General features: G+C 36.2%; 1 protein-coding gene and 1 non-coding gene across 2 annotated transcripts; one reads left to right on the top strand and one right to left on the bottom strand.

Annotated features, from left to right (window-relative positions):
* Positions 1–26,734: 26,734 nt before the first annotated feature.
* Positions 26,735–26,841, bottom strand: LOC111882492 (small nucleolar RNA R71). The gene has a single exon (XR_002847163.1). It is a non-coding gene; the product is annotated as a small nucleolar RNA R71 (small nucleolar RNA).
* Positions 26,842–27,787: 946 nt separating this feature from the next.
* Positions 27,788–28,177, top strand: LOC128133649 (uncharacterized). The gene has a single exon (XM_052771157.1). It carries the CDS (start codon positions 27,788–27,790, stop codon positions 28,175–28,177), a length of 390 nt encoding a protein of 129 aa, XP_052627117.1.
* The last annotated feature ends 43,912 nt before the right edge of the window (positions 28,178–72,089 follow it).

The following is a 72,089-nucleotide window of genomic DNA, read 5'->3' on the forward strand; positions in this document are numbered from 1 at the left end:
CTGGGGGATGTTTGAGGGTATTATCAGTGTATCAGGTTTTCCCAACCTGAGGGTGTTAGAGCTAGTTCAGCATATGTATGCGGTTGTAAGGGGAGAACTCGTGAGAGTTGCTCTGAGATTGAGAATGGGTCTCTCAGTCGTCTCGGAATGGATAGAGTGGGATTCACATCGGGGATCCGATGGTTCATGGTTTTCTAACCTTATGGGACGAGTGATTGTTGAGATTTAGAGCAGAGTTGCATCTTGGGTAATTCTCGGTTATTGAGAGTGATGATCAGGGGTACAGTCGGTCCCCGGTTCGAGACGGTGGTCAGGACACCGTGAAGGAGGGGATACTGTGTTCGAGTTTCGATAAGTATGCCTTGAGGGACCTGGTCCGGTTAAGGCCAGGTGGAGCGTTGTGGGAGTATCCTTGGAGTTGAGTTGCTGTAGGCTTCAAGGGCAAAGCCTAATATAAGTGGGGGAGAATTGTAACATCCCGAAAAATCAAGAGTAGAGTTGAAGGGCTAAAAGAGTAAGTTGTGGAAGAGTGACTCGGCGAGTCCATGGATGGACTCGGCGAGTAGAGTCGCGACTGGGTCGCGTGTTAAGTAGCCAACTTGGCGAGTCGGTAAGGAGGACTCAGCGAGTAGGCGCTAAGTGGAGAAAACCCTAATTCCCAGGGTTGAGCCCTATATAAAGAACATAACAGCCCACTCTCAGCCTCTTTATTCATCCCCAAGTCCAGAAACCCTTAGCTTTCGTGTGTGAGTGATCATATCTCATTTGGGAGCTTGAAGGAGATGATTATTGAAGGGATTTTGGGAGATTGAAGGCTTGGAGCAAGGGGCTTTGCTTGGATTCGAATTACTTTGCAGTTGGGTCATCCCTTGGAGGTAATATCTTGTTCTTGGGCTATTGTTATGTTGTTTCTTCATTTTGGGGTTTGTAGGAACTTGCCTATGGATGTAATTGGAAGTCTAGAGGTTAGATCTGAGGTTTCTACCTCAGATCTGGAATGAAGAAGAATCAGAGAGCATGAAAGTCCCTGTGTTGGAGTGTTTAGTGAAGCTTACATGTCCCAAACCCTAAACCAAAGTGCAAAAAGCCTAGATCTCTTTGGATTCACGTAAAGTTTGCCACTTTACGTGATGAAGGGGTTGTAGGAAGATAGATCTATGTTTTGGATCAATTGCATGGCTTGGAGTGCTTCTGTATGGTTTCAGACCGGTGGCACTCGGCGAGTCACATGGGTATACTCGACGAGTTGTTTGAAGATGAGCTGGGACTCGATGAGTTGGAAGAACAACTCAGCGAGTTGGATGAAGATGGCTTGGAACTCGGCGAGTTGTATGAACAACTCGGCGAGTAGGTTGAAGATAGCCATAGACTCGACGAGTCTGTTCTTGGACTCGGCGAGTAGGTCGAAGAGTTCTGATATTCTCTGGTTGAGTCGAGAATCGGTGAGTCAAGGGATGATTCGGTGAGTTGTGTGCGAGAGGACTCAGAAGTTGTGGAACTCGGTGAGTCTCGGGTGACTCGGCGAGTCATCGGGTTGACTCGGCGAGTAGGGTCAGTCTGGGGTTGACTTTGACCTTGTCTTTGACCAAGGGTTGGCCAATGGTTTCCAGGGGTATTTTGGTAATTGTTGATTATTATTTGAGTTCAGTGCATTGGTGGCTGTCCAGAGGTGGAGATAGTATCAGTGATCGGAGCAGCTTGGGTTATCTGTTCAGTCGGCAGTTTCGAGGTGAGTTACCCTCACTATATCGACAGGGTCTACGGCACCAAGGCTGACCCTTTATCGGATGGAAATCCGGATAGTTGTTTGTTATGGTATTGCTTGATATGGGCCGGAAGTGTAACACCAAGATTTCCAAAAACAAAATTTTTCATTTAAATAATCAATTTAATATTAAAACACTTGTTTAAAAATCTTATTCATATTCGAATTACAAACATAGTTCCATTTCCATTTAAATAGACAACCAGGATCCTCCAAAATACAACTCTTTCCTTGGTGTGTACAATCGAACCGTTGCCATCCCGCGTTACTGTAAGAACCTGAAACAACATAACATAAACAACGTAAGCACGAAGCTTAGTGAGTTCCCCAATATACCTTACGCACATCGCCTTCCGGCCCGGACCTTTCGGTCCACATAACATCGCCTTCCGGCCCGGACCTTTCGGTCCACAATATATATCGCCTTCCGGCCCATAAGATAATTGCCTTCCGGCCCATACACATATATAACACATAATACAAATACTCTAACACATAAAGCACATATATCATATATCATACCTGACCTTTCTGTCACATAATACCTTGCCTTCCGGCCCATATATAAGCATGTATATCACGCGTAGCAGCTAACTTTCCATTTATAGCATATAAACATAACACATAACATACTTGACCTTCCGGTCACACAATCAAACCCTTCCGGGTGAGGTATAGTGAGAAGACTCACCTCGCGGACACTGGAAGATAGCAACTCCTAAAACCCCTTGCACTTGATCCTCCGAGCTACAAGCTCCCTGTAACATCATATATCCCTTATTAATACTTCTATCTTCCCCGTTAACTGTCCCTAAGAAATCACACCAGTCAACTCTGGTCAACAGTCCATTGTTAGCTCGACTGGACTCGGCGAGTTCCCTGGCGACTCGGCGAGTCTAGTCGTCCTCACCAATTCCTGCATGATCCCTTTCTACTCGTCGAGTATCCCTCTTGACTCGACGAGGTCCTCGTGGAAGAATCGCGGGGCCACCCCGACTCTACTCGCCGAGTCTGATGAACAACTCGGCGAGTCCCAGTAAATCTTCAAGCTACTCGCCGAGTCTGAAGAACAACTCGGCGAGTCCATGCCATGCAGACGAGCAACTGCTTCCTGAATTACGTATGGTCCCGAAATACACAATCATGGGACCTTCTGGACCTCTAACCATCCTATTACTGGGTTACAAACACTTGGGTAACAATATAATAATCCCTCTAATCACCAAATGGGTTTCATAAACCCTAAAATCGTGCACACATCAATATAGCAGAAATGATCCGAAATATTACCTGAATAACACCCTCTCTGTGTCTCCAAACCTCAGAACTCGATCCCCTTGATATTCCTTTGGCCAAAACTCTTCTTCTTCTTGCCTAACAAATTCTTCAAGGTTCCAAAAGCTTTCTCTCCTACTCTAGACGTCCACAACGATTAGGGCTCTTCTCAATCGGCCAAAAGACGGACATTGACGACATAACAACCCTTATATACTACCCAATACGAAACGGCTAGGGTTTCCGCTGAACAGCGTCGACTCGCCGAGTCCATACCTGGACTCGTCGAGTCCAGTCGCGAACCCGCGACCAAATCTGCGACCCTACTCGGCGAGTCTGGCTCCAACTCGCCGAGTCTCCCCTTTAAAACACCCCAAAATGCAATTTAACAATACTTGAGATTTTGGGCTGTTACAATTCTCCCCCACTAGAATTAGACTTCGCCCTCGAAGTCTCACTCTGAAAATAGTTCTGGATGCTGCTCCCGCATCACACGTTTCGGCTTCCCTAAACACTTCCGATATCTTCCGAGGTCGCTACTGAACCAATACCAGAGGTACCTCCTTGTTCCTCAGAACCTTGATCTTCCGATCTCCGACGGCCACTGGCCTCTCGACGTAACACAGGCTCGCATCCACCTAATCGTTCTCTAGTAGAACCACTGCTGACTCATCCGCTATACACCTCTTCAACTGCGACACATACCAGTGTCACGGATCCGTCCCAATTCCGTTGACAGCTCCAAACGATAGGCCACCCTTCCTACCTTCGCACCTTCACGAAAAGACCCAACATACCGGGGCCCCCCATTTACCCCTCTTCCTAAATCGAAGCACCCCGCCAGAAATACGAAGTCGCTGACCTGAATCACATACTCGTAACGGCGTCTGCCTGCATAACTTTCCTGTTAACTCTAAACGATCACTAACTCTCTTTAACCTGCTGAGTCTGCTTTGTCAACTAAATACGAACTCTGAACTGCTCATCACTCTTTGTAATCGGAAATTACCCAAGATGCACTCTGCTCCAAATCTCAGCGATCACTCAGCCCATAAGGGTTAGGAAACCCTGAATCACCGGATCCCCGATCCAAAGCCCACTTGCCCATTCCGGACCGACTGAGAGATCCGTTCTCCCTCTCAGATCAACTCTCACAAGATCCCTCTTGCCATCACATACACATACTGAACTAGTCCCAACACCCGCAGGTGGAAAGACCCGATTCACTGATGATATCCTCGAACATCTCCCAAGATGAACCACCACATCCACCCTACACTCTGATCAGATTCACACTGAGAATTCAAGATTCTCTATTCCCTTGCATCCTTCCTGAGTCTCGCCAGTCATCCCAACCGGATGGGTTCCTACTCCACTTCCGCGAACACGATGCTCACAACCATACTCGAAATACTCTAACCATAACTCTGCTCTGCAGCTTTTCACTTTCGTGAACTTGCACCCCCTTCGGAGTTACATACCCTCCTCTTTTCCTTTTTCACGGAACTCTCTTGGACATAATGCCACTCCAGTCGGTGCCACGGTGCTCGCCCCAAGCGACACCACCCTTTTTGCGTAACTGCTATTCACATACTCTGGTTCTCATTGCTGGGGCTCTCAATCCCATGCACTCTCTCCACTCATCAAAATCACTGCCTCCGCTAAACAAGATCAATAACCCGGGGCCAGACCTTCTAATGCAATCACACTGCAACATACGCGTTCCGCAAATCTCAAACTAATCCAGCAATACCAACAGAGTCTCCAGTATGACTGGACCGACTCTCATAACACATACTAGCCACTCGAGGCTATATCTCTGTGGGTCCGTACACCCAACTCTGCGAACCCTCAGGTTCTAACTCTGGGAACCTTCCGGTTCCAGCTCTAGAAACATGCACAACATAATCCCGTGGGATTAATGCAGTACAACCCATCACGTACCTCAAACATACCAATACTCTGATCACATAACCCTGGTTACTTACTCAAGCTTGATCCCGGCCTCCTCTCAGGCCTCCACAATCGAATGCCCTAGGTCTGTATCCCGCCCCGCATACCCGACACTCGCTCTCGTCGGCCTATACTCTGCGCTGACAACCACTGCTGAATCCCAACAGCTAAGCACCCTCCCATACTCATCGATTTCCCGGAGAATTCTCCAATTCTCCCCCACTAAAGCACTGACTAACTGCCACCGATCGTCATTAACGACCTCTCAGAACAATCCTGCACAAAGAGAACATTCACTCACTGACTGCTTCTCACAAGCATAAGCAACCCTCAGCAAAACACATCTCCTCCCTGATCAATCCACCCAAAAGAACCCTGTCTTTCAATCATCCACTCCACGATTGCAGATGCTACCTGACATTCAACCCAGTGCCGCATCTCCACTAACAACCCCCACGAACGATAACCAACTGAATTCTCAACAATAACTCGTAACCAAACCCACAATCTGCCAAAGGATGAATACCACATCGAAAACCGCACAAAGCTACCGACACTAAAACACCAGACTATAACCATACCAAACCATCAGGGAACAACGAATGCCAAAGCGAAACCTGAAGCACCAATCCATAACCATGCCGATCCCGCGAAACAACGAATACCGCATCGAAATCCACACTACCAGCACAATCAATACGCCACAATCAACGCAAGCTAATCAAGACATCAAGACAGCTTCATACCCGCAGCTGCCTCCGGCACTGCTCCGTCTCCCTCTGCCGCAAGCCGATAAGCACAACCCTGAGCCCTTGGGCTCTGCTCCATCCTGTCCTCCTCCTGAACTCCTCAAGGTGGCCGGTGCTAGAGCCTGCACCGATCCTGCAGAAAGCTGTGGACAGTTGACCCTCAAATGTCCAACCTGCCGACAATGATGACAAATCCTCAAATCCCGAATCGGCACTGACTGCCGACAATCCCGCGCATAGTGCCCCTCTTTCCCGCACTTGCGGCATGCACCACCGGACCAGCAACTCCGGTGTGACTCCTCCCACACTTCCCACAATTGTGGCCGCTCCGATCCCCCATTCCAACGTCTACGGTCCTGAACCGTTTCGGCACCGACTGCGACTGCATCGGGGCCTACCTCATCTCACGCAACTGCAACTCAACCTCTAACTCACGCCACATGGCGGCCTCCTGCGATACCAACACGGTCTCGCGCCTCTGCGCAGACACGAACTGTCTGATACCCTCCCCCCTTGAGCATACTCGGATATCGGGACATCTGAGCCTGCTCCGAAGCGAACTCAGGGCAAAACATTGCCCTCTCAATAAACATCCCGGTGCTCTCAGTCACCGACTCCAAATCCTGCTTCAGCTTAAGGAACTTCCGAGCCAATTTCTCCTTTTCATCCCGCGGAACATAGCGAGTACTGAACATCCCTCTGAATTGATCCCATGAAACCGCAGCCCTCTGCGCATCGGAAAATGACCTCGTGGTCAATCTCCACCAATCCTTCGTCCCGAGCCTCAACAGGTTCAGAGCACACCCCACCCTCTGATCAGCAGGGCATAAACTCGTGGAGAAACACCCCTCCATGTCTGATAACCATCTCATAGCAACAATCGAGTCCTGAACTCCATCGAATGTGGGAGGCTTCGCATAATAGAAGTCCCGATACTGAAAACCCCAACTAGCCCCTTTCTTTGCCGTTGCTACAGCCGCTGTAACCGCCGCGGCAGCCGTCTCTGCGAAGCCGCATATCGCTCATCAAACTACTTCAATTATAGTGGTTCTGATCGACCCAAACAATTCTAGCGACTCAGCCCGCAACAATGCAGCAACCTCATCACGCCGGATCTCACGAATCCTCGCATCCCGCTCGCTCGTGCTCGTCCGATCGATAACCGGATAACAAGATAGCCACAAGCATCATCCACTACAAACCATGGTACTCATCCCATGACATCCCTCCTCAACATGCTTCGGTGTATGGTACCTGAACCATAGCACTCCTCAATCTGCTCCAATGTATAGTACTCGAACCACAACATCTATCTCAATCTGTTCCGATGTATGGTGCCCTGACCATAACATCACTCTGTATCCGCTCCGATGTATGGTATTCGAACCATAACATCACTCCTCAATCTGTTCCTTAGGACCTTCAGAATGCCCCCTGTATCAAGTATGGGTCCTCTGCTTTCAGTAGTACGGGCCCATACTACCTGCCACATCTACCCATACTTTCCACACGGACCATCCCAGAGTTCCTAAGTAGCTGATAAACCTGCTCTTTCACCCCATCTCATCGCGCGTGCTCGCTTTCCAGCGAAATCCTCTACTCTACCAGCGCACTCATCTGGCTAGGTTTACTCCCTAGTCCCTTCTGCTGTCCTCCCACTTCTTTGCTATCAGCTGCTGAAGAGTTCCTAATGATGCCAGCCCTCTACCTCCTGAGTATCGTCATACTCACTTAGTAGCTGACTCCCATCATCGATAACTCCACAAAGCACAAAGCAAGCAGCATTCGAGCATTGAAGCATACATAGGACTCCCCATCTGTGGTAGCTCCACCTTCTCGGCTCATCCTCGGAAGTACCTCTGTACCCCGTAGCTTTACCCCTTGTGCGTTCTAACTAGATACTCTCACTCATCACATACACACAAAAGCATAACGCACATATAACAGCAAACCCTAGACTAAGGCATCACAAATCAGGCCACTCTAGTCCTAAGATATGAAATACCTAGTCTGTCTCTTGCATGCAATAATATCTCATAAAGTGCATAATAAATATTTCATAACACAAAAGTAAGGGTATTTTGGGAAATCACCGTTTGGCTCTGGCTGATTGTACACACTGCTCTTTCTTGCTTTCTCTTTGAACTCTTATTCACTTTTAGAAAACCATTTATTTGGAAAACTTTTTCTTACTTCCTCAGTTTGAGTCCAGATTTACCCGTAGGCGCGTCCGAATCCCTCAAACCAAGGCTCTGATACCAATTTGTAACACCAAGATTTCCAAAAACAAAATTTTTCATTTAAATAATCAATTTAATATTAAAACACTTGTTTAAAAATCTTATTCATATTCGAATTACAAACATAGTTCCATTTCCATTTAAATAGACAACCAGGATCCTCCAAAATACAACTCTTTCCTTGGTGTGTACAATCGAACCGTTGCCATCCCGCGTTACTGTAAGAACCTGAAACAACATAACATAAACAACGTAAGCACGAAGCTTAGTGAGTTCCCCAATATACCTTACGCACATACGCCTTCCGGCCCGGACCTTTCGGTCCACATAACATTGCCTTCCGGCCCGGACCTTTCGGTCCACATAACATCGCCTTCCGGCCCGGACCTTTCGGTCCACATAACATCGCCTTCCGGCCCGGACCTTTCGGTCCACATAACATCGCCTTCCAGCCCGGACCTTTCGGTCCACAATATATATCGCCTTCCGGCCCATAAGATAATTGCCTTCCGGCCCATACACATATATAACACATAATACAAATACTCTAACACATAAAGCACATATATCATATATCATACCTGACCTTTCTGTCACATAATACCTTGCCTTCCGGCCCATATATAAGCATGTATATCACGCGTAGCAGCTAACTTTCCATTTATAGCATATAAACATAACACATAACATACTTGACCTTCCGGTCACACAATCAAACCCTTCCGGGTGAGGTATAGTGAGAAGACTCACCTCGCGGACACTGGAAGATAGCAACTCCTAAAACCCCTTGCACTTGATCCTCCGAGCTACAAGCTCCCTGTAACATCATATATCCCTTATTAATACTTCTATCTTCCCCGTTAACTGTCCCTAAGAAATCACACCAGTCAACTCTGGTCAACAGTCCATTGTCAGCTCGACTGGACTCGGCGAGTTCCCTGGCGACTCGGCGAGTCTAGTCGTCCTCACCAATTCCTGCATGATCCCTTTCTACTCGTCGAGTATCCCTCTTGACTCGACGAGGTCCTCGTGGAAGAATCGCGGGGCCACCCCGACTCTACTCGCCGAGTCTGATGAACAACTCGGCGAGTCCCAGTAAATCTTCAAGCTACTCGCCGAGTCTGAAGAACAACTCGGCGAGTCCATGCCATGCAGACGAGCAACTGCTTCCTGAATTACGTATGGTCCCGAAATACACAATCATGGGACCTTCTGGACCTCTAACCATCCTATTACTGGGTTACAAACACTTGGGTAACAATATAATAATCCCTCTAATCACCAAATGGGTTTCATAAACCCTAAAATCGTGCACACATCAATATAGCAGAAATGATCCGAAATATTACCTGAATAACACCCTCTCTGTGTCTCCAAACCTCAGAACTCGATCCACTTGATATTCCTTTGGCCAAAACTCTTCTTCTTCTTGCCTAACAAATTCTTCAAGGTTCCAAAAGCTTTCTCTCCTGCTCTAGACGTCCACAACGATTAGGGCTCTTCTCAATCGGCCAAAAGACGGACATTGACGACATAAAAACCCTTATATACTACCCAATACGAAACGGCTAGGGTTTCCGCTGAACAGCGTCGACTCGCCGAGTCCATACTTGGACTCGTCGAGTCCAGTCGCGAACCCGCGACCAAATCTGCGACCCTACTCGGCGAGTCTGGCTCCAACTCGCCGAGTCTCCCCTTTAAAACACCCCAAAATGCAATTTAACAATACTTGAGATTTTGGGCTGTTACAGGAAGGCATTATATGTTGTGGGCCGGAAGGCATTACATGTTGTGGCCCGGAAAGCATTGCGATGTGGACCGGAAGGTCATGGCCTGGAAAGGCGTATGTGTGTAATTAGTATGTTGACTGATTCGTAGGGCGATGTTATGCTAGTGATCGGTTAGGCCGGTATCTTGGTTAGGGTAATGATATGTTATGTGATCTGTTGATGATTATATGTTGTGTGCACAGTTGCTTGGTCTGGGGTATGACCCGATATGTATGGCTGTTCTATGATCTGTTATGTTATGTGGGCATTTTATGTTATGGGCCGGAAGGCAATATGTTATGGGCTGGAAGGCGATGTGTTATGGGCCGGAAGGCAATATGTTATGGGCCGGAAAGCGATATGTTTTGGACCGGAAGGTCGTGGCCTGGAAGGGCGTATATGTGGTTGGTATTTTGGGGGTATCTCACTAAGCTTTCGGGCTTACAGTTGTGGTTTTATGTTTTCAGGTTCTCAGGAGTATGTGGCAAGGCAAAGGCGTGATCGTACCGTTCCCCGCGTTGGTGTTTTATGATTTGAACCTGGGAAAAATACTCTGTTAAATAATGTATTGAAGACCTTTTTGTAACAACGTTATTAAAATGGGTGGTTTTTGAAAAGTTTTAATTGTTTTGAAATTTTGGTCGTTACAAAAATCCTTTTGTAAACATGGTTTTTCTTTTAAAACTTTATACCACTTCCTTAGTTTGAGTTCAGACACACCCGAAAGAGTGCCCGAATCCCTCAAACCAAGGCTCTGATACAAACTTGAAACATCCCAAAAATACAACCCAAAAATTTCATTTTTAAATCATTATTAAAACCATAATATCATTGCCAAAGTATAAAAATCATAAACCATGTGTTTCGAATTCTCCTAATATCTATCACATATTAAATCTCATGTCAAATATCGTATCAAAATATTAGAGTAAAACTCCCAGCCTGAAGACTGTGGTGTGTGCCATGCGATCATCCCGAGCTCTTCCATTTGCTACCAGAAGTACCTGAAACCAAAACTGAAATTGTAAGCATGAAGCTTAGTGAGCTCCCTAAACTACCACATACCATGCAAATAACATATCACAATAACAATACTCTGAGACTACTCCCAACTGCATCGGGATGAATCCCGGCATCGAACTCCTGCCCGACATCGGGCTCACCCCAACATCCGACTGCATCGGGCATCGGGATCACCCCGGCATCGGGCTTACCCTGGCACATACACAGCTTCATATATATATATCATAAACACATAATACAATAACATAATCTGCATCGGGCTTGCTCTAACATCGAACCAAAGCCTAGAACATATAACATATAGCATTCAAACTAGCATACGTCGTGCTTGCCCGGTAACACATAACTCATAGCATATAAACTAACATACATCGGGCTGAAGCCCGATACACCTAACACATAACATATAACATACAACATACGACATGCATGAATCACAAAGACATCACGCATATGTAACTACTTCTCGGGACCGCTCCGCCATCGGACCGAAGTCCGGAAGCATTTGAAGTGCATCAGGCTAACCCCAACATACTATAACTACTTAAATGGGTCGGCATTGGTGCCTTAGACCCATTCCAACTGGAGGAAAACTCACCTCGTAAAGTTGACTGTCTGCTGATATTTGAACGATAAATCCCTGTCTGTTGTTCCTGTGACTCCCCGACAGAAAATATGGTGAATGAGATGTAGTTCCTAGATCTACTCCTTCTCCCTTGAGTCTTCTATCTTCCAATAGTTTCAAGATACACCAAATAACACTCAAAATAACCAAGAAAGCTCAAGTTCACTTATGGAGGATTAAGGTTTCGGGATTAATGCTCTAGAGCTTATGGAGGCTGGAATGGTGGCCCATAATGTTGCTTAAATAGGGTGCGAACCTTAAATATTAGGGTTTCATCTAGCCCAACCTACTCGTCGAGTCTGGGATTCGACTCATCGAGTAGCCTCATTTAAAACTCATGCTTAGCCTGGCCTCTACTCGACAAGTTAGGGCTACCAACTTGTTGAGTAGCTCCTATAAAATGAACATTTAATGAATTAAATACGTACCATGAACGGGGCATTACAGAATGATTTTTATTTATGGATATGGTGGAATAGGCAAACATAGGTTTGGTGGAACTTATATGTAAGTATACATTCCCGAGGCCATACTATTCTTATTGTTGCATAAATTGGAATAACATCACTATTTCTTACAAGAGAGTGTATAACTCAGTCAAGATTCTGAATTCCAATTAATGTTGATGATGACTCAGTGTGTCCTATTCCTCTTGACAGTGACCTTTTTTCAGTTGCTAAAGGAGACAAAATTATTTATTTGGGTGAGGCTTTGATGGCATTAATGTTCCACCATTTTGTGGAATGTTTGCTGTTTTGGGAGGAGATTTCAATCATATACAACCTGTAGTAGCAAAATGAAGCATGAAAGATATTCTAAATGCATCTCTTAATTCTTCAAAACTAATGTCATTTTAAGGTATTAAAATTAACTATCAACATATGGTTACAAGTAGGTTGTAATCTGAAACACTCGGGTGAAGTATAAGAAATTATGTAATAGATATTGAACATTGGTGATGGTGTCGTAGGTAAGGATAATAATGGAAAAATAGATGTTGGAATCCTGTAGTACATGTTGATTAAAGACGTTCATGATCCTCTAAGGTAATTCTTGATTTTGTGTGTCCTTATTTCTCATCACAATTAGAAGGTACTGGAACTACCAACTATTTTCATCAATGTGTTATTTTCGCACCTACAAATCAAGAAGTCGACAAGATAATTGAGTACATTCTTAATAAGATGTCAGGTGATTCACAAAGACATCTATGTTTAAAAAATGTGTGCAATTCTATGCAGTATACTTCTGTAATCGAAGCGTTGTACTCACACAATGTTTTAAAATTACTTATAATTATCAGGAATAGCCAATCATGATCTAAAGTTGAAAGTAGGTGCTTTGGTAATGTTGATGCATAATCTTGATTAATCTCTCGGGCTATATAGTACGACATGAATGGATGTTATCAGCATGTCAACATGTGTGATTGAAGTAGAAATCACTCAAGGAAATAATTTTAGAGCTCGATCGTTCACACCCAGAATCCACTTAAATCCATCGGTAACGGATGTCATTCAAATTTATCAACAAACAAGTCCGCTTTGGTTTTTTATTTTATAATGACAATCAATAAAATCCAAGGTTAATCGCTTTCTAGAGCTGAGTTATTGTTAATTAGACATGTGTTCATGCATGAACCACTGTATGTTGTGTAGTCTAGAATAACAACCAAGGAGGGTATAAAGGTGTTAATCATGGATGAAGAAGGAATTCTATCAAACAAAACGACCTATATGGAACTGAAGAATGCATCGATAAACCATAAAGGTTGTAGTCCCGTGCATTGAGGATGATACAAAAGCATACAATATTCAATGATGTTTGTCACAAAAGTAATTTTGAAATGTATACGAATATCAAAACTATACACCAATAATTAATGCTAATAATAAAGTCATTAAGGAGATGCTAATGTGCATAAACCCATCTATATCCATCATGAAAAACAATCTACTCCCCGCTATGCGGAGAACGCAAGTAGAGTTTTGTTTACTATGTTCTAGTCACACAAAAGAAAAGTACTACTATTAATCATTTTATCATTTTATGTGCACTGTTTGCAGGGATCAAACTTTCTAATATAGGAAAGTGTAGGGACCAAACCTACAAATTATCTATTTAGTAGGGATTATGCTTGTAATTTTTTAAACATATGGACCGCTTCTTTAAAGAAAAAACAATGACATTTTGTAAATTACATGGCCAAATTTTGTTTTTTAAACATATGGAAAGTTTCTATAAAAAAAATACAGAAGGATAATTTTTTTATTAATTACGAGGACAAGTTTTGTAATTTATTTTTTACACAAGAGCCAAACCTGCCAACATACAAAAATATTTGATACATATATTGTTTTAGGTAAAAAAAATATCCATTTCTGTAAACTAAATAATTGTAGGGACTAAATCTCGAAAAATGTAAAAACTTTGTTGGATAGAGTAAATTGCAGGGATTAAATTTGACAAATGTAAAACCTTTTGTTTTCAGGACTAAAACTGTCAAAATGTAAAACCTTTGTTGTATACACCAAAACTACCAAAATTTAACTTATTTGTTTACACGGACTAAATCTGTCAGAAAATGTAAAACCTTTGTTGTTGGGATGAAATCTGTCAAAATATAAAATATTTGTGACAAAAGTTCAAAAGTGAAAAACATTAATATTCATAAGGAACTTTCTAAATAATCATTATATCATATCATATCATATCATCTCATACTATATTATAAAGGAAACATTTTTCCTCTCACCACATTCATTTGAAACTCCCATTCATTTTACTTTCACCACATTCATTTGAAATTCCCATGGCTTTTCAATTTCATTCTAATAATGATTATAAGTTGCTTAATAATATTAAATAAATATCAAACCTAAAGTGTAACCATATATAAACTAAATTTCAATATTAAAAAATATCTTTACTTTTACATATAAAGTTATATTTTTTAACTTTTAACATATTATACATAACTTATTAATTTTAGTATATTGTTGGATGTAAACCATTATCATTTTAAAGCTATAAACTTTGAACAATTTGTATGAAATACTTAAATTGTAAATTTAAATATCATATTACATGGTTGACTTAAATATAAATTTTAGTTTAACTTAAAATCCAAAAAATATTTTGTAAATAATTAAAAGTGATAAATTGTAATGTCTTTCCAATAATGATTATAATTTGGTTAATAAGGTTAAATACTTATCTAACCTAAAGTATAACCATAAATAAACTAAATTTCAATATTAAAATAATATATTTACTTCTACTTATAAAGTTATGACTTTAACTTTTAACATCTTATAATTAATTTATTAAATTTAATATGTTATTGTATGTAAACCATTATCAATTTAAAGCTACAACTTTGAATAGTTTTGACAAAATACTTAAATTGTTAATTTAAATATAACATTACAGTGTCAACTTAAATATAAATTTCAATTTCACTTAAAAAAAACTCAATAAATATTTTGTAAATAGTTAAAAGTGATAAATTGTAATGCTAAATGCAAAAACTAAATTGTAATATCAATTTAACTAAAATATTTCCTAAAGATATTTTTATAATCATTAAAAGATTTCAAATAAGTAGCTTAAAATAACTTATAATTACAATAGTTAAAAATAAGTCTATATAAATGATCATATTTTTACCTTTAAAATCAAAAAACAATGTTTGATGTTATAAATAATTATAATGATAGAAATTAAAACGTTAAACAAATTAATAAAATTTAAAAAGTTAATTAAGAATAACAACTACTTTAAATAACATTAAGTCATGTATTATATTTAATTTTATTCATAAGTAAGTCGCAGGTAGAAGTCATTCAAACGCTTGAAATTTTACAGTTATAATAGATGTATATATTGTCATATAATTCAAAATAGTCAATATATATTATATCAATTTAGTATACAAATTATTATATCAAATTTAACAACATTGTGATTGTTATATTTAAAAACATATATTTGTAAAAATTTCAACTATATAGGTTTTTATGTGCAACACGCGGGCATTCGCCTAGTATATATAGTATAATTAGAAACGGACATCCTTGTCCATGTGTATAGTCGGAGTAAAAAGTTAAAAGGAAAAGCGACATCTTCAATGAACTTTAACATGAACATATATTTCCCAAGAGAAATTAAATTATTTTTTATTTTTTATGTCTACAGATGTTCCTACCCAATTAAATTATGACAAATGTCATCATTCAATATTTTTTCAACTAACTTATTAAGGCTATTTTAAGAATATATCAAATAAAACTAAATTGAGTGATTTATCGATATTCTATTGGGTAGCAATAATTGTAGGCATAAAAGATAGGAGGTAAATTAATTTCACATTTCGCAACGGTTCGAATCAATAGTTTCTTATATTGTTTATTCATCAGGAGAAAACTAGATATATATAATATTGAAAAGCTATGAAAGATATATACACCGTAAAGTATTTATGTTGAGACAGTGGCATTTAGAAAAGGGGAAAAAACAGCACTAAATAAAATAATTGTTATACCATGCCAACCCTACAAAGTGGGATAAACAAATCTCATAAAAAACTATAAAAATATCTATAATAGAGATTGAGACGAAGATTAGAAGAGTCAAGTGTCTTAATGTGTAAATCACCTTCACACTTGCAAAAGCGACACCACATATTTGTATAAATAAAAATAAATTAATTAATTAACTAGTGTTGAAGTTAGAAACAATCAACCAAATTGGGGTTATTATGGATTTTGATTAAAACTTCTAATACTTTCTCTGAATTATTTCAAAAGTTGCAGCACCTATTATAAGTTTTTAAATTGAACTTTTGTTTATATATAATAACAGGTGGAATTTGTTACTTTAATGTTTGATCTAGCTTCTTTTATTTTATTTGTAAGAAACTTATTTTGGATATTTCACTAATATTTTGTGTTACATGTATTGAAACAAGTAGAGTACAATTGGTTGCAGTTATTTACACTTGTTATTTATTCTACACCATTTGATTTGACAAAACTATCAAATTAAATAGTGTACAATAAATAATTAGAAGGGATGTGTTTAGTAAAATAAACATTAAAAATTAAAATGATATATATATATATATATATATATATATATATATATATATATATATATATATATATATAATAAGGTGTATGAATAGAGTTATCCATTTCAATAACATATTATAACATATGTAATTTCTCAATTTCTTGGTTGGCAATATATAATATGTTTGAAAACCCGATAAGCTAAAACTAAAATTGTCATGGATTATTAAAAAACATGATATATGCGCTTTTACACAAAACAAAATTGAAACTATAGTGTCCAAAATAACTATGAAATTAATTAATATGTGCTTTTATATGAAAAGGCCCTATAATGTTGCTCTTTCAATTGGCTTCATAAAAATGTCCCTTTAGCGCCTAAAAAATACCCACTAGTTGATATGGAGGAACTCCAAAGACAAAACTTCCATGTCACTTTTACACAAAAAAAATTTCCTGGCTCCTTCACCACATGTATGTATTATAGTGGCAAAATCTTGAGAAAAAGGTCAAAGGGAGATAGGCCACATTTTTATATAATTTCTTTTACAAGGGTCCATGTTGAAATATTAAATTATTAGATTCATTTTTAATGTGTATTCTTTATTCCTAATCCATTGTTCACTTTAAACTTGAACTTTATGAATTAGTTGCCAACATTGATTGTTCGGACGACTCAATTGTTTAAGTATTTGAATTTTTGTAGTTTTGTGTTGGGGCGACATGTCACTTTTGGGCGTAACGCGCTTGCCACATGTTAGGCGCGACACGACATTATTTATGTACGACGCGCTCTTGCTGATGGGCCAAACCATAGGCCTTGGGATTTGGGTTTTATTTAAAGGCATTAACCCCTAGTGTTTTGTTATTTCTTAACCCCCATCTCTAGAGAACGTTACACTGGAAACCCTGGCTTCCATCCCGTGTGTTCTTGAGCCACTTTGTCCTATTTTGAATCTTGCAGGTGAAGAAAGATTCTATTTGGTGCAAGAAAGATGTTTCAGCTTAGATCCATTTTCTTTATCATATTTTTGGATCATTGTAAGTAAAAAGTTGTTATCTTGATGTTTTGTTCATTAGATCTAGACTTTGAGTGCATTTTGGTCCCTTTTAGTCCATTTGTATGGTGTTATTGGAGTTTATATAACTCCAAAACATTAGGATTGAATCCTATTCGCTTGTAGATGTTTTTGATTCATGAAAGTTAGATGTTTATGGATTTCCTTTGTACAATACACGAGTACCGGAGTTTTTAGAGTTGGGGTAAGAGTTTAAAGGATTTTGAGCGTTGAGAAATGATAAAGTTAGAAACATTATCCGTAAAGTCACTGAGGAGATCAAAATTTGAAGTTTTGAGTTGCTAACTTAAAGTATTAAGTGCTTAATAGAAGGAGGTTGTGAAGCTATAGAGTGTGGCTCGCCTTTTTTGTGTCATAGCGTGCTTATTGAGATTTACGACTATTTTGTCATGTAGTGGGGCACATAGTGTCTAGTCTTGGTCACGACGCACCTATCGTTGACTTCCACTGTTGACTTTTTGACAATGTTGATTTTTGATCAAACTTAGACTATCACCAACCCATCTTTATTTTCCTATCCTACATTGAGTAAAAATAGGATAATTAGTGTTTCATCTCCAAACCTACTCTATTTTACTCTAACTTTTATAAGAAAACAAGGATATTTCTAGTATTTATTCTATTTCGCAACTTATATATATTTTCAAATACACCCCTTCTACTAGTTACTTTTTAACACACACACACACACACACACATATATATATATATATATATATATATATATATATATATATATATTCATTACATTAATATTGAATAAACAAAATTATATTTATAAAATACTTATAGATAAATATTATATGAATTTATTCATTTTTTGTAAAATAGTCTTAAATTTTTAATATATATTTAAAAATTTATTTGAATTTGATACTCAAAAACCAAACTATATATTTATAATTAGTTAATACAATTAATATATACCAAAACATTATAAATATTAAATATTAAATTAAAATTAGTTGATAAAAATAAAATAGAAATGTATAAAATGAAAAAAGAGGTACTAAAATTGGCAACTGAGACTTCAACTTCATTTGGGAGAAATGAATAGTGTTCCTCCATATTTGGTTGAATAATCATCATATATGTAGGTTCCTTGATCGATATCAGTTAACAGTAAATAAAGAAGACAGAAGAGATATGATAATGGTATTCACTAAGAATATGTTCATACAAAGAGAACTGGCACAAAGCTCTACGGTTTGATGATCAACCAATGATTGACACCCTAATATATAAAGAAAAGGAAATACAATGTGAATCCCTACAAAGAAAAAATATCACTTAATCTACTCTAATAATATTTGATATCACTAAGATAGTGGATATACTAACTAACTACGTATATACTATACATACAAAATATTACATTATATATACATATCATACTTATACGAATTCTCTTCACACTAATGTCTTCAGAGGCTACTGCTAACTAAGTCATTGTGATTATTTTACATCATCAGATGTTAAGGTTTGATCTTACAATCTCTCCCTTGTTGGCATCATCAAAAAATCTTCCCCTCAGTAGAGTGAATTTTTCAGGCGAAATAGTGAAAGGAAAGTTCATTGGTGCAACGCAATAATAACTGATTTGGGTGTATCACACCATTGAGTTGTAGAAATAAATGATCATTTGCCTAGTGTTGTGAAGTCTCATCAGCATATGGTCTTATATACTGAATCATGAATTTCTATTTTTTGAAGAAAATTTGGGAAATAATGGTATGATGCGTGTAATACATTCTGGTACGAAATGCACCCATCGGCATACAATGTCGAATTTTTATCAATGTAGGGCTTTTACAGTGAATCATAAAATTATTTGTTGGATGTTTTGCAAGGCATGAATGGATAAGTGAGTCTAATATACCATGGTACATGATATACCCATCGGCATAGATTTTTCTAGTCCTCATCAGCATCTGGTATCATACACTGAATCATAAGACTTTAAAGAAGAAAAATAGGGTAAGAAGGGGTTGGTGTGTGTGGTGAAATATGATACATAGCTTAATCATTGGCACAAAATTTCAAACTCTTATCGATGTATGGTATCTTAAAGTGAACCATCAAGTTTTATGATAGAAGACTTGTGTAAGAGAATAATAGGTCTCAATCACATTGCGGTGTGATTAATGTGAATCATAGACAATGTATAACTCATCAACATGAGTGGTTCAACTCCAAGCATCATTAAGTTATATTAAAAGTTGCAGTTTAGAATCATCGATTCACCATCAAATCCGGTTGATATGGTACAATACAAAACAAAAAGAAATAATAAAAGGAAATAGACAAAAGAAAATATGCAGCTTTTTCAGGAGAATCATAAAGATCTGATATGGAGAACCATTTGACATAAATGATCATAAAGTACATCCCTTTTTCACGAAACATGTCGCACCAACTTCGGTGTATAAAAGAGAGACAAATTAGCTTTCACTTCACATCTCAAAACTCGTCAATAATTATTTTAAGTAAGAAGATGCGGAAAAAGATATTCTTATCCTTAGATGATGTAGTTATTCTGATGGATTCCAATCTTTATTATTATCATCTAGAGAAGAGATTTGATGTAGCACAATCTTCGAGATATTGAAGTTAACATCATGATACTCGAATAATTAAAGACTTTTTAACAAAGAGATGGTAGACAAGAATGATTGAGCTAACAACGGATGCTTGCAACCATGACAGACGATGATGGAAAGGAGAGCATTGTCAACGAGAAGAAGACATGCTATATACTTTTCCTTCACATCACTCATTTGCATTAGATGGAGGGTCCTGATGTGACACCAAGAGCAATTATATCATTATGTTCATATATCTATCCTCCTTATCCTATCTTAAGAACAAAAGTGTGCTCCCTGATTTCACTATTTAATTTCTTCAAATTGAAAGTTTCACCAACTAAATAAGTGATACATAGTCATTTAGACTATTCATATACTTACACTAAATGAAAAGATATGTGATGAAACTATTGAAGGAGGCCTTGAATAAGTACATGACTTACCCAAAGACTTGTGCTTTTAAGAGCAAAAAGACAAGAAGAATTACTCACAAGAAAAATAGAAATACACTATATACTCCTTTGGAAGGAACAATTATTTTTGTAATTTTCTAAAAGAGAATAAAGAAAATATATTTTTGTAGTTTTTCTTAAAGGAATGCAATGAGTAGTAGAAATATATAAAGACAACTGAAATATTTAAAACACTGTTCATGACATTTAATAAATTGAAAAACCTCGGGACATAGAAAGCATGCCAAGTTGATTAGTGAGAAAAGTGATCTTTTGCTCATCCAATGGTTTGGTGAAAATATCAACAAGTTTATCATAAGTAGGAATGTACATTAGCTCAACCTTTCCTTTCTGAACATTGTCCCTACTGAAATGATACGAATCTTAATATCCTTTCTTTGGAATGTTGAACTAGATTTTGAGTAATAAGAATAGCACTAATGTTATCACATCAAATGGGAGTCTTGAGAAACTTAAAACCATAATCAAGAAGTTAATTCTTAATCCAAAAGATTTGAGCAGAGCATCTTCCAATGACAACATATTCAACTTCAACAATAGAACACCCAATGGATGTATGTTTCTTCTAAGACCAGCCAATTAATATATTTCACAATGGTTGATAGCCACCAGAAGTAATTTTTCATTCTAAAGAGCACCACAATCCAAGATTTGTAGAATGCTTGAGGTATGTAAAGATTCGTTAGACAACTTTAATATGCGGATCTTTTAGATTGGATTGCTAATGAACACACATGATGGTGGCAAAACATTATGTCAAAACGACTTGATGTAAGATAAAGTAGAGATCCAATAATTCATCGATACAAAGATGCATTATCAACAACATCAGCATCAACAAAAATCTTTGCAAGAGAGGACATAGGAGTTTTAGATGGCTTACAATAAAAAAATGAATTTCTTCAACATGTCATGCACATATTTTGCTCTGAAAAATGAGGATGTCATTAGGAAGTTGTTTGACTTGGAGACCCACAAAGAAGGTTAGTTCATCCATCATGCTCATTTCATACTGTAGAGCCATGATATCAACAAATTTTATACCGATGGCATAATCAGTGGATACAAAAATGATGTCATCAACATACACTAGAGCAAGAATAATATGAGAACCTGATTTTTTGATGAGCAAGGTGTCATCAATAATATCATGTTGAAAACAGTTCTGAATGAGATAATTTGTCAGTGTATCATACCATGCTCTAGGAGCTTGCATCAACCTATAAATTGCCTTGTCTAGCCTATAAACATGATTAGGAACTTGTCACATTCAAACCTATGAGGTTGTTTGAGAAACACTTCTTCTTGAAGTTCCCCATACAAGAAAGAAGTTTTAACATCCATTTGATACACTATGAAGTTCATATAATATGCATATGCAAGAAAAAGGTGATTAGCTTCAAATCTTGCAATAGGAGCAAAAGTTTCATCATAATCAAGGCCTTCCATTTTAGAAAATCCATTAGCAACTAATCAAGCGTTATTTCTAATTATAACTCCATATTCATCCATCTTATTGTGAAACACTCAACGAGTACCAATGATTGTTTTATTCACAAGACAGGGAACAAAAGTCCACACTTTATGACGTTCAGACTCGTTTAACTTACCTTGCATGGATTTAATCCATTCAACATTGTAAAGAGGATCATTGACCATATTTGGTTCAATAAGTGAAACAAAGTTCACATATAAGCATAAGTTTTTTGTTACTTGACTCCGATTAAAACTCTATCTGAAATGCTTCCAATAATCTTATAAATAGTATGACCTAGAACAATACATATTTTTTTATTGATAATTTAGCTCCATTTAAATTACAAGGATGTTCCCTAGAGTTTGATAAGGGAGTTTCAACAGAAGGAACTTCAGTAGGTTCTTCAACATTGGAATCATTTATTTGAATGACTTATTTTGTAGGAACCCGAACTTTAATAGGTTCTCCAACATAGTCTTGATCAAATGGAATAACAGTTTGAATAAGCTCAAAATCAACAGATCGGTAGTGAGTGAGCTCATATAGAATATACGTTGGATGATCAATAAGATTTTTTGGATAAGAATTATCTTCAAAGATCACATGAATAGATTCTTCAATGATTTTATAATTAACGTTGAAGACTCGAAAAGCTTTAGACTCATCTGAATACCCCATAAAGACACCTTCATCAGATTTAGCTTAAAACTTTGAGCATTAATTCTTTTGATTTAAGATGAAACATACACATCCAAAAACATGGAAATAGGAGATATCTAGCTTTCTTCCTTTCAACATTTCATAAGAGGTTTCCCCTAACACTAGACAATTATAAATCAATTTTGGGTATAGCATGCGGTATTGAAGGCTTCATCCTAAAAAGAAAGACGTTGACACACTTCTTCAACAATAGTGCGTATAGCTTCAATTAGCATCCTATTACATCTGTCAACAACTCCATTTTGTTGAGGAGTACGAATAGATGGTAAATTTTGAGTGATTGCACTTTCGTCACAAAAATCCTCCAGAGTATAAATTCTAAAATCACTGACATGATCACTAAGAACTTTCCTAATCTTTCGATCATACAACACTTCATTTTATTTTACTAAGGATATAATTTTCATAGATACGAGACTCTCTCTACGGAGAAATAATACCCAAGTAAATCTTGAGAACTCATCAACAATAACAAGCGTGGACCTTTTGTTGGATATACACTTCATTGGAAAAAGACTAAACAATTTCGTGCATGTGAAGAAGATTGAAAGGATCATTAATAGAGAAACATGATCTTGGCATGAATGAGGATTTGGTCTGTTTACCTTTGACACAAGTTGAGCAAAGATTGTCTGTGTGAAACTTCATCTTGGGCATTTCTCTAACAAGTTCATTTACATAAATTTTTGAAATAGTCTCGAAGTTAAAGTGAGACAACTTTTTATAACACAAACAGTTTAAGTGAGCTTGAGATCTAGAGAAAAAGTAGTGTCTGAGAGCTGAACATATCCAACACATAGATGCCATTTTTTCTGTTAGTAGAGAGAACAAATAATTTATTTGAGTCAATGATGTTGCCTTATTTCTTATTGAAATGAACCTCATAGTTAGCATCACAAATTTGACTTATAGAAATGAGATTATGTTTGAAACCTTTGATATACTACACAACATTGAATTCAAAAGAGTTACACTTGATCATTCCAAAACGCTTTTTGTTTCCTTTGATATTGTCTCCATAAGTCACTATAGGGCCATATTTTTTTTAAAAATCATCCAGGAGAGACTTGAATCCTATCATATGCCTATATCATCCGTTTTCGAGATATCACATACACTCCTAACCCTATAGAGCAAAAGAAATTAAGCTCGGACACACTGACCCATTTTTCAATGGGTCTTTTCACAAAAGAGAAAACATCATAACAAGTAGTGGGAAGAAAGTTTAGGGGGTTTTCCCTTATTTTCAATTTCTTATTTTTAAATGAATACTTTCAATTCTCCTAGTTTCTATACCAAAGGTACACTCACTGATTTCATGAGAGGGATCTCTACAACGATAACACACTCTAATTCCATGATTTTTATTTTTACTGAGATTTTTCAATGAGATAGATTTCCAGAGGGATGAAACTTTTTTTTAATTTTAGAGAAGGTCCTAGAACATTGGAATTGTCTAAGTGACGGTTTTTGGACTGGGCCTAAGACGTTGATGTACACAAAGATTCATCAGTGTCAGAGGAATGAGAGTTAGCAGTGTCATGACAGTCAACAATACATTCTGGAAACTTGATATGTGCATATTTAGTTCATATTAAGTATAGATTTTTATTCATTTATTAGCTAAATTATTGCATTTTATGGACAAAAGGTATTGAAAAGTGTTTGAATTATATATTCAGTCCAAAAATGAAGCTCAGAAGCAGAAGGAAGCAAGAGAAGCGGTTGAGAGATCGAGAATGGTACAAAGAGGAAAAACACTAAAAATAACATCTACTCGGCAAGTAGGGTCGACTACTCGGCGAGTCCAAGCGAAGATTCGAGAAGACAAATACTCGGGATCCCAGAGACTTATCACAATACAGGGACTGAGAGATGGACTCGACGAGTCGCCACCTGACTCGACGAGTCAATTCGTATATATAAGGATAACTTCTCAGAACGATGGGAGGTAATTCTGGGACGATTCAGAAGAGTTTAGCTACGATCAAGAAGGCAGAAAAACCCTAGAATACGAAGAAAGAAGCTAGAGTTCAATACCAAAGGAGAATTGAGGCAAATTTTCATCATCCCATTTAATCTTTTGTTTTGACATTATGGTTAAACAATTAGACTTTATTTGTTTGCTATTATTTACTTCAATTATGAGCTAAAACCTTTAGACTTCTGTTTAGGGATACAAAATTGATAATATGGTTTGATTGATTGGTAGGATTAATTCTAAGTTGGTGATTTTTTGTTATTTTAGCTTGCTAAAGAACCTTGTGTGTGAATAATAATTAATTTTCTGTTAATAGGAAGATAATTGATTAGCATGAACATCTATTGATTATCAACCTCGTATACTATGTGATCACTTTGCCATATGTCTAGGATTAATGAACATGAAACTAGAGTTAATAAGAAAATTGAGTAAATTCATGTGCAAGCTTGTGTGATGACCATCAACAAGAAGTTAATTAAAAGATTAAATTAGTTAACTATTGCAAGTCTAAATTAACCCGAATAATTAATTTAGTAAATCTAATTAAATTAGAGAACTGGCCACTGTTTAAGTTAGTTTATTTACTAAGGATTAGTGTAGTGAATGCGAATCTAATCACTTGAATCGGTAACCGACAAAAGAATTAATCCATTGCACCATTACCTTGAAATTAACCATAGAATCAATTGAGTTGAACTAAACAGAAGTTCCCTTCCATTTATTGAATCTAGTTAGTACTTTGTTTTCTAGTTTTTTAAATTAGTAATAGTTAACAAGTTTCTAGTCTTGTAAAACTAGAGAAAATCCCCCTACTTATTAATTAATTTAGATAGAATTAGTTTTTAGTTTTAATTTTCTGTTCTCTGTGTTCGATATCCTACTTATTCAACTATACCACAATTGATAGGTTCACTGCCTTTGTGTGTTATTTTACAATTAAAAGTAGGTTTAAAACTAGGTGAGTTTGCACACATCAAGTTTTTGGCGCCGTTGCCGGGGAACAGTTCTAAAAATTAACATTAAATTCTAATTTAATCGATCCTTTGTGTGGGATTTATCTTACACAAAGTTATTTTAAAAGGTAATTCAGTAAGTAGAATTAGTTTTAATAAAATTCCGTTGTTAGGGTAACTAGAAATTTTTTTCTGATTTTGCCTTGAACTCGTTGAGTGCACTCGTGCCGACTCGGCGAGTACATCGTTGTTACAGCTTTAACTTTTTATTTTATTTTTGTTCTTTTTACGCGTTTTCTATTTTATTTTACAGTTGTTTCATGACCCGAGGATTTGATACACCTCTGGTCCCTCCTCTTGAAGACCTGGAATCCGCATTAAGGAAGAGCAAAGGCAAAACCGTTGGAGAAACCACTTCTTTAAAGAACTCACCACTCAAAAACCTAAAGTCCGTTTTCAGCAAGAAGAGGAGTAGCAAATCTGGGGCATCCAGTGCCTCTTTGAAAATCGAAGACCCAATTCAAGAAGATATCGAGTACGAGACCGAGGAAGAAGAAGAGCCCACATACGAGCACGACTCCGAGTTTGAAGACGATTTAGCTATCACTATGGCTAATATCGATGAAGTCCCCATGGGGGAATGGAAGAAAAGGATGCGCGATGACAACGGCCTGGGACTTGTGTAGCCCGCAATTCCCGCGACCGCTACTTTGGTACTAAAAGGCCATATTCTTGCTTAGCTCAAGGAGATCCCTTTTTATGGGAAGGATCACGAAGACGCCTACAAGCACTTGGACGAAGTGAATGATGTGGCTGACTACTTCAATGTACCGAATGTCCCCCGCGAGACCCAACTTCTTCGCATGCCTCCAGTCACGTTCAAAGGAGCTGCAAAGGATTGGCTAAAGTCACTTCCTCCTGGATCGGTCACCACATGGGCCAAGATGAAATAGGAGTTCATAGACCACTTTTGCCCGCCCTCCAAAATAGCCAAGCTAAAGAAAGCCATTGCCAACTTCGAGCAACAACCCGGAGAATCTCTTTATGAAGCTTGGGAAAGGTACAAGAGCTTGCTTAGAAATTGCCCACACCATGACCTTAATAGCCAAAAAAAGGTCTCCATTTTCTATGATGGAGTTAATGTCACTACAAGGCAATTGCTCGATTCTCAAGGCTCGCTCACGAAGAAGGCGCCCCCGGTGATCAAGGAGCTAATTGAAGAATTCTATAAGCACTCTAGAGAATACCACAATCCAAGAAATGAAGTAAGTCGGGGGGCAGTGAACTCCGCAAGTGATAGCATGGCGGCGGTGATAGCTAAGCTCGATAATCTAGATATGAGGATGACAAAAATGAATCAAACAATCCATGCTATTTGGGTTGGATGTGAGAATTGTAGAGGGCCCCATCTCACAAAGGATTGTGATTTGGATGAGAATGGAAATAAAAAGGCTCAAGTATTCTATTCAAGTGGCGATCGATACGACAAAAATTGGCGGAAACCGAAGAAAGAATGGCTCCCATATGAAGAATATAAGAAGGCTAAGGAGGAGAAATACAAGCAGAAGGAGAGGGGATATTATCAAAAGGAAGAACCGATGATGGAAAAGAAAGCCGATTTGGAAGAAATGTTCACTAGATTCATAGCCGCGTCTGAAAAGAGACACAATGATCACGATGCTGCAATACATGAGACCAGAAACATGCTAAGGAATCAACAAGCATCCATTCCCAACATTGAGAAACACTTGGGACAGCTTGCACACCAAGTGAACGAAAGAAGGCCGGGTCAACTTCCAAGTAATACCGAAGCCAATCCGAGAATGGAGAATGTGAGTGCAGTGACTTCCACCAATGAAGAAATTTTCACACATGCACAGAGGATCTCCAAGAGGAAGACAGAAAAGGCAGAAGAGTCGGCTCCAGCAAAACCCGACCAGACTCGCCGAGTCCCTCTAATGAACTCGACGAGTCTATGCGTAAATGACGAAACTGTCATTCCCTTGAAGCCATATAATCCTCCTCTGCCATTCCCAATCAATGCCATGCATGTGGAAAAAGTTGAAGCCTATAGAGCCTTTATGAATCATGTTAAAGCCCTCCAAGTCAATGTGCCATTTGTAGAAATGATGCTCACAACACCCAAGTACTTCAACTTACTGAAAGGTCTCTTTGCTGCTAGGAAAGACTTGGCTGAAGAAGCGGAAATAATATTGAGTGAGCTACCCGAAAAGAAGGGCGATCCGGGGAGTATTATAATTCTGTGCCAGTTTGGAAATGCATTTGTCACCCAAGCATTGACCGACTCGGGTGCAAGAATCAATTTGATGCCTTTCTCTTTCTTTAAGAGGTTGAATTTACCGGAGCCAAGACCGGTAAACATGAAGATCCATTTGGCGGACAAAACAACAATTCATCCACGAGGCGTTTGTTAGGATTTTCTCATTAAAGTAAACAAGTTCATCTTTCCAGTAGACTTTGTGGTGATTGACATGGAAGAAGACCCCAAAATTCCAATCATTTTGGGGAAATCATTTTTAAACACTACATGTGCTTTAATTGATGTATGTGAGTCTACACTAACATTGAGGGTAGGTGACGAGTCCGCAATGTTTAGAGCCATACCAGAAGCCAAGCAAGAAGAGAAAAGAAAAGAAGAAATCTCATTTATCCATTTGGATGATGAGATACTACAAAAAGAACTTGAACTTTTGCAAGAAAAAGATCCAAACAAGTTTTTGCTACCTTGTGGAGAAGATGGAGATGTTAACAAGGACCTGGAGGAGATAGAAAAGCTATTGGAAGGAACCTACTCGGAAAACACAGAGGAAATAGTGGAATACGATCCGACTCGCCGAGTCACTCTCCTGGACTCGACGAGTCCAGTCGAAATTGCCAACAACTTGGACGACTTAGATCTGCTTGTTGCTAGTTCTATGCATATTCTGGACTTGGATATTCTTCATGATTCTATAGAAGAACAAACAAAAGAAGGAGAAATGGATACGGAAGTTGAACATGCCCATATAGCATGTCTTGATGCAATTCCGCTTGAAGCTGGGGTAAGCACAGAAAAAGAAGAAAAGGCAAATGATAGGAGAGTGGAGGCTGATCAACCATTCATTACCAAACCTAGAGCACGCATTTTCACAAAATATGAAGTAATTAAGTTTGAGGAAAAGGAGGTGCAAGAGAAGGTGAAAAAGAATGGGGTGAAGAAGAAAAAGAGGAGAATGGAAGCCCAAGCAGTTGAGGATGATGCTGTGAAAAAGAAGAGAGAGGAGTCAAAACGGGCTTACAAAAAGAAGATTCACGCTTACAAAACGAAGTACAAACCAAAAAATACTAGGTGTGCATTCCCGATGTTGGAAGATGACGAGACGTAGACGGGAAGGAGTCCATCTAACGACTCCTTAAAAAGAAGCGCTTGGCGGGAGGCAACCCGTTGTTTAGAGTTTGCTTTCTTTTACCTTTTTAGTTTTGTTTGAATTTTTTGTTCTTCGTTTTTTTTAGAATTTTAATTCTCCAAATCATCGGACATGTCTGCTTGAGAGTGCGTATGGACTAAGTGTGGGGTGAAATATATTTTCTTTTCTAAATAAATGACAAAATTTTATAATTTTTGAATTGTTTGCAAGAGACTCGTCGAGTCTGACCATGACTCGACGAGTCCATTTAGATTTCAGAAAAAAAATAAGATCGCGACCAGACTCGTCGAGTCTGACCCTGACTCGACGAGTCGGTATTATTTATAGAAAAAAATAATAATGAAAATACTTTTACAACCAGTAACTAGGGTTTTAATCCTAATGAATCATGTTTCTTTTTCACAACACACTCGCCGTGCGCCTCCCTCCAACAAATTCTCTCAAGCATTCAAGTGTTCTTCCATTGTTCTTCAAAATTTTCAAGTTCTAGCACAAAAGGTAACTAATTTCTTCTTATTTTCTATTAGAAGGATGATTTTAAGATGATCTAGGGTAGTAATTTGATAGAAAACCCGATTTTGAAGAATAGTGAAATTCTAGGGTTTCGATTTTTCATGAATTATGTTTTTTTGCATGACTATTCTTGTCCTAATACCTTATAGACATGCCCCTGGACAAAACCCTTGAAGTAATTTTGAGATTTCATGGTTCAATTTAGACCGACTCACCGACTGACTCGCGTAGTTCTTGCGACTCGCCGAGTCGTTCATGGACTCGATGAGTCGAGTCGGGGACACATGAAACTTATTTTAATGATTTTCTATGTTTGCTTGGTTTTATGTTCTTTGTTTTGCAGGAATCATGTTTAACATGGGGCAAGATTCAAGTAGATGCCAAGGAGATTTTCCTTGGCTAAATTTCCCTCAAACCAAGTCCGCTTCTACTATGACAAGGAGGAAGAAGAAATTGGCTGAAGTAAAGAAGAAAGAAATTTATGTGCCCAACAGAATTGATTGGGGTTGGTTGCAAAGCGTGCGCTATGAAGAGGAGTTGGCTCCTTATCTTTTAAAGGAGTTTTTTTATGAAGGAGAGACGATGGTATGCGATGGGTGGAGCCGGGTCTTCCGTATTCAAGAGCCAGTGTACCGGGAGCTTTGCCTGGAATTCTTCTCCTTGGTATCTTTTTGTGGGGGGGATGATTGCTATCACCCGAAGAGTGTTAGTTTCTGTCTTGGGGGCGAGTCTCATCAGTGCTCCATTGTTGACCTGGCTTGTCGGATGGGTATTTGTGATCGGTCATTGGTGTCGACCGCTATTTTCTGTGCATTTATGGAACACTCTCACAAAGTGTTCCCTGATGGAGTGACGAGCACGGGTTGGTGGAATACGATTGCCAACAAAGTGTATATTCCGAAATCAACCCAGGAGGGAAGCATTAGGTCGCCTACACACCACCTTATCCACCGCCTTATTTCCACCACCATTAACCAAAGGAAGGATGATGACAAGGTTTCTAACCTTGATGTTTTCTACTTATGGAGCATTATCACACCCGATACTTTCTGAAATATTCCTTGGTGTTTAGCTTCATATTTGGCTGAGGGTGCGGTCAAAGACCGCAAGACATCGAAGATTAATGGTGGAATGTTTGTCACACGGCTCGCTAATTCATTTGGGTTGATGACCCGTGGCGCGTGGAACTTGATGACTATGATTCCTACCCCTCCATTCAATCCTATTCTTTTTAGGAGGGCTAGGATCATTGAGGATTATGGTGGAGGTCATTATGCTATCCCGCATGATGATCCTATTGTTGGTCCCGAGGCGCCGGGAAGGAGGGTCCGGTCGAGGCGAGAGCGTGATGTCGAGGAGGAACCGCCGGTGATTCCGGTGGACAATGATGAAGTACCAATGGATTGGTACAATGTTGAGATGAGGCGGTTACAAGATCAAATGGCGCGGGGTATCAACTTTAGCAATCAATCCCATATTCGGTTATTTGACCATTTCAACATACCGCATATTAATGGTGGTAACTTCCCGTATATTCCATCGTGGGAAGAAGTGATCGATGCGAGAAGGAGCGGTGCGAGTGGAAGTGGAGCGGTGCCGGATCATGACGCTGATGAGGAGGATTAGTTTTTTTTTGTGTTTTTATTGAGCAATTTCAATTTTTATTTTTGTTCTTATTTGGTGTGTTTGGAATTTGTTAAGACTTTTTACTACTTTGCTTAATGTCTGATTGCCTTGATTTTTTTTCAGAATTGAATTAGGAGTGCTTGCATAGAAGGGTTAGAGTTATAGAGTCAAAAGGGTTATAAAGAGTGAAAGAGAGTCAAGAAAGGGAAGCGTTAGAGTCAAAGTATTGAGTCTGGTCATTAGGGACATGAGCGAGTGAGTCCAGAAGTAAGGAGAAATTTTGAAGATTTATTAGAGGCTGGAACAATTAAAGAATGCTATTTTTTTTGTCTAGCGGTCTACTCATCGAGTGCACTAAACTGAGTCGACGAGTCGCCTAGTATTCTCACACATTCGAAGATGTCCGCGCTTATACTCGACGAGTCTACATACTTACTCGACGAGTCATTCATTTCTATACTGAAAGGACTGCTGATTTGATGTTGATGAGCGTACCACTTGACCACTTATTCTTCCATATCGATTCTTGAAGATCTTACACTGTTTCCCCTGCATATTTGGAGCTGCCACACGAGATTTTGATGCCCAAGTCATAGATGATCTGTTCCCATGGCTAAAGTCAATTGAAGAAGGAGCTGAAGAAGAGAGTATCAACCTATCGACTGCTACCCCAGGGGAGTTTGTCCCAATTCCCTCTATATTTGCATTTTTAGTTATTGCATAATATGCAATGAGGGCATTGCATAAAATAAGTGTGGGGTAGGGGGTTGGTCACATATTAGAAAATTTAGAATCTTAATTTAGGCTAATTTTGAAATTTTTGCATTAAAAATATTACTTAGGGACTTAATTTAGAAAATTTTGGTAAAGCAAATTAGGATTCCATATTAGAATTGTGTTGATGATTGCATGAAGACCCAAATGTTTAGTTGAGCCTATACACGTTCTAGTGCATTTGTGGCTTCCTTATTCCAGTGAAATCATGGGACAAAAACACGACCCCGCTCAGCCTGAGGGATGCAATATGTTTAGCAGCCTAAACCTGAAATGTATCCAGGAAAATTATTATCGTTAGCCAATAAAGGTTGAGATTGAGCGCCCCTACTTAAGCATGTAGGTTTTTGAGTGAAAAAAAAGTGAGGTACACGTAAAAAAAAAGAGAGAATTGCATGAAAAGTTGAAGAATTTTGGAGCAAATAAAGTGAAGATCAAAAGATCAAAATTCCAAGAAATTCAAAGAGTTGAAGATACCAAAAATCAATCAATAAAGGTGGTGAATTCAAAGAGATCAAAGATCAAATTATCAAGAAAGTGAAGAATTCGAAAAGCTCCATAGTGGTAATGAAAAATTATAATTCTAGATTATGTATGTTTGGGTTGCTCAATTAAAAATACCTTGAGGGTAAGAGGTTTTTTGCGGATGGATTCGGAGGGTTGCATAAAATGAGCATAGTTCGGGGTGAGTGGGCGAATGTTTATGAGGATTATGAGTATTTGGAGTATGGGGGGTACTTAGGACAAATTTAGACACAAATGTATGCGTTGCGGTCTTGGCATAATGGCTGGGTTAGATTGGAGTTGTCATATGTGATTCTAATGTATAAAATTTAGTGTTGCTTGGGGGCAAGCAAAAGTCAAGTGTGGGGTATTTTGATATGTGCATATTTAGTTCATATTAAGTATAGATTTTTATTCATTTATTAGCTAAATTATTGCATTTTATGGACAAAAGGTACTTAAAAGTGTTTGAATTATATTTTCAGTCCAAAAATGAAGCTCGGAAGCAGGAAAAGCGGTTGAGAGATCGAGAATGGAACAAAGAAGAAAAACACCAAAAATAACACCTACTCGGCGAGTAGGGTCGACTACTTGGTGAGTCCAAGCGAAGATTCAAGAAGATAAATACTCGGGATCCCAGAGACTTATCACAATACGGGGACTGAGAGATGGAGTCGACGAGTCACCACCTGACTCGACGAGTCAATTCGTATATATAAGGATAACTTCTCAGAACGATGGGAGGTAATTCTGGGACGATTTAGAAGAGTTTAGCTGCGATCAAGAAGGCAGAAAAACCCTAGAAGACGAAGAGAAAAGCTAGAGTTTAATCCCGAAGGAGAATTGAGGAAAAATTTCATCATCCCACTTAATCTTTTATTTTGACATTATGGTTAAACAATTAGACTTTATTTGTTTGCTGTTATTTACTTCAGTTATGAGCTAAAACCTTTAGACTTCTATTTAGGGATACAAAATTGATAATATGGTTTGATTGATTGGTAGGATTAATTCTAAGTTGGTGATTTTTTGTTATTTTAGCTTGCTAAAGAGCCTTGTGTGTGAATAATAATTAATTTTCTGTTAATAGGAAGATAATTTATTAGCATGAACATCTATTGATTATCAACCTCGTATGCTATGTGATCACTTTGCCATATGTCTAGGATTAATGAACATGAAACTAGAGTTAAAAAGAAAATTGAGTAAATTCATGTGCAAGCTTGTGTGATGACCATCAACAAGAAGTTAATTAAAAGATTAAATTAGTTAACTATTGCAAGTCTAAATTAACCCGAATAATTAATCTAGTAAATCTAATTAAATTAGAGAACTGGCCACTGTTTAAGTTATTTTATTTACTAAGGATTAGTGTAGTGAATGCGAATCTAATCACTTGAATCGGTAACCAACAAAAGAATTAATCCATTGCACCATTACTTTGAAATCAACCATAGAATCAATTGAGTTGAACTAAACAGAAGTTCCCTTCCATTTATTGAATCTAGTTAGTACTTTGTTTTCTAGTTTTTTAAATTAGTAATAGTTAACAAATTTCTAGTCTTGTAAAACTAGAGAAAATCCCCCTGCTTATTAATTAATTTAGATAGAATTAGTTTTTAGTTTTAATTTGCCGTTCCCTGTGTTCGATACCCTACTTATTCAACTATACCACAATTGATAGGTTCACTACCTTTTTGTGTTATTTTACAATTAAGAGTAGGTTTAAATCTAAGTGAGTTTGCACACATCAGAACTCACTAAATATCTTATGTTTTGAGTGAAGTTTACCATTGGAAATGTGGAATTTGAGATACATCTCAGTGGTTGGCATCAGAATGTCGATGGCAATGTCTCTATTAATGGGATCTAAAGTAGTTAGATGGTTGTAACAAACAGTGATACCGTTAATGTTAGTAGTGCAGTATTTGTCAATGAGATATTGGTTTATGAATGAGTGACTAACAAACCTAGACTTAAAATCTTCCTTGAGATCATGAGTGGAAGTAAATTATTGTTTAGTTTCACTTTGCTTATAAATGTTGACAGCTTCATCAATATTACCACGAAAAAATTTTCACGCTAATCACGTATTTGGGCATCAGTTATTTTATTGAACTTAAGATGAGAATGAGCCCAATTATTCAAAGTACCTTGAATTTTTTAGCATACATCTCATGTTTTTCTTTCTTAGGATAAAGATCAATCTTGGTGAGAGATAGCTTTATGACTTTGGTGCTTGTTAAAGTAAGAGTATTTTTAATTTCTGACAAATTTTGCATTAGAGTGTCAATCTCTAACCTGAGAGTGTGTTTTTATTGGTTAAATTTTGAGTGATGTTGACATAGGTAATTAAACATGATGGCTTTCTTGTTTTCAGAATAGGTGGTGAAGTTGTTTACCTGATATAAGGATGAAGGATCTCATATTTGTAATTTAGAATCCTTGGCGCCTTTAACAAGATCAACTTCAAAGATACTCAAACTGCTGTTTCTTTCTTCATCAGTGTAAAGTGCCTTTGTGCATGCCATCATACAATTTTCCTTTTCTTTTCTTACAATAGATGAGTGCCCAATATTTTTCAGATTTTCAACATCTTCCATAGTAAATTAATCAGCTACTCCATACTTTAAGTACTTAGGGCTCTTTATTCTTTCACTAGCAAAATTTCCTCCAACATCAGTGCTCTCTGACACTAATGTACTTATCCCTGATTGAAACCTTCTAAGTCTAGATGGTTTCTTATCACTCCTGCTAACATATCATTTAACGATCAGAGCTTCACCTTCTAATTCATCAGAGAAATCATTGTCACTATTCCGAAAAGACTTTTTCGAATACATAGCCACATATTTATTCTTGTGAGAGACTCGCATGATCTCCTTTCTCAATATCTTTGTTTCTTCATGATTACAAAAATTAAAAAACAAGGAAGTCAAATCTATGGTTGCGATTTTCTTCACTATTCTTCAAAACATTTACATGATGCTCCAAACTATCGTTTAGTTAATCAAGAAACTTCAGAACCAAGGAGTTTCTTGTTTTATTTATATAATGAAGATGAATATTATTCACCAAGCAATCAAAGTGATTGAATACCTAAGTAAGCTTTTCTTTCTTTTATTGAAAGACATTGTTGTATCGACGATTAAGACTGTTCTTGTTAACAACCTTTACCTCATCCATGCCTTCGTAAGAAACAGTCAGTGTATCCATCGTCTTGAATGAAGTGATAGATGTCATATGGAAGAGACTTTTGAATAGCAACATGGTCCCTGACATCATGGGCAACGAGACGTTTCTCTTCATCATCAAATTCTTGAGAATGTTTTTCAACTAGATCACATTCTTTGACATTATCCTTCATGGGCTGATTCGTAGGAACGTGAGGAACGTTTTTGACTATATCAATCATTAAGTAGTCCATGGTTTCAAGAACCATCATTTATGTACATTTCGACAAGGTAAATTTCTTTTCATAAAATTGTAGAATTTTGTTACCGGGGGTGGTTTTTGTAGGCTTAGAAGAAGAATAGGTAGACATGGTTAATTGATATAGGCAACCTGATCTAATACTAGTTTTAGGTTCCTTGTTCGATATCAATTAATAGTGAATGAAGAAGACAAACAAGATATCACAAAGGTATTCGCTAAGAATATGTCGTCAGAAAAAAGAATCGACACAAAGCTCTAGGGTTCAATGATCAACCAATGACCAGAACCTTAGCATATAAAGAAGAGGAAATACGAAGTGAATCCCTACAAACCATGGATTTCACCTAATCTACTATAATAATAGAGTATATTCGATACACTAAGATAACATATCCGCTAACTAACTATGTATATACTATAGATGGAAAAGTTTACATTCTATATACATATCACACTGATATGACTTCTCTTCATATGATGCCTTGACACGTTGCATTGATTATCTTGTGACAGTTATACATCATCATATTCTAAGGATTAACCTTACAATATCTCCCATAATAGATATAGAAATGAGGTAGGGTCAGAGAAGAATAAGGGAAGAAATAGGGAAAATGGAGTTTGGGGTTGGGTTGGAGTTGGTCGTAGAAGGTTTAAGTTGTAGAATGAGGTTTGCCATCTAGTTGGTATCTAGTTGGTTCATGCGTAGCTGTGGGTCTTCATATTTTCGATTCAAATGAGTCATCTTATTATACTACATGCTATAGTATATATCCTTTGCATAATAGGATATAGATGTACTATAGATTATGCAAGTAGGCTAGTATAGTCTCTTTCTTGTGATTTCTTAATTGTATGATATGTTTACTTGTATGTTTAAGGAGTTAATGGTGGATCGACACTAGAACCGATAGCATACAATACTTATACTTGATGACTAGACATGCACTAGAGTTGTTGGTCATTGTTGATGGCTAGACATGCACTAGAGCTGCTAGTCGCCGTTGATCAGGTGGATCGTCACTAGAGCCAAGAGACATTACTTATATGCTTTGTATATGTATTGAAGTATGTGATATTCTACGGAACTCACTAAACCTTGTGCTTACAGTTCTTGATAAAATGTTTTCACGTGGTTCCTTTAATCGTGGGAAGGCTCCATCTTTATTGTATGGTATATGCATCACATATGATTATGTTTTTATACTTCCAAAATTTGTCATGATTATGATAAATTGCTTTTAGTGATTCATTTTGCGGTTTTAAACAAATTGGTGTCACTATCTTTGAGAAGAAATAGATGTTTTACTTATGATTTTAAAAGGAAATTTTTTTTTTTGGAATTTGGTACGTTACATGAGGGCTATCCTAACATATATAAAGAAACCTATAGCTTAAGAGTATTCAAACTGTGAAATTCTCTTTCCTTTATTTGGGATTCAATTTATGCCAGGATTTGTCAGCATACTCACCAGATATCAATCACTATATCTGAACTTTTTGAGAATTTTCTTAACATAATGAAATTTTCTCATTACAATATTCTTGTTAACTCGTTTAATATTTATTCCAAGGATTACATCGACCTCTCCCATGTATTTCATGGAAAACTTACATGACAACAATTTCTTAGTTTCATCTACGTGATTTTCGCTAGTCTCAAAATCAATATGTCATGTTCAAATAGAAGATGATCACTCTTACACAAGCGATAGTTTCATTCTACTATAAGAGCATTTTTCACATTGGTTTAAATTAAAAGTACAAGACAAAATAACCTCATTAAAATTAGGATGCCATTATATGGGGGCTTGTTTCAGCCCATACCATGATTTGACAATTTACACACCTTATGCTCATTACCATGCATAATAAAACGCTCTGATCGTTTCATTTGATCTTAGTCATCAAGATCACTATTAGATGAATAACCATATAGTGAATAGCTACCAAAGAGATCAACAATCTAATAGTCGAAATACATGATACCAAAGCATCCATGGAAAAATAGTCAGCATCGGGTTCTTGTTAAAACCCTTGAATGACCAGTTAGGTCTTAAATCTATAAATTTTTACAAAATTATTCATTTTCTTTTTAAAAATACACTTGCAAACAAGGGGTTTAGAACGAGGAGGAAAATCGTACCCAAGTCTTATACTCAAGAGTCAATGATTTTTCATCATCAATTCCTTCCAAAAGACAACATTTCAAGACACCATGACCTATTCTAAAGTCTTTGGATCATCCTCCATTCTAACACTGTAGAGTATAAATGTTGTGATGAAGTATGAAACTAAATATTGTTCCAATGTTCATCATGTACCAAAGTATGTTGTAAAGCTTATAAAACTTATTCGGTCTGTAAATTATGTCACACCCCCAATCGAAGGCATAAATGCAAGGCGGTGAGACGAAATCAGGGATCACAATCATTTGCATACATAGAACAATACAACAACATAGCACAACAATAGAAATATTATCACTGAAAATGTATTGCATTGATACTCGTTAAGAGTTTTAACAATTTGATGCCTCAAATAGTAGGCTACTTAATAAAAGTGCATCACCGATCTATAGGTGATTGTGACTCCACGACTTAACTTTCATGATTTTAAGCATACATATATTGTACGTTCTCAACCAAAAGTATATTCATTAAAAATGTATCTTCTCAACCGAAAGTATGTTCGTTAAATGTGTACTTTCTTGACCGAAAATATGTTCATTAAATGTGTATTTTCTTGACCGAAAGCATATTCGTAAAAAAATATAAATTTATACCAATAGTAGTGCTTTACTATGTATAGGTACTATTTAAACTTATTGTTAGTCAATAAAACCGAGCACATGATTTGTTATTCCCCTTGTGGAGCTTCATCAGATGTCGAAATGTTTAGACAGATACCAACCGGTGTGACTCTCCCATCAAGGTTATAGCTAGCAACCACGGGTGGGGGGTGTCAACCTGTATAGATCTATACATAAATCTCCCACTCACTTAATATTTAACAGTTATAGGTCAGTGGTGTTAGTTGATGAATGTGCCTCATAATACAATAACATTTAAATAAAATGTTCTAAAAGTTGTATCCCTAGCTCTAAATGTTCAAGTCACAAGGCCAATGTTTACATTGTTTAATTATAATAGTGTTTTATAATTATATCGTATAATTCTTTGTGAAATTGTAATGACGTTGTATAAATATTATCACAGTTATGTAGTTAGAGTAACGACAAGACATGATAAATATCCATATATTGTGGGCAAAGTAAAAACAATGTTTATTTAATTCGTGATATAAAAACGATAGCTTTTAACGACGGTTCACTCTAACTATTTAACTCATAATGAACAATGATTTAAGTCAAAATTTTCGAATGAACAAAACCCTCTTATATAATACAATTCGAATTGTACGACACCAAATATCTTTCCAATTGGTGATGAGATTTCTTTTCACTTGGTAAACTATGATAATACCACAAGCGATATTATAAGAATCAAATCCATAATTAATATTGTTATTATTAGACACATGGCCAACATTTTCATTAATGACATTGCAAGGAAATTAGATATGACAACCATGTATACCAAAACTTCGCTTTTATTTGAAATAAAATAAAAACTGGAACTTGTCCTTAAAATGCATGAAATGAAAAACTATGTTTCTAAACACATATGAAGAATAATAGAAATATATTAAATTATCCTAACTCCCTAGTAGTAGAACCAAATTGTCACCATGTTCCCAAAATCCATTTCCCATGATGAGATTTAAAATCAGTTCGCTTAAGCTTCCTTCTTTCTTTTAGATCCTGTAATACCATCAAAATCTGATCATCACATTATGTATCAGGAGTCTAAGCATAGGAAATTATGGAGTTAGATAATAGATGTACCTGAAGTAGAGTCATACTAGTTGACTTCACAATCTCTAAGATCCTTCAGGTACTTTGGGGAGCTTTGTAACCAGTGTCCCTTCAACTAGAAGTTGAAACTAATGGACTCTTTTGGTATAACACATGGAACGATCCCATGGCAAGACTTTCTCTTTACTATACGATCAAACAGTTTGACCTTGGATGACCCCCTTCCATTGGGAAGAGAAATCTTTTAAGACCACCAATTTCACCATTGCCAATTTCCATGGAAACCTTAGAAGAAGACGTTATAAGCATCTCTTCTTTAAATATGTTCTTAAGCATTTCTGCTTCAGCAACGACCAACATTTGGGTCAGATCTATTAGGTTCACATCGAGGTTCCACATATAAAAGTTCTTAATAAACTGATCATATGACTTTGGAAGTGAACAAAGAACTAAATCAATAGCTTTCTCCCTTGGAAATACGACACCTATCCTATCCAATTTATCAATGTATCACTTCATTTTTAGAATGTACGCACACACATACTTTCCATTTTCATGTTTACATCCCAAAAGGGCTTGAGATGTTTCATGTATTTTAACTCGTGACGTTGGGAGAGTCATAGGAGGAGGTGGAAGAGTTGAAGAAGAGCGATCTCCAATTCCATCATTAGCCAAGGAAGGAAGACATTTTCAGCTTAATCAGAATGTGGAAGACCATCTCTAAATGATTGAGAAAAAATATTTTCCAAAGACTGATGAAGATCTTCATTGTATTCATTTGACATCTAATATTGGGAGAAGAGAGATTTCACGTTAGTTGATTTTAATCCTTAATTATTAACCCACAATTTAAATTAAGGCTAGGATCCATATTTTCGATATGAACTTTGCAGAGGGATGACGTAATCAAATTCAAATCTAGTTTAGGTAGGTAAGACTTTTACCAATTTCAATCTTATGAAACTCCTAGATATTTTGAGATTCATTGAATATTATCAATGGCATTTTTAATTTCGGATTATGCTCTCACCTTTTGTGACTAGAATGTTGAAGATCATAAACGATATGTTAATAAACATGCAAACTCACTTGACAACCTTGAGGTCATTTATCATCTCAAATTGATATGCCGATAAACCATACACACTTCATCAACAATGATAATTTTTGATTTGTCCATCACCTAACTTTATAGTCCCAAATTAGTGTGTTGGTTAACCACACACGCTCCATTATTGGCATATAGAGAGTGATGTGTGTTTTAATGGATTAGCATACACTTCACATTTATCCTAAAGTAACTAAAGTTGGGATTTATATAAAATGTTCTAGTACTTTATATTATCAAACTTTTAATGAGGTTATGTTCTATCAAATCCGTTCAGTTAACGACCCTCCACCATAAAATTTAAAGGTGGGTAAGAGTGGACACCCAATGACGATTATTTTATAGGTCGTTTACTTATAATATCCTTATAGTATGGCTTCATAAATGAGGCATACTAGGGATTTGACTGACTTGTCTTATATAATATATTAAACATTTAATCATGTATAATATAAGGTGTATATTATAACTTTTCAAAATACTATTGTTTAAAATTAATTTTCGAATTAAATTTTTAATAATTAATTAATTTTAAACAATTAATGATTTACCATTTATCCTTTAATTTAAATCATTAAGGATTTAAATAATTATCTTCAATTAAACAATTAATAAAATAATTTAAATTTAAATCATTAGGGATTAAATAATTATCTTAATTTAAACAAATAATAAGGGAATTCAAATTTAGATCATTATGGATTAAATAAATATATTCAATTAAAAATTAATAAATAATTCAAATTTAATCCTTATCCCAATAACCCTTCGAAATTTTGAAAATAAAGGATAATGGCTACTAGGTTTTTAATTATCCAAATTTTATGGCATTTAAAATTATAATTAAGGAAACTAGATTCCATAAGGGACCCTATCCATCATAAAAACATTTAAAACCATTAGGGTTTAATTTAGAAGTACCCTAATTTTTATAAATTCACTATTATGCACAATCAAATAGCAAACTAAGGCTCTAATACAACTGATGGGGGTTTTTAGGTTATAATAGAAAATTCATGTGGTGCAAAAACACTTAAACCCTTAAGTTCACATGTAACCTAGAAAAGATCTATGTTTTCTCTATTGATAACAATAAACTATAAACTTCAAGAAAGCGTAGAGAGAGACTATGAAAATTGAAATTATTAGAAAGATTAGGGTTACATACCTTTTGATTATTATAGAAAATAATCTAGTTAAATCCTCTTGAAGTTCCTTGGAAAGAAAGCACCAACAAAATGATGCCTTTAATACCTCACAACAAAAACTAGCAACCGTAGAATAAGGAGGAGAGATGATATATGAAGAGAATTTTGTTCCTATGTCTTTAGGTAATATAGTGAAACAAAATTACAAGCCAATGGGTTCTATTTATAATTTAGGTAACTTGTAGGCTAAGCAAGATTTGAATTAATTAAATAGTAGATTTAATTCTAATCCAAATCGTTTCCTTTTATGTAACCATGAGACTTCTAGATATCCTAAAAAGGCTCCCAAAATCGTCCACCCCTAGGATGATTCTAGAATTGCATCAATTGTTTAACTATTGAGCAATTACAATTCACCATTGCACCTTCAATTAATTCCAATTAATCTCGAATTAATTCTGATTGATAAATAATCAATTCTAATTGACTTATTATTAATTTAATAACTATATAAATTAACAAATCAATTATTTAACAACTGATCTCATATTTAATTTATTAATCACATAATAAATTAACAAATCAACTGTCTATTTCCAATTAATATAGTAGTCACATAATATATTAAAAAATCATTTTCCGATAACTACCAATAGGTTGATTAATAATATAATAATATAATAAATTATACTTTTCTCTCCTAAAATCAATCCTATCTATTTTTGGTCATGAGGGTAACCCTAAAGGACTTTACTTCTAATTATAATAATATAACAATTTAGTTACTGGATTAGACACCTTAATCCAACAATCACAACTTTGAATTTGTTTTATGAATATGTTTTCTACTTTCAAATTCCAATTTTTGAAAGTTGGTTGACGATTGTGATCTTGATTTCAAAATCAGTGACAAATTTTAATACTACAATGATGATCAATTACACAAATCTTCTCGGATCAACAAGAAAAACAACAATACTATTGTTAGATTACTACAATCAATGGGTAGGTCAAACCGAAGAATATATCACTTGTTTGGAAAAGGATTTATTGCATTCAATCAAAGAATGACCTTTCAATCCCAATGCAACAATTCATTTTAGACGAGGAGTTTATACTGATTCTATAGCATTTTATTCCAATAACTACCTGTCAAATAATTTCTATAAAGAAAACTAGTTTTGGAAAGTATTGAAGTAAGAATCAGAAGAATTTTATAAATTTACCAAAAAAGTTTTTTTTTTTGGGAAGGCTGGTTATAAGATAATGAATAATTTGGAGTCTAATGCTAAGAAGAAGCTAGTTTGTGATTCAAGTTATGATTCTAACCACTACAATGTGATAAACCATCTAGCAAGGGAATACATGAGAAAACAACAAAAGGATAAGAAAGAGAAAGTGAAGGATGAAGTGTATTATGTGAAGAAAATTAAAGAGATAAAGTCAACAAATAACAATCTATATCTAGTTGTTATCTGTCATGAATATGAGGGGAGTTAATAAGTGTGGTCTTCAGGATCAAATGGATAAAATATGAGACACCTAACTTATGGTTCTTTCATTGTTGTTCATGAACCAATCATGTTTGAGAAAGAGGAAGAAGAGATGAAAGAGAAAGAATAAAAGGAATAAGAAGAAGAGAAGGAAAAATAAATGCAAAAAGAGCATCAATGTGTTTGTTTGATGGCTCTAGGAACACATCCAACTATTCCAAAAAAGTAACTTCTTTAGTTCAACTTTTTCACATTCATGTTTCAAGCATTGGATATGACATATTGGAAACAGAAAATGACTGTCTTTTCTTAAATTAAATATTTGTTTACGATGATAGTGATGTTAAGAAGGCAAAGGAAGAATAATATAAATTAAAAAATAAGTTAGAGGAGATGAGATCTTTAGTTGATAAGTTTAAAAAGAAATTGGAAATTCTTAGTGATGATAGAAATATGTGAAGATCAAAGAGCAATGTATTACTCAAACGAAGAAAAATCTTTTGTTACACTACCAAAAGATTGAATGCATAATTAACTAGACTTCAACATTCTTCTAACATTTTCATAAAAAAGCATCGGAAAATTCTTTAATTAAAATAAGTCAATAAATAAAACGTAGATATATGGTCTTATGAATGTGAAAGCATTTTCATTTAAGAGAATATTCCAAATAATACATATGCATATGGAGTTGTTCTTGTTGAGAAATGCTTGGATTCTAATGATCTATTGAAAAATTTCAATGATAAACTTACAATATCTAAACAAACCAAAATTATGAAAAAAATTAAATCTTAATTATGTTAATCAAGAAGAAAGTTAGGCAGACATAGATAATATGAGTGATAGTATGAGTGAAATAAAAAAATAGACAGAAATTGACAGTGTTGATTTATTCTAACTTAAGGTTAGTTCTTTATGTGATAATTCGGGAGTAACAAATTCAGAAGTAAATGATAATTTTGATATGTCTTCGAAAAAATGCAATTCTTCAAAAGTTGACTTTGAAAGTTGTAATTTTCATATTTTTCATGAGAAAAATTAAAATAAAATATATTATAAATAATGAATATGAGTTTTATGAAGATAGTGATTCTAATGAAGAGATTTTTAATGCAACAAAAGTTCTTTAAGATACTTTTATCATTTTTTTCTGAAAATTGTAAAAATAATCTTATTCTTATTGCATGTGTGTATCCATAAGTTCTGACTTTTAAAAAAAATCTAGTGTTGTCAAAAGGGAGAAATTAGTAAAGTTGAAATGAAATAAATTTAATGGTTCAAAAAGATAATTTGAATGTAACATCAAGAAGGATTTTATTTAAATGAGAACATTGAAGAAAATAATTTTAATATCAAACCAATCTTCGAAATTAGTAATTGGAAAAGCAAAAAATTTAAAATATCCAAAAATGATATCTCAAGCGTTTGGGTGGTTAAAGGGTTAATTGTTCCAAAGCATGATTCTTGAGCAAAATCATTTGTTTAAACGAAAATATCATCTCAAAACGAATAAAGGAAGTAACATGCATCATCAAAAGTTGATGAATCATCAGAAACAAAACACAAATAAAAATGTTTTTGTACTTAATCTACCAAAATTTCCAAATTCCAAAATGTTTAAACTAACAGATCAAACAATTACAAATGGAAAAACAATATGGATACTTTTCATGTATGGTTAGATAAAAATCTGGCTTTATTCAAAGATAATACACTCGCACTTGAAGATTTTAAAAATCTTATGAATTTGAATGTCACAACAAGACAAATTTTATTTAAATGAGAACATTGAAGAAAGGTTTAATGACCTATAAAGGTAACGAACGTTGGTCTTTGTCCACATTTAGGTAACCATTTTTTTTGTTCACATTTAACCATTGAACTTGTTTGACCTGTTCAAAAGAGGATAATATGACCAGTAATTAGCATAACATGACCCTATTACGAACAGGTCAAACAGGTTTACTGGTCAAATGTGTACGAAAAAAACATGGTTACCTAAATTTGGACAAAAACCAAAGTTCTTTACCTATTTTGGTAATATTGGGTTCTTTATGTTAAGTCCAAGTAGTCATAAGATCCATTGATGTGAAATGAAATTGGGTTGTCTAGTCTTGTGTATGAGAAGATGGTTATGTTTTGGGCCAACCCAATTTAGGCCCAATTAGTTAGGGGTTAGGTTGTATACGCTTAATAGGCTAGGTTGTATGTGTTTTAAAGACTGAGCAACACAGCTTAGCCCATGACTAGTCGGGACTAAACTGGGTTAGATCAAGCGTAACCAAATTGTTCATTGACTGTCGGAGCCTGATCCCAGGGAACACAATCCTAAGACAGTTCTTGTCCAGTATTACCAAAACGGGTAAGAAACTTTGGTTTTTGTCTATATTTTGGTAACCATGTTTTTTTCGTAAGTATTTGACTAATAAACTTGTTTGACATATTCATAATAGGATAATATTACCGTAATTATGGGTCATATTACCCTATTTTGAACACGTCAATCAAGTTTAATGGTTGAATGTGAACGAAAAAAACATGGTTACCTAAATGTGGACAAAGACAAAAGTTCGTTACCATTCTAGGTCATTAACCCTTGAAGAAAATAGTTTTAATATCAAACCAATCATTGAATCTAATAATTGGAAAAGTGAAATATTCAAAATACCCAAAAATGATATTGCAAGTGTTTGGGAGGTTAGAGGGTTAATTGTTCCAAAGCATGATTATGGAGCAAAATCATTTCTGTAAAAGAAAATATCATTTCAAAACAAATAAAAGAGGTAATAAGCATCATCAAAGTTGATGAATCATCAAAAACAAAACACAAATAAATATGTTTTGGTACTTGATCTACAAAAATTTCAAAATTCCATGATTTTTAAACCAACAAATCAAACAATTAGAAAAGGAAAAACAATATACTTTTCATGCATGGTTAGATACAACTATGGATTTATTCAAAGATAAATCACCCTCACGTAAAGATTTTAAAGAATCTTCAAATTTTTTTTGTCTAAATCTTCTCGATGCAGCTCACCATTTGGAATATCAAATAATGTTAAGGAAAAATGGGTTCATAAAGACATGAATAGATCATCTTTTGAAATTTTACATTCTTGGTAACGAAAAAAAACATTACTCATGCACTTCAAAAAAGTTCCAAAATGGTTACTGCAGTAAGTAGTATCATCACTTCTGAAGTTAGTAACCATTTTAAAACAAAATGTTGTTTCTTTCATGCATTTTTTTGCGAATTGGGTACTTAAACATTCTACTATTACTCACACTCAAGGATCTAAATAGATTTGGGTAACTAAACTCTCTCTCTCTCTCTCTCCCTCTCTTTCTCTTTCTATATATATATATATATATATATATATATATATATATATATATATATATATATATATATATATATATGTAATTTCGTGTTATTTGTGACGAGTAATATGGTAAGGAATGGTATATCAATAGTACTTGAGAGATTTTAGGAAATTAGATTATAAAGGAGATCTGAAGTTTAAAAACAATAAATGAGCCTTAATCAAATGATATGTCAAAATAACCAATAAATGTTTCACAATCAATACAGTTTCATATATTGAAGTTTTCAAACACAATTTGATCAGTGTTTCACAACTAGTTCTAGGAATAGGTAATCAAATTACATTTGATGAAGATTAGAGTATAATTCCCAAAAAAAAAATACTAACGAAATGCTTCTAAAGTTATAGCGTAAAGGAAAGATTTACCCTTTAGACTTGCAGCCAATTATTGGTGAACCCTTAATTTCTTTTTATCAAAAGCAACTTCGGATCTGATTTGGTTATGGCATCAAAACTTAATTAGTCCGAACTTCGTAAAATATTAATAGACTTGTATCAAAACGTTTGATGCTTCGACTTATGGTTCTTAACATAATGATTCTCTATGTTCTACATGTGAATAGGGAAAGTAGATTTTATAAGGCGAACTAGTTACTATTGATAAGAAGAGAACAAAACTATTGAAGTTATCTCATCCAACACTACTCTTTTTCTTCTATTTGATTAACCAATACCTCTTCTATGCTTCGTTTGGCTAACATTTCCACTAATACTTTTTTTTGTCAAATGGTTAAAAGATGAGGATACAAGTTTGCTCCACATGTCTACTTGGCTATTCTACTTTCTCGGAATTTATTTTATTTGAAATATTTTCGAATTCTCGTCAATCGCTTGACCGCGTGTAAGTACCTCTGTATCCGAGTATACTTAGTGTTGTATACTTCTGCCAATTGATTTGTTACTAGCATGGAATTTCCTAATTCTATTATATGTGCTTCCCCTATTGCTTTGGCCACTTGTAGTTATGCTAGTAATGCTTTGTATTCACCTTTTGTAACATCAAGATCTTTGAGGTATGAATTTTAAATTAATTGATAAGTTTTTAAATGGCCACGACGTGGTAGAGGTGTCACCACAGCATGGAATGCCCTACATGAGATGCATATCTCATTTAAATGCCACGACGTGGCATTTGGGCATGGGAAAACCCTAAATTTTTAGTCTTAAGCCCTTATTTAAAGGAAGTGAGAACTAGGGTTTTCTCCACCCTCAACCTCCATCACCTCTTAACCCGTTGCAACAAATCCTAATTCCATCTTCTCTATTTTTGAGCTCATTTTGGGGGTTCTTGGTGGCTCTTGAAGGAATAAGAAGGCTTTTGTGGTGTTAAGATCATCTTAGTAAGCTTAGAGATTTCATTTCAATATCTCTTGTACCTTTGTAAGTAATCAAGTTCAAATCTTTATGAATTAGGCTTCTAGATCTATGCTTTTTGTCCCTTTTCTCCACATTAGGGAAAGTTTGGATGGATGGGTTCCACAAAGTTGGCAGCCTTATGGATGTTGGAGGTCCCTTGAAGGTAATATGCTCTGGATCTGAAGTTTGGTTGACTATTGAAATCCATACATGTGATTTTGGTTCGAATTTCATCACTTTGACCTAACATGAGCTCAAGACATGCATTGGATATGCATGTCTGTAAAACATCAATTTTTAGAATGTTCTTGGAGTAAAAAAGCCCTATGGAAAGTTAGAATGGATGGCTTAAAAGACTAGGGCTTAATGCATTAAGCTACCCAAATACAAATTTCACGACATGGTTATATGGATGCCATGCCGTGAAAATGGGGGATCATCAACTGTTTTAGGAGGAATCTGTCATGATGTGGTGGTATGACCATCACAACATGATAGTAGAATTGATTGTGACTGATTCAATTCGTGACTGGGATTCTGTTCGATCATGAGTTCGTTTTTGAAGACTTGACCATGGATTTATCACGACATAGAAGTCAGCTAATGTTGACCTTGACCATTGACTTTTTGAGCTTGTTGACTTTTGGTTAAATTTCTAGGTCAAGGGTGTAGACTAAGGTGTGACCTTGTGTGTTTCGATAGGTCTGTTGTGGCACCTAATTCGTGAGATTAAGTTGTGGCTTATCTGACTTTGTGAGAGAGTTGAGTCTTATCACTATTCTATGTAGAATTATAGATGTATTTAGGATACTTGAAAGGAAGACCATGGCACGCCTATGGTAACTATATGAAAGACCATGGGTCTAGTCTATGACACTTTGATATAATACCATGCGGTAAGTCAATGAGATTTCAAGTAAAGACCATGGGGGTAGCCTATGGTACTTGGATATAAGACAATGGAGGTATCCCATGGCATTTCAGGTAAAGACCATGGGGTACCCCATCGCACTTGAATGTAAGACCATAGCGGTAGCCCATGTCATTATCAAAAAATACCATGGGGGTAGCCCATGACAAATATATCTACGATATATGGTATTTTTGGGAACTCAGTAAGCTTTGTGCTTATAGTTTATGTTTTAAATGCTTTTAGTTACTTCTAGTTCCTAATGAAAGGGCCCAACTTGATTGTACTATATTCCATGGAGGCTTTATATGCATTGATCATCATGATATTATATTGATATTTGAGAGTTACATTTCTCTATGATTGGTTTTTTAACAAATGTTTATGTGACTCCTGATATCTTAGGAGGAAGTGAATGTTATGTGCTACTTGGAATTTAGATGGACAGAGTTAATTGCTAAGTATATGTTTAAAAAATGTATATGATTAGGATCATATAGCCTTAGAATAATTGATTTAGCATCATTTATTGTTCCTTGTTTGATTGTGGCCTTAGGGTAGAATCTTCTATTCCACAATCTATTTGATCTATTATTGTTTATAATTTGCATGAAAAAAACAACCAACGGAGTTCGTAGAGGTTCCTGGTAATACAAAAAAAAAGTGAGATGAGGATTCCTAGGAGAGTATAGGGAGCATATTAGTACGATTGGTATGCTCATTAGCATTGGGTTCATGAGATTATTCATAGAGAAGTGACTTAGAGGATTCAAGAGGACTCTTGAGGAGAGTACGGATAGGTGTGGAAGGTAGTATTGGACCTGTACTATTGGAAGCATAGGATCCGTACTCGAATCAAGGAAAATCACAGAGATCCTAAGGAGCTTGTAGCATGAGAATCCCTCTAGTATGTTCTAATTATTTATATGTTTTCCTTTTTGTATGGTGGTGAGAACTCGAGGAGGAGGTTCTAGTTTAGGTTTTGGTTCAGGCTCTGGTGATGAGTCGATTAATGAGAGAATACGTGAATTCATTACGTCAGAGGTCACCAGTGGTATTTTGAATGTGACTCCTATGATGTTTGATACCATCAAGGAGGGGATCATGGAGCTACTAGATGATCGCTTAAGGTCCTTTCATGTAGAGATTACATCTAGTCAATTTGGGGCTCGAACTTTCTCCTTTTGGGAGTTCAAGGCTTGTGGAAGCCCAAAGTTCTTCGGGAAGAAGGATCCTGTTGCCAACAGATGGTGGTTTGCAAATATGTAGACTGCTCATCGGACGAGTTTCTCTCGTAAGGGATCGGAGGTGGGGTTTGAATCTTTCTTTCTGAGGGATAAAGTTAGTGGTTGGTGGGAGGAAGTTGGTCATGCCATGGCGGCCATGACCTGAACTGATTTTGTGACGAGATTCAGTGCAGAGTTCGCACCTATTATTGAGGTAAAACAGTTGACAAAGGAGTTTTAGGACATTCACCAGACGACGGAGATTATGGTAGAGATTACTAACAACTTCAGGGATAGAGCTTTACTAGTTATGTAGCATGTTGCGAATGAGGAGATGAACAAGAATAGGTATGATGTCATGCTCATGGATGACATCCACGAGTTTCTTAGCATGTCGAATTCTAGGACCTTAAAGGATATAATTGTTAGAGCTTGATAACAGGAGATTCAGTTGGAGCTTCGGTTGAAACAGAAGTAGATCAAATTTAGACAATAGAGGGCTTAGTAAAGAAGCTCAATACTTTTGACTCGTGATCTATAGGCCAGTAGAGCCAGAGTTGTTGCGGCAAGTGCAAGACACTAGGCGATAAGGTATGCCGATTGGGTGGTTCGTGTAGCTACAAGTGCGGCAAGATTGGTCATTTTAGCAGGGATTGTTCGTAGGGGCCGAGTCTGATTTGTTTCCATTGGAATCAAACAGGCCATATGAAGACCAAATATCTAATGTTGTCAAGAGCAGTGACAGGACCCACTCGCGCTACATTGAGGATCATTGATGGCAGCCAGGGCAAGGTATAGCCTCCCGTGGTGAGGAGTAATGCTTTTCAGTTGAGTACAATCATTTTTAGTTGAGTCCTTAAGTTAGTCTGAACTTGCAAAATCTGATAATAACCCTTTTTAATTATTGATTGCTTTTAGATTAATTTTTAGTAGTTACTTTAATATACTATAAATTGACTAGGTACACTGACAATGCGTGCATTAGTAGAAATGTAGTAGGTTTTATAAATTTAAAGCCACATAGGTAATACAATTCGCACACATCATCATATTCTTCAAATTATCAACGATTCCTACGAATAACTATTTCCTTGTACGGAACCGGCGTCTAATTCTTCAGCATAGATAGCATCATCTTATAATAGTATTTTACAAGATGATTGTATACAGCCACACGATTTTTCGTTTTCTTGTAGAGACGCGAATTGTTGTTCCCATAACGTTCCCGATAAATTCAGGTTCCCACAAAGGCAACGTATCCAAGAAAAGTTGAAGATGATGTGAAAACCTGATACTTTCTAGTCCACAAAAGTCAATTCTATTAAATAAATTTCGAATTTTATTTGTTCCGTTAAGTTCTTGTGGGTTAGAAAATAATCTAAAATATATAATTAGAGGTTATATAAGCTTTCAGACCCAAAAATGCTCGAAAAATCAAGAATTCCCTTGAAAAATCAGCAAACTCGTCGAGCCACGCGTTTACGGCTGTAAACCCCTGGGCCGTAAACCATTTACAACCGCAAACCCATTCGCGGCTGCAAACTCAACCGATATAAAGGTTGTTCCCGGAGATATTTTTCATTTCTCACCCATTTCACCCGAAAACTCTTTCAAATTGCTTCCAAGAACCTCCCAAGAACATTCATATATTCAAGAACAAACCTTCAAATCTTCATATTTTCACCAAAAACACCAAGAACATCTTCAAATCTTCAAGCAACCGCAAACCCGTTTACCACCAAAAACCCATTTACAGCCAGAAACCTAGGTCACGGCCCTAAACAACCTTGAGCCGAGAACCTAGGCTGAAAACCCTCTTTTTACACTTCAAACAAGTCTCGGTAACATTCCTAACCCACAAGCAAGTGTTTTCTAACACTTTAATTAATGGTTTCACTAATTTAAATACAATTATGTGTTTAATTTTCATTAGGATTCCGTTAATTCCGCGTACAACAACTCGATGGTCATATTTCTAGTCGCGCTATTCAGCACATACACATAACCAACTGTGAGTTCATACCCTTACACTTTTACTGTTTTTAAAGTTTTCAGGAGGGAATACAAGCAAAACACAAGGAAATTTTGTGTTCTTATATAAAGGATTTCAACAGAATTAAAACTTATGCAATTGATACAACCAAGCGATCACTACATTTTATAAAATATCTAGATATTTTATCCCTTTTGTAACATGTTGAGCATAAGGGAAGTTTTTATCATACAACTATAATTGCAAAGTTTTTAGTACAATACGTGAATCAAACACATAACATACATGTAAACTATAATAGGTATACTTTGGGATTCAACACATGGTTTTATCAACTCTAGAGCTTACACATTAACTAACACATAAACTATGATAGATATAGTTTATGGCATACAATACTATATTCTAAACACAAGAGTATAATACTAATTAATTATTTAAGTAAAATTATTTTTACTCTAGAAGTATACATACATTTTCTAGTACAAGAGAACACTACAACACTACACGTAAACTAGTTAATACAGGGTTGTGAGGCACTACTTCAATTGTACACTTCGGGGTGCGTACCACAGTATAACCAGAGTCTCCTGGAGGGAGAGCATGAGATTTGTGAATAGATCTATTTGGGACTGACAATCCCACACCTAAATTGCTAGCTACAGTTAGGCAGGCATGCCTGGGATGACAAATATCATACTATTTCGACGCGTTAAGAACATCGTAGAGGTCACTAGGTCATATCAAGTATGGTTATACCAAACTCACAATAGTATAGACTATCTATATGTTTACGAGATTTCATTCTTCATTAGTTTTATTTTAAATAATAGAACTACTACGCACTACACTGGCGGATTCCAGGGAATACAAATACATGGTTTTATTTTCAGTAATAAAACTATTATACATACTGGTGGTAGACACAGTTTTCATACAGAACACATTATACAGTACTGGTGGTAACTAGGGTTTTCATAAAAAGGTTTTCGTACAAAACAACACTATACAATACAACTGGTGGAACTAGGCATACAAACTAATAATTTCATACACTACTACAGGATACAGTAACGAACATACCTTTCGGGTCTTAGGGTTTAAGACTAGTTTACAGTACTAAAGAAAATATTGGATTTTTCTTGAGAAAACATACAAATATTTTCACAGATTCAAAGACAGGTTTTCATTACAAAAACATTCTTATGAACTCACCAACTAAGATGTTGATACACTTTCAAAATCGCTTGTATTCTCAAGGAACCAATAGATAGGTACACCCCAGGCTTTTGAGAAGACGGAGCATATAGAGTCGCGTTTTTATACTTTTTGTACACTTTTGCTGTTATACAAACTATGTATCGAACGGATGTAAATACATTAATATATTTAATGTAATGGTTGTGTTTACTTTGATTACTATGATGCAATTGTTGTGATACTATACATGAAGTCCTCCACCTCCGAATGTTTCCGCCGACTCGACTTGGGGGTGTGATAGATTGGTATCAGAGCCATTGTTTATAGTGTAGGAAGTAATTCAAACCTTACATTGTATACAACTATACACACTAAGGGGCCGAAGAGCTCTGAACTAAAAGTATACTTTTAAGAATGTAAGTATTTTATAAGAAGTATACAAGTATACCTACATACCATAAACAGTATCACAAGAGGAACAAAACAAAAGTATTTAGATTTTGGTCATTGCTGTTAAACCTGGACAGTTATGTAATCATATCTGGAATAAATATAGCCTGATCTACTATATTTATTTGAGATACGACCAACATGTGTCTGGGAGTGATAGTTGTATACGAAAAGTCTAAAACTTACCAAACTCCATACAAAAAGGGAACAACAGAACAGAACATAGAACCTAAAATACTATAGGAGTATTTTATCTAGAGCCAAACACATTGTAAACAATTCATTCCAAGTGTTGCTGTTTATTTTCTAGCAATTGTTTACTTGTATTAATAGACTTCCTCTGTAAAATCGCTTAGTAGAACACTTTATCTATCAGAGAAAGATGCCTCCAAAGAAGAAGTCCAATAGAAGGAACAACAATCCTCCAACAAATCTGTCGCCGCCACCTCCTCAGTACGATCCTGCTGTGTTCCAGGAAGTGGTGACAGCCGATGTGGATGCCTCCATGTCGTAGATCAATGCGAGTGGCACTAGTGGGTCGGGTAGTGGTGCCAACCCCTCTAACCTTGGTGATAATCATAGGCACACAAAGGAGTGTTCATAGGAGGAATTCACCAACACCACACCTCGATCCTTCGACGACACTAGAGGAGTCATCGCACTAACTCGTTGGTTCGAGAAGATCAAATCAATCTTCAAGATCCATGCTTGCCCCAAGACAAGCAAAGTGAAGTTTGTAGCCTGCACCATCATCGACAGAGAGCTAACTTTGTGGAACAGCCTAGTCAAGTTGCTGACTCTTCTAGTGGATAATGCCATGAGTTGGGACGATTTGAAGTAGCTGATGCTAGATAAATATTGCCCGCGAGGCGAGATGTAATAGTTGGAGCAAGAGCTGTGGAATCTAAATATGAAAGGTTCTGACATAGCTGCATACACCGCTAGATTCAGTGACCTGGCTCTTCTGTGTCCCAAGATGGTCACCCCGGAGAGCAAGAAAGTTGAGAGATAGATATGGGGATTGACACCCCCAACTTAGGGGAACGTCTTGGCTATAAACCCCTCACGTTCGACAGTGCCAAGCGTCTGGCACGGACTTTGATAGATTACGGCGATAGCAATGGACCCGTAGTAGCCGCTCCCGAACCACTAAAGAGAGTGGTTGCAGGAAAAAGTTCTTGAACAAGCACAAGGGCCAGCCTTCGCAAGAGCCCTCTAAGAAACAACAGATAGTGGCAGTTCACGTTGCTACCATTCCTGTTGATGTTTCCACAACTCAAGCACCTACCATAGATATGTTGGAACCCTCCTAATGTGCAATAAGTGTAACTTCCATCATCACGGACCATGTCGTGACATGCAATGCAACAAATATGGCACAAAGGGGCATATAGCCCGTTTTTGCAAAGCACAAGTCCAACCAACCAATTAGGCTCCTGGAGCTGGAGTAAGCCAAGCATTCTATGGTTGTGTTGAAACTGGGAACTTCAAGAGTAATTTCCCTAAAGCACTGACAACTGGCAACACAGGGAGAGTGCTAACTATGGGCCAGGAGGAGGCAGTCACTGATCCCACTGTAGTTACGGGTACGTTCCTTCTCGACAACTCTTATGCATGCATTCTTTTTTATAGTGGCACGGAGAGGAGTTTTCTCATTCATGAATTTATAAACTTTCTCAAACACAAATCCCAACCTCTAAACAAAACGTTCACCGTCGAGATGGCTAACGGATAGAAAGAGGACACTAACGATGTATTCATAAGTTGTACCCTTATCATAAACAATTATTCATTTCCCATCGATCTGATGTTGATATCCATTAAGAGCTTCGATGTCATCATCGGCATGGACTGGTTAAGTCATCATCATGCAGCTATTCCTTGTTTCGAAAAAGCCATTCGCCTCAATCTGCCAAATGGCGAAGCCCTCATCATCTATGGCGATAAACTCAGCACAAACCTTTCGTATCATTTCATGCATCAAATCCCAAAAATATATTTGAAAAAAACGTCATGCATTCCTAGCCCATGTCATATATGAAATGCAGGAAGTTAGAGACCTTGAGAGCATCCCTAAAGTCTGCAACTTTCCTGATGTCTTCCCCGAACATCTTCATGGAGTTCCTCCCAAACTCCAAGTCGAGTTCTGAATCAACTTAATCCTGGGGCTACCCCCGTAGGCAAATCCCTTTACCGTCTAGCACTGACAGATATACAAGACTTATCCAGCCAACTCAACGAACTGCTCAACAAGGGATTCATTAGACTAAGTTCCTCACCCTAGGGAGCACCGGTCTTGTTCATGAAGAAGAAGGATGAATCATTCCGGGTGTGCATAGAGTGTCATGAGCTCAACAAACTCACCATTAAAAATCGCTATCATCTACCCCGAATCGACGACCTTTTCGATCAACTCCAAGGAGCCAGCTATTTGTCAAAGATAGAGCTGAGATCAGGGTACCATCAATTACGAGTCCATGAGGGCTATATAATGGGTTTTAGCCATAAGAACATCCTATGTGCTCATGCAAACCCTAATTCTTGGATTTAGGTTTCTCTAGTGTGCATGCATTCATCCAAGACTTTAAACCCTAGATCTAGCATGTGATAATCGATATTAACATAAGAATAGGGTTTAGATCTTACCTTGATTGCTATGTAGCAATAACAATCTCAAATCCTCCTTGTAATTGGCTTTTGAAAGCTTAAAGTCACAAGTGTCACTCCTCTAATGGCTCACAGACACCAACAACAAGAGGATGAAGAAGGAGAAGAGAGGAGGCACCCAAAAACGTCTAGAAACCCTAAGGAATTAGTTAGCCACGTTTTTGGTGCCCTAGGGGTCCTTAAATATGTGAGGCTATTAGGGTTGTCTAACAAGGAAACCCTAATTTGATTGCTTAGGCCCTAAGCAGCCCATGGACACCCTCCTCAGAGGCCTTGGATGACTTCTAATGGGTTTCCCCATATAATTTGTCCACTCCTCTAATATGTAGTCCATTATCCCAATATTCAACTGTCACACAATTGATAGTTCTAGTTCCCCAAGTTTAATTAATCTCTTTTGGCCACAAAATTAATTCTTAATTAATTATTGACTAATATTAATTAAACAATATGATTTCTCCTTTAATATGTTATTCTTATAATATATTAATAAATCACAATTAATCCTATATCTCCATAATTCATCCTATCGAGTTGCTTTGGTGAAGGCAACCCAAAAGGACCATGCACCATCGGGTCAAGTATATACCAAAATAGTTATGAACTTAGACACTAATCCAACAGTCTCCCACTTGGATAAGTCTAATAACTATTCTGCGTATGACCTCAGATCCTAATCTGCAATTGTAGCTTTCAAAAGCCATTGTCAACTCTGGTCTTATCAAAAGCATGTCCTTTAGATTAGAGATCATATATTCCTCCATTCTCGGTATCGTATAGACTGAGACGTGGAGTTAAATCATTCTCTCAGTTTACATATTGTTTCCCGACTTCTGATTTATGACGACTGACAACATACTACAATTGAACACATCAACTTAGTCTCCACTTGGCCAAGCGCTTAGGGTGTTATCACTAAATCATCGAGGGGCCCACATATATCGCTTTTATCCCACTTTGGGTAAAAGGAACGGATAAACTTCGACTCAATGATCGCTTGTACTTACTCACCAAATCACACACAACAATACGTTTTATAACATCAAGTTACTGGTGTGCTTACATATTATCAATGTGTAACCGGCTCATAAGATACAACTTACACATCTCGGTTTCAATAATATAAAATATTATCGTCTCACCAATCACTCGTGATAAAATCCATGAAGCGATCCAAATGAGCGTGGGTTTAATCCAATGCTCAAATCATATCATAAGCACTCATGAACGTTTTAGTAAACATATGATATGCCTAATACACATTAGACAATCTATAAACCAATTCATGACAATCTTCTTTCACACCTACTCCCAAAGTATGAGCGACTATGGAACGTTCAAATAATCTTATTATTCAGGAAGTTAAAACATGCAATGTGAAACACAAGAATAATCGAACCCAATATGGCCCCAAACTTTTGAGTATAAATAGAACTCCTTTTATTTAATCACCATATTGATTACACATTATTCATTGTATAATGTTTCGGGTAATCAACTTATTACTTGAATTATAATAACAATTGTCCCATGCTCTTAGCATGCACACTATGTTTACTTATGGTCCTTACTTTGTGAAATAGTATAATTGAATAACATTTTCAATCACACTCATTTCACAATTCCTAATCCATTAGTATAAGAATACAAAATTCTCACCACTACTAAAATATGTTAGATTCTAACATTTTATGCAGCAGTCCTTTTGTAATCTCACGGCACAAAAGTCACCAAGACTCGGCCAATGAAATTACAAAATACTCTATTGGAGATTGTTACATGACAATTCCATAGTCATGAAGTCTCATATTCAAAGTACATTCCTTTGAACATCCTTCTTGCATAAAAGTTTCTAATCTAGACATTTATTCTCGATATCTAATTCCCAATATGGAAATATTTCCATATTTTCCATATGACAACTTATTCTAAATAGAATCTTATCTATTCATAATAATGTCAATATGGTCCATCCATGACTATACTTTCAACTGTCCACAAGCGACCAATCCTTGGCGAACTTTAGATTGTCCTTGACAGTTGTTTAATTATTCTAGTCAAAACCGGTTCTATTTCCTTTTTCCCTCTAAATGCCCTAGGCATTTGGAAATCTTAGAACGGTCAAATATTACAGCATATGCAATTGATCCTATACCCGAAGCGTATGGGATACAATTCATAATGAAAAACATGATACTTTACCAGTTTCTTACTATAATATTGTCATAATATTTCTATTTGCCGTGTTCTCAAAATTCGAACTATGAAGAGGGATGCCATAATCATAATCGAACTTTGAGAATGCAAATAATAAATATACTCTTGACTAAATTCAAGAAAGAACATTACACACATTTGGTCTTAGTTGGTCCTTGTCTTCTCCAAGACATCACAACTTACCAATTTCAAACGTGTAAGAGTAAGAAAAACAATTTTCTTCTTCACATTTAATGAGTGTGTGTCACTCAATTCACAATCTTGGAGTACGATTCTAAGACTTGATTTTGGAACGAAGTATGGCTTATCCTTTTGATTTAACCATTTCAGCAATTTTCAATTCGTCTTCTTAGCCATACTAGTGCACTAAGATGTCCTTAGAGGATCATTTATGATATGGTTCTTAATCATTAAGATGATCATGAAATCTGATAAAAAAGTACTATCCCTTCTTCTTAGATTGGAGAAACTTGTATCTTTCTGCCTAATTGATTCTTCTTATTCATTCTGCTACTCATTGAAACTTTTCAGTGATTCAGAATTACACTTAATCTTGTAAGTATAACCACATTTACTAGACCTTTTGGCAAATTATGACGAATAGTCTTATTGTTATTTGTGGTGGACTTGACTAGTGCACAACATTGTGTTCTAGTCCTTTAGTCCTTCACTTGACCCACATACTTGTGTGATCAAGGAATCTTAAATATTATTAAAAGAGAAACCTTATGACAACTCCCTCCAAAATAATTTTCACCAGAAATTTCAACAAATTTAAATTTGTATTTTCTTTATATAAATTTTTTTAATGATCCTTATTTTTTTCCTCCAAAAGTATATCAAACATTTACGTCTTAGATAATACTGCCCTATTATAATTATTACTTTCCCAAAATATATTCATTTAATGAGGAATTTGATATAATAAAGGAAGTAAATGTTAACTAAAATGAGATATATATTCCATAAATATTACATGGGTTTATTAAAAAAAATTAATATCAAGGTGTAAACATTAAGCATTTTAAAAGTAAATTTTAGAATACATACAAATGATGATGTTGTACAATGAAATATAAAATTGAATAGACTGAAAAAAAAAAAAAAAACCTTTAAAGAGGTGCCATGTATTTATAATAAGTCAAGCCACTCTTTTGGTAATTTCTTGAAAATGTACACACCCACAACCAACTAATCTTAAATATTATTAAAAGAGAAACCTTATGACATCATCTTAAATAATCTTGACCCTTGATTGTATTTCAATCTTATTTTTTCCACCCATAGATCAAATTGCTGACATCATCTTCCCCATATGGAATGTATTTAATTCCAATAAATGCTTTCCAATCGTCAATCAATAACTTACATTTTTTGAAATGGAATGTATTTAATTCCAATAACAGCTTTCTATATTTTAAATCTTGAATTTCCGGTTATAAAGATTTTTTATATGGTCAATTTTAAAAGGATATTACTAGCAAACCATTTCAATCAAGACATTAATATAAACCATTAATATAAATCCGTTTATATTAGTAAAACATTAATATAAAATCTATTTTTATTAGGAAATCATTAATAACGAAAAATCATATTGAAATTATAACACGCATATACGATTCATCCTTGAATCCGCGACTCACATTTATTTTCAATCGTTTTTTTCTTCAAAACTTCTCCTACAACATCGTTATTACTGCTTATAACTTCCATCATCATTCTTTGCTACAAACATTCGTTCTTGTGCACTAGAAGGTCAGTACCTTCTTTCGCTTTTTATATTTTTTTCGATTATTTTTTTTGTTGCTATATCAAATATATGTATTCATATATTTCGATTTTCTTTGGCACAAATTATATGAAATTAGTTAACTACTTTTCCGAAACATTTCAAATGAACAGGAAAAAATATTACGTACTTATAACAAAACAGAAATTAACTATCTTGGGAACTGACATTAATTACGAAAATGTTACTTTTATATATTAGAGATGATTATGATTTTTTTAAAATTTTTATGTCATAAGAATCCTGTTAATTTTGGCATGATTTTAAAATATCATGGAAATTATTATGTTTTTGTATATCATATCAACCTACTTTTTTATCTTTATATAGTAACAATAAAATTTATATATTTACAAAACAAATATACATATTTCGAATTTTGTAATATTATTAAACCTTACAAAATACAACTCCCTCCAAAATAATTTTCGCCATTAATTTCATAAATTTAAATTTGTATTTTCTTTATATAAATTTTTTAATGATCCTGATTTTTTTCCTCCAAAAATATATCAAACATTTACGTCTTAGATAATACTGCCCTATTATAATTATTACTTTCCCAAATATATATTCATTTAATGAGGAATTTGATATAATAAAGGAAGTAAATGTTAACTAAAATGAGATATATATTCCATAAATATTACACGGGGTTATTAAAAAAAAATAATATGAAGGTGTAAATACTAAGCATTTTAAAAGTAAATTTTAGAATACATACCAATGATGATAATAACGTAGTTATGAAAAATTATAAAGTAAGATAAAAATTATAAGATATTAGGATATTTGTAAAAAGTACAATTAGTAAAAGCGTTACGATTATTAGAAAAAATAAACCGTTCAGATTAGTAAAAATATAATATATAAACTAAATTATTACAATAGTAATGAAATGTCATCATTTGATATTTCATACAATTGAAATATATACCAAATTACGTTGATGATATACTAAAATTATTCAAAGTTGCGCCAAAACTAATGCAAAGTTCTTGCGAATACCAAATAAATAAGAACAAACATAAAAGCTGACATTTATATGCACAATCAATTGAAAATAAACCAATTCTGATTTAGAAAATAATCTCCATTGATGATATACTAAAATTAAATACATTTAACATTTAACATTGTATAAATTATATTATATAACTTTATTTGAATAAATGAAATAGTTGCCAATGTTTAATGGAATAGAAAAAAAATGGTATATTGGTTGTCAATATATGTTTAAATTAGGTAACCTTATTATGCAACGAAAGTCTAATTAAAATGATTATAATTATATAATAATATCATAACTATATGAGATGAGGAAGGTCATTCAACTAATAAAACAAATAATGATGTCCACAAAGAGATCCTTCAATGATTATAGATATTTACCGTTTTCAATGTATTATCTACACATTTTAATAATACCAATAACCATATATTTTTTTATAATCAATATGCAATACCTGTAAATGATTATATGTTTTTTTATGCGTTTCCCGCGTTTAACGTGGGCTATAATCTAGTTAGTCTTAGTTTCCTAAGTACCAAGATTTTCATACATCACATGATTCAAATCATATGATTCCAAGTTTCTGTACAGTTAAAACTTGGGTGATGGAAATCTTTCCTTACTTAGAAAAATGTGACATTACCATAAATAACATAACTAAAAATCACATCCATTTATAGAAATACACAAACATCAATTTTTCACAACGATTTCATTGCAAGGATATATATGTATAAATAAGACAAATCAAAATTTTATTTTATTCATAAAAGCAGCGGAAAACATGTCGTTACAATGCAAAATCAACTGAAAAACTATGTAATTAAATATTCCTAACAACTCTATCATAACGTTCTAAGCTCAAAATCTGATCTTCGAATCCATGCGATCGTGATCCATTTCTTCATGAACAGAATCATCTTGCTCTTCCATCAAGCTTCGTCTCTTTTCTCTGATTCTGCAAAACATTCAAATGTAATCTTATCACATTATGTATTAAGAATCAATGAATTGTAACTTAAAGGAGTTAGATAGTGGATTTTTACCTAAAGTAGAGCCATACTTCTTGATTCTCCCATCTCTTAGATTCTTCAAGTCCTCTGGGCAGCTTCGTAGCCAACGCCCGTTCTCTTGGCAGCACAAATAGGTGGCTTCTCCTGGAGCGACCACAGAAGCATGGTTGGTTGAATTACCAGACAAATATGCTTCATTACTCACCTACGCGTGGATATAAAGAACGTCGAAAACTGAGTTCGTATAAGGAACATATGAATTTCGGAAGTTTTATAAATAATTACAATATATATTTAATTAAGAATTCCGGATATTATCCGAAGGAGTCACTAATCCTATCTGAATTACGCCCAGCGTAGAGCTGTACACTCAGCGTACAGCGAAGCATGACCCGCCTCACACCCGAGTACTCCGAAGTACGTAAACAGTGACGATCCGAAGCATACGCCCCGCATACTGAGCATTACACCCAGCGTCATGCGAGGCTTCTGCCCCTATATAAAGGATGTGAGGGCAGCCGACCATTTTGCTCCTTTTCTCTTCTCTCTCTCTCTCTCTCTCCCGTTTTACCTCGTTTTTCGTGCAAGAATTATCCCGAAGCCCCGGTATCATTCCCGACACCCGAAGCAAGTCCCGAAGCCCCAAAGATCCCGAAAGTAAAATTCCCGAGCCGAAGCTCTGCCCGCCAGGAGCCCGGTTTTTGTGAAGATCTTCCAGATCTACCGAAAAATACTACTTCTACAAGCAGTAGTGTTGTCCGAACATCTTCTGATCAAGTGAGTGTGTAGACACTTTCTTCTAACGCATAATTATGAAGTATTTTATAATAAATATATGTTATATGCATATTTTGTTGTTATATGTGTGAATGTATATTCACGTTCTTCTATCTCATAGATATGATTTATTCTCTATGAAATATGTGTTATGTGTATGTGTCTCATCTATTGTTTGAAATATGTATTGAATGAGAATGCTATAAAGGTTTTAAACCTATGTTTAAAAATATATATTTTTATCTACTAATATGTTGGGTAGAACATAGGTAGATAGTTGATGTGTGATAAACATATGAGAGTCCTCGATGTTGTTTTTGATTCAGTCATCTAGCGGAGTTTAGATGACGACCGTAAACTTTTCTAGACAGTCCTGTGGAACGCTAGCAGGCTCGCCACCTGTAGGTGTTAATGAACATGGGTGTTCATTCGTTGTACTCCATCCCCTCATGGTTGCCTTATTTGACGTATATTGTCAGGAAACCCCCGAATGCATGTGTTGTCACCCCGATGAAATATTCTAAGACTAGGTCCCTTGTGTTAGTTGTTCTAGGGACGTAAAGTGAGAACAACGGGAATGGATAATTGGGTTATTATTGGTCGATGAAAATCAATTTAATTATTTACCGTGGGTTGAAAATCGTATATGCTCACCAGGCTCCCAAGCCTGACCCACTCAGTTTTCTTTATATTACAGGTAGTGGCACCAGAGCTTAAGTTGGATGACTTGTCAAGTGATTTTTGGATTATAGACCTGTTGTTGTAAATAACTGTTGCAAGGCCTGTATTGAAGTGTTTATCGTTTTGGTCTGTTTATCGGAACATGACATCCTGAGTATTGTAATATAATGAAAAATACATTTCTTTAAGAAATGCTTTGGTAAATCTTATTTTTTTTTATCAAATTTTGTTTTGGGAACAAATTTTGCAACTGTTTTAATCAAAGGATTACTCTGAAATCATTTTAAAAGCATAAATTAAACTGGTCTTTTCTGGCCATGATTTTGGGGATCTCACAGTTGGTATCAGAGCATTAGTTTAAGCGAACTAGGAATTTGTAGGATTTCTAGACTTAAACTTAGAATGCTAAGTGAAATTTTGAGATGTCTGTCTGTTATATTTTAGACACGAGCACTAGTTTATTTTAGGAAAATTGCCTAAAATGCTTTTATGTGCTAAATGTTATATGTTTGCCATATATGATCTTATTTGTTCGGATCTATGGTCTGTTGCCGACCGGATCTGGAAACCTTATGTGTGTAGGATTATAAGCGTACGTATACAATATTAGAACTAGCATGTAAACGTTTCAGAGTGATAAGGATGATTTGAATATCTATCATGAATGAGGATCTAATTTAACCTTATTCGGTGTATAGATCAAAAATGGTGAGAACGAGCAGTGGAGTTGGAAATGCTGATGACAACCGGAATCAACCACCAGTGATTGAGCAACTACCTGTTGTAGCAGCAACACCTGAGCCAATAACAATGGCTGGTGTACAAATAATGATTCAAACAATGTTGGATCGTCAAATGGAGGAGACTAGCCGGTTACTTCAACAGAATCGTGAAGAACTGTCAATTCAAGTGGAAGAATCTGAATTAAATGAAGGGCACTCGAAAGGAGGAAACTTCAGTGGATCCGTTGGTCAAGCCAACCCACCGATAGTTAGGCAAAACAACCAGGATAAAAGGAATAATGGAATGGGATGCAAGTATAACGATTTTCTGACTTGTAAACCATCGACCTTCACTGGAAAGGAGGATCCAATCGGAGTCATGGATTGGATATTGGAAATGGAGCTAGCCTTCATGACGTGTGGTTGTAGAGGCAATTTACAGACCACTTTCGTAGTACATCAGTTCAGGGGTGGAGCTGTTCATTTGTGGAACACTTTAGGGAACACCCTAAGCCCAAAGGAACCACTGCAATTGACATGGGCAGAGTTCTTGGTGCAGTTCAAGCGCAAGTTCTGCTAGGCTAAAAATCTGTTGGAGTTGGAAAACAAGTTTCTGACATTGACAAAGGGTAGCATGTCAGTCGAAGAATATACTAATAACTTCACAGACAGGATGGAGTTTTCTTTGCGCATCGTCCCAGACGAGCTGAATAAAGTTGACCGGTACGCAAAGGGACTCCCATGGGAGTACGCAGTGCCAGTGCGTCAGGCACCTACTCTAGAGGCAGATATTTGGGCTGCCAAGTCTGTTGAAGACATGAACAAGGGAAGAACCGCCAACGAGGTTGAAGTTGGCAAGAAAAGAAAGTTTGAAGGAACTTCAGGTTCCAATAAGAAAAGCAAATTTTCGAAGTCTGATTCGAAAAAGTTTGGAGTAAAAGGTGGTGAAGCGAAATGGTGTGAGAAGTGCAAGAAAAAGCACTTTGGAAAATGTAGTGAGGATGTAACTTGCTACAAGTGTGGAAAAATTGGGCATTTTGCCAATGAGTGTAAGTCCAACAAAAGGATGTGTTTTGGTTGTAATGAAGAGGGGCACATTTTGAAAGAATGTCCGAAGAAGAAGGAGGCAGCTAAGCCCAACATTCCACCAAAGCCGAAAGCAAGAGCCTTCCATATGACACTTGACGCTGCGAAAGATGAAGCTGATGTCGCTTCTGGTAGGTTTCTCGTAAACGAATTACCTGCTCAAATTTTGTTTGATTCTGGAGCCAACTACTCCTTTATTTCGCATGAGTTTGGTAGAAAACTAGCTTTGCCTGTTGATAGACTAGATAATGCTTTATTAGTCGAAGTTGCTAGTGGCAAGTTTGTACCTGTTAGCCATCGTATGAAAAACATCTTGATTGACTTGAATGGGAATAAGTTTCACGAGGAATTATTGCCTATCGAACTAAATGGTTTCGACATCGTGTTGGGAATGGATTGGCTTAGCGCCAATGATGTAGATATTTTATGCAATAAGAAGATAGTAAAGAAAAACCTGCCAGGGAAAGAGTCGTTTATGGTGTATGGGGACAAACGTAGAGTGAATTCTGGAATCATTTCCCTAATGAAAGCCAGAAAGTGTTCGACCAAGGGATGTACATCATATTTAGCATCCGTGATCGCTGCTAAGAAGGAAAAGAAGGTGATGCAGAACATTCCAGTGGTGTGTGATTATCCGAAAGTATTTCCCGAAGATCTTCCTGGATTACCACCTAATAGACAAGTGGAGTTTAGAATAGACATGTTACCAGGAACCACGCCAATAGCAAAAGCACCATATCGATTAGCACCAACGGAGATGAAGGAACTGATGCTGCAACTTCAGGAGTTATTGGACAAAGGTTTCATTAGACCTAGTTCCTCACCATGGGGAGCTCCGGTGTTATTCGTAAAGAAGAAAGACGGGAGCATGAGAATGTGCATTGATTACAGAGAGCTGAATAAGCAACGACAAAGAATAGATACCCATTGCCAAGGATTGATGACTTTTTTGATCAATTGCAAGGTTCAATCTATTTTTTTGAAGATCGATCTAAGGTCAGGATATCATCATCTAAAAGTAAGATAGTAGGATATCGAGAAGACTGCATTCAAAACAAGGTATGGACACTATGAATTCTTGGCTATGTCGTTTGGATTAACTAATGCTCCAGCAGCATTCATGGATTTGAGGAATAGGGTTTGTAATTTGTTAATCGATAAATTTGTGATAGTTTTCATAGATGACATTCTGATTTATTCGAAAAGCCAAGAGGAGCATGGTAGACACTTGCGAGAAGTGTTAGAAGTCTTGAAGAAGGAGAAGCAATATGCTAAGTTCTCCAAATGTGATTTTTGGATTCGTGAAGTCCAATTCTTGGGTCACATGGTCAACCAAGAAGGGATAATGGTTGATCCAGCAAAGATTGAAGAGGTGATGAAGTGGGAACAACCGAAAAGTCCCATGGAGATCTGAAGCTTTCTTGGATTAGCTGGATATTACCGAAGGTTTGTCCAAGACTTTTCATCGATTGCTACACCATTAACAGCTTTGACCCACAAAGGAGCGAGAAGCATAAGGAAGCATTTGAGAAGCTAAAGAAGAAGCTATGTGAGGCACCGATACTTTCTCTACCCGATTGAGTCGAAGACTTCACTGTTTATAGCGATGCGGCTGGTGTTGGGTTGGGTTGTGTTTTGACCCAAAGAGAAATGGTGATAGCATATGTGTCTCGACAGTTGAAGGAGCATGAAAAGAACTACCCTACTCACGATTTGGAGCTGGCAGCGGTAGTTTTCGCTCTGAAAATATGGAGGCATTACCTCTACGAGACGAAGTGCAAACTTCTCACTGATCATAAGAGTCTCCACTATCTCTTTAATCAGAAATAATTGAATATGAGGCAACGACATTGGCGGGAGTTACTCAAGGACTACAACTGTGAGATACTTTACCAACCCGGTAAAGCTAATGTTGTCGCTGATGCTCTCAGTCGGAAAGTTAATGTTTAGAGAAAAAGGCCAAGAGCATTGAGAATAGAAGTTGTCTCGACAATTGTGGAGAGTATAAAGAAAGCTCAAGGAGAAGCTTCAGAGAAGAATGACCGAAAGGAGGAACGTTTGGGTAAAACGTTAGTGTTCGGTATAAACAGTCACAGACTAAAGGTGTTCCAAGATCGGATTTGGGTGCCTAAGACAGGAGGAATAAGAGATCTTCTAATGGGAGAAGCTCACAAAACCATGTAGTCGATTCATCCTGGTAGTACTAAAGTGTATAGGGACCTGAAACCCTACTACTGGTGGCCAACGCTGAAGCTTGATGTTGCAAAGTATGTGGCTGAGTGTGAGACTTGTGCGAGAGTCAAGACACAACATTAGAAACCATATGGGAGTTTAGAACCTTTACCTGTGTCTATGGGTAAATGGGAAGACATTTCTATGGATTTTGTCACTAAACTACCCAGAACAAATAATGGTCACGACATGATTTGGGTGGTCGTTGATCGATTCATTAAGAGTGTGCATTTCATAGCAGCCAAGGAGAAATGGTCTATTGATAAGCTTACAAATTCTTACGTGATGGAAATTGTGAGGCTTCACGGTGTTCCGTTAACGATTGTATCGGATCGTGATAGCCGTTTCACCTCAAGGTTTTGGAAAAGTCTACAACAGGAAATGGGTACCAAGTTTTGTCTAAGTAGAGCTTACCGTCCGCAGACTGATGGTTAGAGTGAAAGAATAATACAAACACTTGAAGATATGCTGAGAGCATGTACCCTAGAATTCCTAGGTAACTGGGATGAACATTTACCTTTGGTAGAATTTTCCTACAGTAATAGTTTCCACTCGAGCATAAAGATGGAACCTTGTCAAGCTTTGTACGGACAGAAGTGTCGTACGTTGTCATATTGGCTTGAGACTGGGGAAAAGCAGTTTATGGGGCCCGAGATGGTCCATCAAACCGCTGAAAAGTTAAAAATAATTAGAGAAAGAATGTTAGCAGCTCAGGATCGTCAAAAGAGCTATGCTGACAATAAGCGAAGGTCGATGACTTTTGAAGTTGGAGATTCGGTTTTGCTTAAAGTCTTGCCATGGAAGGGACTTATAAGATTTGATAAAGGGGGAAAGTTGAGTCCAAGGTTTATTGGACCGTTTAATGTTCTTCAGAGGATTGGGAACCAAGCTTACAAGCTAGAACTACCAGAAGAACAGAATGGCATTCATAACACTTTCCATGTGTGTTATTTGAGGAAGTTCATGGGAGAAGTTCCTGATATAATTCCAATTTCTGAATTGGGAATTGATGAAAACAAGAGGTTAATTGAAGAACAAGAGGAAATTGTTGACCGAAAGACTAAGAAGCTTCGACGCAAGATGGTTGAATTAGTGCTTGTCCGTTGGAAACATTCGAATGGGCCAAATCTCACTTGGGAAACGAAGAGTGACATGTTGAGTCGCTATCCGCATTTGTTTGTTGATGTGTGATTCCGGGGATGGAATCACCCTAAGGGGGAGAGAATTGTAACTCATGCGTTTCCAGGCTAGGCATTATTGTTGATGTAATAGTCTAGGTTAACCCTTGTAACTCTTTTTGAATTATTAATGATGAAATATTTGAGTATTATGTGAATTATGTGTTTATTTTCTTAATTATTATAATTTAATGAATTAAGAATAAAATGAGCGTCAAAATTAAAATTTGAGATAAGCCCGATATCATTGCTTGAAGATGTAGTGGTTGAAACAAGGATTCCGGAGATATAAAGAATGCGGAAATCCGAGTTACAACGAAGAAGTTATGACCTGTCGAAGTTTCGCGACAGAACCGACAACGCTGAATGGCGTAAAAAGTTAAATTTACATTAGAGTGATATTTGTCCTTAGTGATCTAAACGAAAATCGTAGAGTTCTTTAAACCAAGAGCGTGCATAAAAAGAACGCCCAAATCTGACTTCGTATGAAGAAGTTATGATTTTTTGAAGTTTCGACTTAGTAGTATGCCCGAATACTCGATTTGAGATCGAGCAGTTTGTAGCTGAAACAATCTAAACGAGAATCGAAGATCTCGTTAATAGTAGTGAAACGATAAAAATAGGCGAAAACGGACGTCAGATGAAGAAGTTATGAATTTATAACGGAGTTTTCCTGTCCCGGCCTGGTAAAAATAAATAATAAAAATGAAGTCAAAATTAGCCGACGGAGTCAAAACGAAAGTTGTAGAGCGTAGTCTCACCTACGCATGGATATAAAGAACGTCGAAAATGGAGTTCGTATAAGGAACATATGAATTTCGGAAGTTTTATAAATAATTAAAATATATATTTAATTCAGAATTTCGGATATTATCCGAAGGAGTCACTGATCCTATCTGAATTACGCCCATCGTAGAGCTGTACGCTGAAGCATGACCCACCTCGCACTCGAGTACTCTGAAGTACGTAAGCAGTGACGATCTGAAGCGTACGCCCCGCGTACTGAGCATTATGCCCAACGTAATGCGAGACTTCTGCTCCTATATAAATGATGCGAGGGCAGCCGGCCATTTTGCTCCTTTTCTCTTCTCTCTCTCTCTCTCTCTCTCTCTCTCTCTCTCTCTCTCTTTCGTTTTACCTTGTTTTTCGTGCAAGAATTATCCCGAAGCCCCGGTATCATTCCAGAGACCCGAAGCAAGTTCCAAAGCCCCGAAGATCCCGAGAAGTAAAATTCCCGAGCTGAAGCTCTGCCCGCGAGGTGCCCGGTGTTTGTGAAGATCTTCCAGATCTACCGAACAATACTACTTCTACAAGCAGTAGTGTTGTCCGATCATCTTCTGATCAAGTGAGTGTGTAGTCATTTTCTTCTAACGCATAATTATGAAGTATTTTATAATAAATACGTGTTATGTGTATATTTTGTTGTTATATGTGTGAATGTATATATTCACTTTCTTCTATCTCATAGATATGATTTATTCTCTATGAAATACGTGTTATGTGTATATGTCTCATCTATTGTTTGAAATATGTATTGAATGAGAATGCTATACAGGTTTCAAAACTATGTATAAAATTATATATTTTTATCTACTAATATGTTGGGTAGAACATGGGTAGATAGTTGACGTGTGATAAACAGATGAGAAGCTTCAATGTTGTTTTTGATTCAGTCATCTAGCGGAGTTTAGATGACGACCGCAAACTTTTCTAGACAGTCCTGTGGAACGCTAGCAGGCTCTCCACCTGTAGGTGTTAATGAACTTGGGTGTTCATTCGCCGCACTCCATCCCCCTCATGGTTGCCTTATTTGACATATATTGTCGGGAAACCCCCGAATTCATGTGTTGTCGCCTCGATGAAATATTTAAGACTAGGTCCCTTATGTTAGTTGTTCTAGGGACGTAAAGTGAGAATAACGGGAATGGATAATTGGGTTATTGTTGGTTGATGATAATTAATTTAATTATTTATTGTGGGTTGAAAACCCTATATGCTCACCAGGCTCCCAAGCCTGACCCACTTAGTTTTCTTTGTATTAGAGGTAGTGGCGTCTAAGCTTAAGTTGGATGACTTGTCAAGTTATTTTTGGATTATAGACATGTTGTTGTAAATAACTGTTGCAAGGTCTGTATTGAAATGTTTATGGTTTTGGTCTGTTTATCGGAACATGACATCCCGAGTATTGTAATATAATGAAAAATACGTTTCTTTAAGAAATGCTTTGGTAAATCTTATTTTTATCATATTTTATTTTGGAAACGAATTCCGCAACTGCTTTAATCAAAGGATTACTCTGAAATCATTTTAAAAGCATAAATTAAACCACTCTTTTCTTGTCGTGATTTTGGGGATGTCACACTTACGAACTTATCATATGATTCAGGGAGTGACTAAAGAACCTAGTCTACAACCAACTTCTTTGGAAAAGATGCATCCAACATTGTCAACCTATCGATGTGTGATTCCATCCCTAGGATGTGAGCACACACGGATTTTCCATCTTCATGTTTCATTGCCAACAGGGCTTGAGTGAT

This window comes from Lactuca sativa, chromosome 4, assembly GCF_002870075.4.
Source record: "Lactuca sativa cultivar Salinas chromosome 4, Lsat_Salinas_v11, whole genome shotgun sequence".
Taxonomy (NCBI): domain Eukaryota; kingdom Viridiplantae; phylum Streptophyta; class Magnoliopsida; order Asterales; family Asteraceae; genus Lactuca; species Lactuca sativa.

Excerpts from the sequence above, each read along its gene's own strand:
- LOC128133649 (XM_052771157.1), top strand. The coding sequence starts at position 27,788 with ATGCATGTGGAAAAAGTTGAAGCCTATAGAGCCTTTATGAATCATGTT.